The following is a 69,975-nucleotide window of genomic DNA, read 5'->3' on the forward strand; positions in this document are numbered from 1 at the left end:
GTTCCGCAGGTTTTACTTACAGATCCTACGCTGTGCTCTCGGGCATTCCTCCCAACCCAGGACGGCGTATGATGAGTGGATGGTCTTGCCCGTTCCCCCGCAATTATTCTGGACCATCCACTAGCCGTTTCTGGGTTTCTTGTAGTTGTTCCAGGGGGACCACTCAGCCTCCACTCCTCTCTCTGCCGCCATCCTGCCCGAGTCTGCTCTTTTACGTTTTATTCAAGACACTTTATAATTCAAATGGTTTAAACCTACTGGGGGCTTGTGAGGCTGACACTCCTTGCCCCAGTGAGGCCTTCGGGCAGGAGCCCACGAGGGACCCCGCGGGCCACAGCTCCCAGGCGGCTCCCTCCTCTTGGCTTGGACTTCAGGAACCTGGACTCCGCTCCGTCCACCCAGTCACTCACACACGGTTCACCCAGTGACCATCCACTGGCACCCGAAGGTGGAGCGCTGGCCCTGGCCCTGCTCTCAGAAGCCACAGGGTCCCATGTGCCGGGGCGGGAGGCTCGGCGTGGCCCCTTCTCGCAAGGGCAAACCCCGGCAAGCCCTGACTCCCTGACCCATGTCCCAGAGCCGAGCCGCCAGGCCCGGGTGCCAGGAGCGCGCGAGTGTGGCTGCCAGTGCTTCCAGCTCCCAGCCGGGACGGGGCCACACGAACTGCCCCCAAATGCAGCCGCCTAATGATGGCAGGAACCGGGTGCACACAGGCTACTGCTTTAGCACAGAACAGGTACGCCTCTGTGTTACACGTTATTCTATACCGTCCACTTTTTGTTACACTAATGCTATTATTTAAACAAACAGCCGCGGGACTAGCGACGACAAGCAATTAGTTGTCTTTAATAGTACGAACAGTGAGAAAACTAACAAATTTCTTATGGTGTTTCTGCCCTCTGGTACAGTAATTTATTTTAAAATGTTTAAAATCTTTTTATTGGATAACTGAATTTTGTAGGCTTTAGCATAACACCCTCAAGACACAGAAATATCAGATTTTTTATCATTGAAATTTTTATTGTGTTAATGGTAGATTCACCTGCAGTTGTACAAGGCAATGCAGACAGGTTCCTGCCATCGACACTGGCCCAGTCCCCCCACAGGTAGCATTTTGCAAAACTGGTACAAAATCACAACCAGGATGACCTCACCACAGCCCCCCAATCTTACTCGGGTTTCACTTGTGTGTGTCGTTCTCTATACTCAGCACGTGTGTAGGTTTGTCTGCCGTGCGCCACGTTGTCCTTTCGTCACCACCTCCCTCCCCGACCCTGTCTCTAAGCCCTGATGACCACTCAGCTGTCCTCTACGTCCAAAACGTCACTTCAAAGACGTTACATAAGTGAAATCACACTATATGTCAACTCCTGGAATCGGTTTTCTTCACTCAAATTCCCTGGAGAGTCCCCCAGGGTGGGTGTGTGGATATTTCACTCCCTTTTATTGTATGGCTTTTAAAAGGGGAGTGTAAATATAGCGGGGCTGAGCAGGCAGCTGTCTCCCACGCTAAAGGGAACAGCGACCACGTGTCTCCTTCTGCCCCATGACGCAGCAGGGGTTTTTATTCCTTCTGTTTCCTTTCTGGGTAATCCTGCCCACCTCCTCGGACGCCCTGCTCTGGCTTAGTAGTGAAACGACACAGCGAATTACGAGCTGCTCCAGCGTCACACTCCGTCCTGACCGCCCGGGACCGCAGCGACCCCGGTCAGCCCGGGGAGACGACGTCTTACTCACCAGCAACACGGGTTCACGTCCAGCTCCCCAGGACTCTCCGTCCACTCGGCAGCCAGAGCTGCTGGTGGAGCCCGTCCCCAGCAGGCACCCACGGCTGGAATGGCCGTGGTTAACACTCCACAGCATGTCGGAAGTCACCACACATTAAACCTTTTTCTCAGGAAAATGTTTTTAACTCACATGGACTATTTAAGCTACAGTTTCAGGAAAGGAGTTGAGAAAGTCATGTTAAAATTGGCTGCCCTTTTCTGGCAGTGTTCTGAAGCAGTCTAATTTCCAAAACATGAGTCGTTTTTCTGTGTCAGTTACTGTCACAGCCGGCACTTATCATCGGACAACTGGGGAGTGGCCATCCCTCCCAGTTTCGAGATCACAGTTTCTGGGAGCCGGGGGACATTTGTTTCCCGAGTCCCCTCATCGCTCGATACGTTGTAGCAAGTGCAATGGTGGTAAGGTCTGCCCCACTGGCTGTAATCTTTTCCCCAATGCATCCCCACATTCGAGAAGGACCTTCTTATTGTCCCACACTTTGACAACTATGATTTTAACATCTTTTCTGCAGCTGGTGACAGAAAAGACATCCTGTGGGCACCTGCCTAAGGAGGATTTCTCCCCCCAGAGTTGAAAATCTAATTGTTTCTGCACATTTTGAGGATGCTGAAAGGTGAGGCCATGAAAGTGCCATCATCACAGGTGAGTAAACCACATGCCAGGTGAGCTCAGAACCCACGGCCCAACAGCTGTGTGCACCCAGCTGTGCTGGGCCAGTCTCCACACAAAGCACAACAGCGAATCCACGGGAAGCCAGCGGCTGTGCACTCGCGCTGCACCCAGGGGCATCACCAGGAGGGATGGCGAGGAGCCGGCGAGGTGACCGCACATCGTGGCTGTGGCCTCCTGGGGCCAGGGGACAGGCCAGCGGCAGCGCCTGAAGGGATGGCGAGGAGCCGGCGAGGTGACCGCACATCGCGGCTGTGGCCTCCTGGGGCCTGGGAACAGGCCAGCGGCAGCGCCTGAAGGGATGGCGAGGAGCCGGCGAGGTGACCGCACATCGCGGCTGTGGCCTCCTGGGGCCAGGGGACAGGCCAGCGGCAGTGCTTGGGGCAGACAACCTACGCTGCACCTGCTCAACGCTGAGAACTGCGCTGCTTTCAGCACCTATCTGGGGCTGGGATGTGGGTCTTGTACTTGCCCACACTGCCCTTCCTGGCTTCTGGGCAGAGCGGGATGGCGGTGGCCGACCAGGGGTCGTGGAGAGGCACCATCTGTACACAACGCATGCCGGCACCAGAGATGAGTGTGGAAGAATGTAAAATACTCACTATTTTAACAGTGATCAGCCGGGGAAGGGCTTTTTTGATACATTGGGTTAGCTACAATTTATTACCAAAATTAACGCCACCTGTTTCTCTGTACTTTTTAACTTGCCTTCGGGCTGCATTCGGCCCCCACTGGCTGCACCGGTGTCGTCCGAGGCGGGGGTGGGTCTGCTCACCGCCGCCCCCCAGAGCCTCCCCCAGGGCCTGGCCCCCATAGATCCAGTGGATTCCAGATCCATTAGCTTGCGTGGACACATTCCCCTTGGAAAATGTTAAGTCAGGAAAAAGAAAAAATATCTAATAAGTTTTATGTCAGCTTTTGTTTCAGCAAACGCCAGGTTTCCGTTTCTCAGCCCAATGTGCCATGTGTGAGCTGCTGGCCCCCTCTGCCCGGCGGGGAGCCCCTCTGCTTGCGGAGAAACGGCCGGGAGTTACCGGAGGTGGCTCGTGGGCACTTCTGGTCACCCCTCGCCAGCCCCTCAAGGCGTGTGCAGCAGTCATTACAGGACAGGCAGCATGAGGGACACGGGGGAGCTGCCCTCACCCTCGGCGGAAGGCGGGGTGCCCCGTGACTGGTGGCACCTCACTCGCCGCCAGGGCCTTTGCCGAGGGTGGGAACTGCCTCGGGTGCAGGGGGCCCAGCAGAGGGGCTTGATGGGCAGCCTGGACCCGTCCCCTCGGAGTTGGGCCAGCGGCAGTGATGGCAGATGTGACGTCAGCATGGACACCCCTCAACCAAGCCCTCGTCTGCGAGGGGAGTTCCCTGGAGCCCGGGTTCCTACCGCGGAGCCGCTGTCCCCCAGCAGCTTGTGGCCCCAAGCAGCCTGTGGGAGGTGCCTGGGGAGCCCCTGCTCGCAGCCGGACGCCCACATCGCTCACCGCCGGCTTTCGATTCCCAAAGTAGCAGCGAAAGCAGCCACGGGGATGTGCCCCTCCTGCTGCAGGCCCGGCACTCGGCTCTGCTCAGGGCCGCACACAGGCTGCCTTATTTCGTCCTCGCCGCCTTATTTTATCCTCACTGCAGAAGAGCACATCGGGGAGAGAGCTGCCAAGCTGCACTGCTGCTCCACGCGGACCCAACGCACGACTGCCAGGCGAAGCGCCAACCGTGTCGCCGACCACAGACTCAACGATGCAAACATGAAAGTCTTTCAGAAACTTAAAAACTATGGATCTCCCTGAGGTTACTCTGTGCAGGCTGCAGCTAGATATGCCAAACGGCCACAGTATGGTGAGCCCAAGTCAGCAGCAGTCCCCAAAACCCTACAGAATACCTGGGTCCCTATCTGAGACTCTGTAAAAGTTTCATTCACCAAGTTTATTCGTCGGAAACTTATATCCTCCAGAGAGCTCCTGTGCCAGCTAAGTCTCCAACACCAGAGCAACTGGCTCTTCAAGAACATCAACCAGATGTGCCCCCTTTTCCCATAATGTCGACACCCCTTTTCAATATGAACGAGTTAGGGTGGTCACGGCCTAGACATCCCCGAAGATTGGGAAACTGATTAAACTAGAGGAAGGGTAGAACAGACAAGACGGAATTTAACAAAGGATTATGAATACTGAATCTCCATATAACTATCTTTTTTTAGTTGCTAGGGTTTTAGCATAGCTAGAAGGAAAGAAGTGAAATGGTGGCACTTAAGCCATAGCATTCTTTGAAATTTGCTCTGTAGTTAGTTGCAGCTCGCATGCATTTTCGGTGGGAATGTAAAAGTACTTCGGGAAACAGATCAGCAGTTTATTCCAGAGTCAAACATCTACTCATCACGCCCTCTGGCCATTCTACTCCTAGCACTTGCCCAAGAGAAATGAAAACATATGTCCGCACAAAGACTTGTACAAGAACATTCATGGCGGCTTTATTCATAATTGAACTAGTAAAAACAAATGTCCATCACCCAGCAAATAGATGAAACCATGGCACATCCATGCAGTGAAGCCTGCTCGGCAATACAAATGGAATAAACTACAGACGCAGCAACATGGACACGTCTCAAAAACATCACACTGAGCAAAAGAAGAGTCAACAGATCACACCGCGCAATTCCATCTATATGACGCCCCAGAAAGACAAACCTAATCTGCAGGGACAGAGAGTGGATCGGTGGTGGCTGGGGCGGGATGCAGGTGGGTTCGACTGGGAAGAGAAAGCTTCTGGGGCAACGGTGATGTGCCCTGTCTTGAGGGGACTGCACGACTGTCTATATTTGTCAAAACTCATAAAAATGTTCATTTAAGACGGGCCATTTCAATGCATGTAAATTAAATCTCAATAAAGTTGATTTAAGAAAAAGATACTTTTAAAAGTAAAAGGTAGAAATAAAAAGATCAATAGAAGGGCTAGAAAATAAAGCCAAATAACTCTTCCTGGACACAGAAAAAGTGACCAAAAAGGAAAGAGGAGGAGGAGGAGGAGGAGAGAAAACAGTGAGAAACGCTGAGTGACGCTGAGGACTGATTGAGGACATGTGCATCAGATACACAGACGTCTGGAAAGAGAGAACGGGGAACCGAGAGGACACTCTTGAAAAACTGCAGAAGGCGAAGGGGCTCCTCAAGCACAGAACTGGGTGAACGGAAAAAAGACCCTCTCTGGACCCGTGCTTGTGAATTTCAGAACATCGAGGGTAAAGGGAAAACTTCAGTCAGCTGGAGATAAAACTCAAGACGCTACGAAGGAACGGGCATCAGACCGTCAGCAGGAGGGCAGCAGAGCAGACTCCTGACTTCAGAGGGGAGATTCGAATCCAGAATCTACGCCCGGTTACGGGGGCAGAACGAAAGGCACTTTCAGGCACGTGAAGGCACCTCTCTCTGAAGAACTGCATGGGACGTACTCCAGCAGCGGGTCTAAGTGACCCGGGGGAAGGGGTCCTGAGGGTTCCAGGAGGGAAATCGAGGGGGACAGCAAGGCGGGGAGCTGGGCGACTGTGAGGATATGGTGGAGGCCCGCTCTCCTTGTGCCAATGTGAGAAAAGAAAGGCAATCAGAAACTCGAAACACAAAATAAAAAGCTGTACATTAAAGAACTGGTCCAAATATGAAGCAACCTGGTCTGTGGCATTATTTTGAGCAATTCATAAAATAGAACAAACGAAATCATTTGACTTTATGCCAGGAATCTTTTTCATTAAGCAGCGAGGACTGTGACATTGGGCTTGTAGAGAACATGGCATCCGGGCGGCTGGGGCTGTTCAATAATAAAATATATAAAATGTATATACAACCAGCATCACAATGCTGCTGCTGATTGGTTTTAGAATCAACCTATAAGCAAACTGTGGAAAAGCAAATACTCACAATCTGTTCCAACTGAAACTAGCACTCTCGACAATGTGAAGTGAATGTGTAGCTGGCACGAGTGGGGAGGTGGAGGGCGGGGGGAGAGGCGGAGAACCCGACAGGACCCTGGTCTTACGGGGTGGGGGGTGGACAAAGACCCCACCCAAGGAGGGAGGATGAGACCAAGGGGTGTGTGTGGTTTCACGCCACTTGGGAGAGCCCAAAACAAGACCCGCCTGCAATAAGCCCATTTGCCTGCGTCCACTTGAAAAGCTTTTTTTTTTAATTTTCTAGTTTTGAAATAAATTTAGACTTGCAGAGAAGTTGCAAAACTAGTACAGAGTTTGTATGTTGTCTTCACCAGCTTCCCCGAATGTTAGCATCTTACGTGACGGTGCAGATATCAAAACCGGGAAGTGAACCCTAGGACAAAACTGCTGGCCAAACTCCAAACTCCAATCAAGACTTCACCGTTTTCCTATCAATGTCCTCTCCTGTCTGGGCTGAGCCAGGTCCAACTGCATCTCGTTGTCCCGCCTCCTTGGTCTCCTCCCTGCTTTCATGACCGTGGCTCTCTTGGAAAGCACTGGCCAGTTATCTTGTAGAATGTCACCCAGTTGGGTCTGTCTGAGGTTTTCTCAGGATTAGACAGAGGTCACATGTCTCTCGAGGACACACGTCCCTCACCTCCATCACAGGAAGATGGCACCAGCTGAGTTCCCTTTATAACTGATAAATATCTTGGGGAAGATAATTGAAACTCAGCCTTGTCACCCGCTGTCAGCCACATCCTCCCTCAAAGGCAGATACGAAGTTGGGACGGGGGGTACATTTCAAGGCCCAGGTCAGTGAGGGACAGAGACAAGAAAATGTGGACAGAGACTGTTTCCAGCCCCAGGTCTGAAAGACCTTCCCCACCCTGGAGGAAGCAGCAGCCAGTAATCGTTTCTTTGCCTTGGAGACAGCTGCAGTGCTGTGTCAGCTTAGGAAGTCCTCTACCACAGGTAGAGCCCTGCATCAAGACAGATTTTGGCTGGCAAGGTGAGGACACAGAAATCCTGCAGTTTCAGCTCACCAGTGTAGACACAGCCTGTATTTGGAGGCAAAGCAGCTTCTGAGCATGATTAAGTTACTGAACGGTGCCATTTGCTGGACAGTCCAGAAAGTGCAAGGGAATTTAAACACTTAAAAAGATGCTCCAGACTCTGTCTTAGGACCACAGGAGCTGGTCTACATGCCCTGTAGGGAAACCCGGCCCTGTTTTCACTGAGAAATAGGGAATACCCAACTGTCAAAGCAGGGCTCTAAAACAAACCCAGGTCTTGCTGACTGGTGGAAAATAGAGCACCACTGGAAGCCAGATTTGTATTACCACACACAGTGAACTTGCTGGGGTGCCCAGTGCCTACCTCCCATCTCTGTGGCAGGCAAGGCGGGAACCTGATTTTGGGGAGAAGACTGGGGGGCAGAGCCAATCTGACAACTGGCTAATGAAATAGCAAAAGAAAAGACAGAGATCAAAGACAACTAATAAGAAAATCCTAGGCAAAAGAGAGAAAACCGTCTCCAGAATAAACTAATCAAGAAAATCAGATGCCTAGACAGCAAAAAATCATGAGCGACACCAGGAAAAAAGAAGATATGGCTCAGTCAAAGGAACAAACTAACACCTCATCTGAGATTCAGGAGTAGAAACAACTAATTAAAGATGTTCAAACAAATCTTCTAAACCAAGTCAACGAGTTGAAAGAAAATACGACAAAATAGATGAAGGATATAAAGAAGACACTGGGTGACCATAAAGAAGAATTCACAAGCTTGAAAAAACAAATGGCAGAACTTATGGACTGAAAGGCACAAAAGAAGAGATGACAAACATAATGGAGACATACAACAGCAGACTTGGAGAGGCAGAAGAAAGGATTAGTGAACTAGAGGACAGGACATCTGAAATCCTACACACAAAAGAGCAGATAGGGAAAAGAATGGAAAAACATGAGCAGGGGCTCAGGGAACTGAGTGACAACATGAAGTGCATGAATATACATGAATATACATGTATCCCAGAAGGAAAAGAGAAGGGAAAAGGGGTGGAAGGAATAAAAGAGGAAATAATCAATGAAAATTTCACAACTCTTACAAAAGACATAAAATTACAGATTCAAAAAGTAAAGGTCACTCTGGAGGGTATTCTTATGCACTATATAGATATCCCTTTTTAGTTTTTAGTGTATTGGAATAGCTAGAAGGAAATACCTGAAACTGTTGAACTGCAACCCAGTAGCCTTGACTCTTGAAGACGATCGTATAACTATGTAGATTACGTGGTGTGACTGTGTAATTGTGAAAAACTCGTGGCTCACACCCCCTTTATCCAGTGTATGGACAGATGAGTAGACATATGGAGACAAAAAGTAAATGAATAGGGAGGGATGGGATGTTTTGAGTGTTCTCTTTTACTTTAATTTTTATTCTTATTCTTTATTTTTGCAGTAACAAAAATGTTCAAAAATTGTGGTGATGAATGCACAACTATATGATGGTACTGTGAATAAATGATTGTACACTTTGGATGAATGTGTGGTATGTGAATATATCTCAGTAACATTGAATTAAAAAATAAAAAACAAATAAAGAAAACCAAACCAGTGTTCTGCTCTGACAGGGCCACCTCTGGAACAATAACTCAGGGAAATGCCCTGGTGGCTTGAGCCCGTGGGTCTCGCCAGAAATGCCAATTCTCAGACCCCACCCCAGACCTTCTGCATCAGAAACCCGGGCCCAGAGACCTGGGTTGAGGAGCAGGGGGTGGGGGAGAGCCCTTCCTGCCCCAGGCAGCAGGAAGAGGTTGGTGTGAGCACACTCTCCACCCAGCCCCTTCCCAGTGGAGCTGACCGACAATTTTCTGGGGGGAAGCTCCTCCCACGCGGTCAGGGGCCCAGGAAGACACACAGCTCCTGGGATGCCTCCCTCGGCCCCAGGGCCAGCACTGCCGGGCTCCCCTCGGCCCTACTGGCTCCTGACGCTGCGGGAAGCAGCTACCTGTGTGCCCCCACTGCCAGGACCCCCAAGGGTTCCCAGACTCTTCTGGAACATGGTCACCTGAGGAGGCCCCCCCGGCAGGCCCCTCCACTCCCCAAGGACGAGCTTGCTCTGACCTGCTCCACACACCACCAGCAGCAAAGCTGAGGCTTCCAGGGCAAGGGGGTGGCCCCTGGCAGCAGATGGCAGAGGGTGTGCCAAGGCGCCCAAGGCAGTGGCCTCCGCTGATGCTCAAACGTTGGTAACTCCTGGGCTCCCCCACTTTTCATTTCACGTTACAGCAGCGGAGCACCTGTCAACCACCTGTCAAGCACAAAGAGGATAAACACGGGGAAGGGCTGGCAAGAAGGCAGTGGGTGACCCTTGTCCCAGGTGTGGATGCCCAGCAGGACCCTCTGCTGCCCTGGGGCAAAGGTCACCAAGGCCAGGCTGCGCAGGGGGACAGCAGAGGGTGCCGGGGGGCTCTGAGATGCTCCAGTTGCTGAGCCACAAGAAGCTGTGTATTCTCCTCCAGGAAGATCACGTTCCCAAACGGCAACTCTGAGCCTGGGTCTTGTCCTGAGATGTCGCTGAGGGTGTCACGTTGTGTGTGATTCTCACAGCTCTTTCCAAAACAAATTAATTCTGCTTCATTAACCAGGGAAGGAAGCACTTGCCACAGCACTTCAATGAGAATTGCTAGTTGCTAAACCGTGACCCCAAGAAAAGGTCCAAGGCCTCCAAACACCCCTGCATGGCACCCTGAGCCCCAAAGAGCTGGACCTGAGAGTGAAAACCAGCCCAGAGGCCTGTCGCTGTGAGACTCCCTGGAGCAGGCACTGACATCTCGCCCTGGCACCCAGTCCCTGCCCGAGTTCGAGGGCTGCCGCCGCCGTGCGTGCCTTCCCACCTCAGCCCAAACCGTGCCCTCACCTTCTGAAGATGGAAACATAAGGAAGCTCACACCTAATTCTAAATGGGGGCCTCCACCTGCTGATGCCATGTGCCGTCAGCCCAGAGCAGGTAACTGCCCAGCTGCTTCAAACGACACTTCCAGTCAGTGAGGACGGCCGTGGGCCGTAGCCATCAGGGGACACGCGAAGCTTCTGGCCCGGGAGCCTCCATCCCCCGCGAGATGGAGAGTCACGTGGAAGGACAAGACCCCAGTCGGAGGAGGGAGGCTCGGCCTTGAGGGGAGAACCCCCAGGCCCCGGCACCACCCACAGCAGCCTGGACAGCAGGGAACCCCCGTCCCTGCCGGCGGGAGCGGCCCGAGTCGCCCTCCTCTGCCCGATGTCACGGGGCTGTGCCAGGACACGGGAGGACCTGTTAATGGGAGGGACGCCGGAGGCCTCTACCAGCTGTCGGCCTTGCCTCGTCCTCCAAGCTCAGGCAGGTGATCGTTTCTGAGGTTTTCACGCTTTTCCTCAGTTTCACGCACACATGCAGTTTCACGCACACATGCACGTAGAGCGAGCAGCGGATGGAGCTTCTGTGTGGACAGAATGTGATTCTGCCATCAGAAGCAGGGCAAAGAGCAGCTCTGCCTGGCTTCGATTCTGTGTGACAGAAACCGTGCAGAACGCGCTTACCCCCGGCTTCTCAGCTCAGCCCAATGTCTGTGAGTCGCCCACGTCGCCTGTGCCCCTTTGCCCCCATATGCGGTTCTGTTTATGGAGTGATGACAGTTTGCTTTCTCACTGGCGGCTTCTGAGGATGTTCACTCTCTGGCCTTCTGCAGATCGCTGGCCCCTGGGCTGGTGGGTGGACGACGAGCCCATGGCCGGGAACCCTGTTAGGCAGTAAAGACGAGCAAGCCGCTGCTACACGCAGCCCAACAAACCTCAAACACCTGTGCCAGGTGAAAGAAACCAGACGCAGCAGACTACATATTGTGAGTCCATTTCTATGTAATTTCTAGAAAGGGCAAAACTACAGTGGCAGCAGCAGGGCCGTGGTTGCCTACAGCAGGAGGCAGTGGGGGTGGTGCCGGCAGGCGGCCTGAGACTGGGGTGAAGGACGGGCTGGCGATTACACAACTCTGTACGTTTACCAGAACTCGCCGACCCGGACACCTGGAATGGGCAGTGTACCGGTTTGCTGAAGCAGCTGAAATGCAGTACACCAAAAATGGACTGGCTTTTACAATGGGGGTTTATTCACAAATATACAGCCCTAAGGCCATGAAAATGCCCCAATTACGGCATCAACGGGACGATACCTTCTCTGAAGAAAGGCCGCTGGCATCTGGGTTTCCTGTCATGTGGGAAGGCGTCTGACTGGAGTCTGCTGGGCCTCCCCTGGGGTTAGCTTCTCATTTCCGTGGCTTTGTCCAGAATGTCCTCTCCTGGGGGCAACTCTGGATTACATCTCTTAGCTTCTCTCCAAACGTCTTTGTTTGCATCTCTAAGCGTCTGGGCCTCGTCGGCTCTGAGCTCTCGCTCCCTGAGCTCTTAAGGACTCCAGTAGACTAATTAAGACTCACCCTGAATGGGCGGGGTCATGTCTCCACGGACACAACCTAATCAAAAGGTCCCACCCACAACAGGTCTGCCCCCACAAGACTGGATTCAAAGAACATGGTCTTTTACGGGGGTACAGAACAGTTCCAGACCAGCACAGGTGAATTCTATGGTAAGTGAACAACGGAGCTGTCAAGCAAACTTGAGGGAGTGTGCCCGTGTCCTGCTGCTCTCCCACCCGGCTCGCGGGAGTCGGGCTCCATGCGTATTCGCTCTCGGAGATCAGTGAGGAGCTTCTCGGGTCTCAGACTCTTAACCCCCGGCAGGCTGAGTTTTCCTAGACACAGAACCCAGGACTGCAGGGCAGGCCGGGCCGAGCCACAGCAGCACCGTCTCTGGGGCTTCCCTCTGGGGGGACGGAAGTCCAAGGGCCCCACTGCTTCTCCCATGTTCCCATTCTCTCGGACTGTGACTGCTGTGCGGCGGCTGCCCTGCCCTGTCCTCAGCCCTGCTGCCGTCTCCCTGGGTCCCGGGACCCTGACTGTAGGAAGTGCCAGCTCAGCACTGCCTGGAGGACGCTGGGCCCAGCAGCCTGACTTGGTGCTCAGGCGAGCCTGCGGGCAGCATCTAACTTGTGCCTGGGAGACGCAGAGGGCAGCAGAGGGCGCATGGGAGACCCCCACAGCCGTCACTCTCGGGGACGGTCAGGGCATGGAGATGAGGCAGCACACAGGCGGGGACACTGCTCCAGGGCCTGGCTGGCTTGGGGACCCCCACCTGGAGCCCAGAGGGGCCATACGGCAGGGTGGGCCACAGCCCCTCGGCCCCGCATTCTTGAGGTTGGATCATTTTGAGGTTAAACCCAAGGAAAAAAATGAGCAGTTTCTAGAAATGCCAATTATTACTAAAACCCACAAAGGCAGCCACACAAAAAAATTATAAATATTTTAATTAAATTTTCAAACACCAAAGCATAAATGTTAATATTTGATTGTTGGAAAGTACACACAGCATCTTTTTCCTTGTGTTGCCTCAAGTGCTGGCCTGTGGAACCAATGCCCCTGAGACTGGGTCATTTAGGCACTTGGGTGCTGAAACGGTTAGAGACTAAAATACAGCTTCACTGCTGGTTACAGGAGAGCAACCAAAATCATATGATCAAACACGCTACTTTCCACAGTTAGCCTTACTGACTTAAGAAAAACAGTGACCTTATCATAACACTTTAGATGCCAGAAATTTTAAAATGGGAAAACTCCCCTAACGCCAGCTCCTGGGGCTCCGGGCTCCCTTTCGTCGCTTTGCTGAGGCCTTAAGGGTGAAACACTTTCTCCTCTGCTTTGGCTTCCTCAGGGTCGAGGCAGCCCGGGCCCAGTGGAAGCTGCCACCGTTGGTTCTGGCTCGGACGCCTCCTGCCTCACGGTCTTGCTTGTGGCCTCGGGTGCCGGACGCCGGGTGCCCGGGGCCCTCAGCGGGCAGCCGCCAGCGCCTGCAGGTGACGCAGGAGCTGCTGGCAGCGGTCGGGGCAGCGGTGCTTGTGGAGCACGGCCTCCGCCTCCCGCGCGAGGAGGCCGGGGAACAGGGTGCTGCCCTCCTCAAGGACCTCTGCAAGAAGCACAAGGCTGTAAGTGCGCGGCCAGCGAGCCCGCAGCCACCCCTCCCTGACTGCAGCCCCCGTCCCCACGCGCTAACAAGCATCACGTTCAATTACAGCCTCTGCAGAAGCATTTCAAACACCAGACGTTGCTGGGTTAATACGCAAAAACAGTCACGACGGGGACAAGAATAACTGAAAATCAACCAAACCTGAGGGGGCCGCTGGCCTGAGAGAGGACTGGGGGCCCTGGGCGGTGGCACGTGCCCGGCTTAGGGGCGGGCAGGCCTTGGGTGCAGATGGTGATGCGGATGAGACAGGATCAGGGGCGAGTGTGGGTGGAAGACGGTCAGGGGAGAGAAGGCTTGGAGGCCCAGGGACCAAGGAAACCCAGGGGCAGGGGCGTCTGGAACCCGACAGGCAGGAGGTGCCACCGGCTCTGCCCGGCGCTGCTGGGAGGTCAAGCACGGGGTCCGGCAGAGCAGCTCCCAGTGTCCCTGACAAGGGTGAGGGTCATTGGAGGCGAGGCGGGGTCCAAGAGGACGGTAACGGGGGGTGGGGGGTGAGCTCAAGGCTGATGTTTCTGGAAGACGGGACAGACGTCAGCACACCTACAGCTGCGAGAGCCCTGGAGGGAGCGGGGTGGGGTGGCAGCGTGTGGAGCAACCCGGCTTCCCCGTCTCCACCGTCTCCACCTGACAGAGCAAGGCCATGGGGGCCAAGAGGAGCGAGGGGCCCGAGGTCCCCTGCAGTCGGTGTGTGGGGACGCAGGCACTGAGGCCACGTGGGTTTCTTCTGCACATGGCGAGCTGGGAGCGCAGGAGATGGCACCGCGCCCAGCAATGGAGTGACACAATTGCTCACTCTTCCCACTGCAGGGGAGGGACAGAAGACGCGGGGCCTGTACGGATGGTGAGATGAACATGGGGCCCAGGGATGAGGCTCCAGGCCCACAGGACGACATAGCTGCTTGGTGACGCCCACACCACCAGGCCTGTAACTCAGCTGCTGTCGCTTCAAGTGATTTCTGATGTGTTTCCAACTTGTTTCGGGGACCAGAGTGCATCCAGCCAGCTTCCCAGCAGTCCCGGCCGTGGGTGCCACATGGCGAAGCACAGCCACACCCAAACCTGCCAACAGCCCAGTGCTGGACCCTAGAGAGTGAGGCTCAGTGCGGCTCCCAGGCCCGGGGCCCTGAGACCCTGGGCGTTTGGGAGTCACGGCTGTTTTCATGGTAACAGGCTGGGCTCTTTGCCTTTTTACTGCACTAACGGTTGCACTGACGCTGCAAAAGCAACGGTGAATAGTTCCTCGCAAGGTTCCAGAGAGAACTGCCACGTGGCCCAGCAGTCCTGCTCCTGGGTATCGGCCCCAGGAACAGAACGCAGGTCCTGGCACACCAGTGTCCACCACTGCGCAGGGGGCCGCGGCCACGTGGGTCTGCGGTGCCGTTCGGGACAATGAGAGTCTGGACATGGGCAGTGGTGGAAGTCAGGCAGCACCGTTCATGTACTTAACACCCAAGAACTGCCTGCCTAAGATGGTCAAAATGATTTCTACGTTACGTAGACTTTACCATACCTGAAAATAAATAAATTATTAAAAAAAAAAGGCAATGGTGAGTCTTGGCTTAACTCAAAGCACTAGAGCCAAACTTCACCAGCATCTTCGACCCTTCCTGCCACAGACTCAACGGTTTAAAAAACGAAACAAACCAAGTTTTACTTGAGAATGTCCTCCAAAAGTGGAGAGAAGAATTAATGTTACACCTCCGTCCTCCAGCTCTTGCCTTCCAGGAACCTTTCCGAGGAGCATGGCTTTTACTGGAAAGGACAAATGACTGACAGCTGACACAGTCAGGCCTGGTATTTGGCAGAACACTTTCTTGAAAACAAATGGAGACAGTCTGTTGCTTCAGGAAAACTGACGGTATTTGTTGCCAATGATAAAATTCAAAATTTCAAAATTAGAATTACAGAAAACTTGTGTCTGCCACCACAAGCTTCACAGTTCCCCAATACTTTCCTCCTCAAAACTTTTCTGACATGGATGCTAACAACGAGACGGATGCTAACGATGCTAAGGAAGCGCGTCAGCAGAGGGAAGAGCTGTGTAATTCCGTGAGCGGACGTTTCCTGGATGGCCAGAGCACATCGCCACAGGAGGGCCGCTTGGGGTCCTGCTGGGTGGGGGCCGCAGTCCTGGGCAGGGACCCTGAGCCGCACCAGCTAACCGAGGAGGCCGCTGCTGCCCAGCTGTGGTGCGGGATCAACAAAAAATGCCCATGACAGCCTGAAAAGCCTATTAAAGGCTCCTCTCTTCCAACTACATATCCGTGGGAGGCTGGATTTTCATCAACCGACTGAATGCAGAAGTAGGTAAGAGAATCCAGTTGTCTTCTATTAAGCCAGACATTAAGGAGCCTCGAAAAAGTGTGAAACAAGGCCACTGCTCTTGCTAATGTTTTGTTTTGGAAAATACGCTTTTCAAAAACTTGTCATTTATGTCACTGTGCAACAGCTTTGTTAATATTAATAAATATTTGAAAGCTTTCTCAATTTTAGTTTCTACTATGGTAAACACTGATGGACATCACCCACACGATGGTTTGGGGGCAGCCCCAGCTTTAAGGTCTGGGTGGCTCCCGACACGTCTGCACTGGGGCCTCCCCTTAGGGGCTGGCACTGCCACACGGGGGCCCCACCTGGAGAGAGCTGGTGCATCCACATCGCCCAGGACACGGCTCCAAGGGCCAGTCGACCACATCCCTGGCGGGCAGCAGAATTCTTGGATTGGAATCCAAGACCCAGACCTTTCAAAGAGCAGGGACCTCAGGGGAGGAGGGTGCTGTCCTCGCGGCCCTGGGGAAGGGATGCCCAGAGCTCTGGGCCCTGAGCCGGCCCAGCTGCACCTACAACCTCCACTAGAGCAGGGCCTGCGTCAGTGTCCCAGGGAGCTGCAGAAACCCCTTCCCTGGGAGCACAGGAACGGGCCCTTCAGTCCCGTCTGTTTGCTGCTGTGTCATCTGGGAGCCTCAGGAATTCGACAGCAACAAGAACCTGCGTCAGGACCACTCGGGAGCCGCTCACAACTTTACCCAACACGGCGTCCTGGACGGCGCAGTCGGGGTCGTCCAGGTAGACCAGGAGCTCTCGGTACAGGTACTCGATGTCTCCCTGGTAGGTCGACTTTCCACCGCCATCTCTGACACACCTCAGCCACGTGACCAAGGCGGCGGCAGCTGCCACCCTCACTTCGCTGGACACGTCATCCAGGCGTTTCAGGAGCTCTGAAAGAAGAGGGTCGGCGTGAAGACTGTGCGAGAAGCAGTCCAGAGCAGACACTCCACGTGCAAAGTCCCGCTGCAGGCAGGCCGAGCGCCTGTGGAGCCCTGACCGTGGGGAGTTCACACGCCTCAAGCTCACCAGCAAGCCACTGAGGGTGCAGCTGCCTGAGACCCAGACCAGCTGGCCGGGGGCAGATGTGTGGACTGGGGGCAGATGTGCAAGCTGGAGGCAGGTGTTCTGGTATACAGACTGGAAACAGGTGCGTGTGGGCTGGGACAGGTATGTGAGCTGGGGACAGGTGTGCAGGCCCGGGGCAGGTGCATGCGGGCCAGGGCAGGTGTGCGAGCCAGAGGCAGGTGTGCGAGCCAGAGGCAGGTGTGTGAGCCAGAGGCAGGTGTGCGGGCTGGGGACAGGTGTGCGAGCCGGGGGCAGGTGTGTGGGCTGGGGGCAGGTGTGCAGGCTGGCGGAGAGAGTTGAGGAGGGACCTGTGCTCACGCTGGCCATGGTTCTCCAACACCAGCCGTGCAGGCTTGGGCAGTTCTCAGCCTCTCTGGGCTGCCCTCCCCAGCGAGAGGATATTGGGGCCTCTTGGGCTCCCGGCATGGGTAAGGACGGGGGTCCAGAACAAAGCCCACTCGCCCCGGCTAGTTTGTTGCTGCTGAACCTCCGTGACCCGAGTGTTCTGCAGCGGAAAACGGAGTGATGAGGATCCTTCCCAGCAGGCAAAAATTACACAGTTTTATCAGATTTAGGCTTTTCTCACACAGGGTCTGAAAATCCTTGGGCACGTGCTCCTGGGCACCTTCTGGAGACATCGGCAGGCTATCAAATAAGCAAGGAAGGACGTGGGCGGCGAGTCCTGGCCCAGGAGCAGAGGCAACTGTTGGCCAGGCGGGTCCCGTGGGGCGCAGGCTCACCCAGCACGCAGGTGCTTGCCGTTCACCTGGGGGGAGGCGGCGTCCAAGCCAGGATGTCCCGGCCGAGGGAAGGGCCTTGTCTGCGTCTCCAGGACCAAGGAGCCGGGCGGGAGGTGCTGTCGGGGCCAGGGTCTGCCAGGTGAGGCGGCCGCTGCACCAGGGTGGCTCTCCAACTTGTTCCTGCGCCTCCACGCGAGGGACCCCTGGCTCGTCAGCCTGAAGTGGGGAAGGAGCCCGAGCATCTGCTGTGCTTGTGGGGTGGCCCTGGGAGTGCGTCCGTGCGTCCTGCAGTCTGGCATGGGACGGCTGACGTGTCTCAGGCGTCCCACCCTGCCCTCCCAGGTGGAGGAACCTTCTGTGATGAAAACAGCCACACCATGATTTACCGCAAACTGCGGAACAACTGCCAAACACGTACAATCCTTCCAGCTCGTTCAAAGTCTACATCTTCTCGTTTTAGAAAGTGAGCAAAATCCCAACAAATGACATTTGAACTTGACTGAACTCGTTCACGAATATAATGACATAGACTGTCAGTAGGAATAAAATGCTTGCTGCTACAAAAATAAAAAGCAAACAAAAAAACAAACCTCAAGAGTATATGGGAAAGGTCACTCAAACTTTGGATTTCATGGAGAGGTTGTTTTCTTGCTCAGCCCTTACTATGTACTTTCAATCTTAAAATTCATGCCCGTTTTCGATTTGGAAACTTCTGAGTCACCGTCTCTTCCACTGTGTGCCTCCATTTTCCCTTATGAAGCCTCGGTTTACATCCCACCCCTCTCATCTTTTTCTACACTATGTTCTGAGTGAATTCCAAATTACTATCTTCCAATAAAATAATTGTCTTTGGCCACATCTGGTTGAGGGTTATCCAATGTACTGTTTTAAATTTCAATGACTGTATTTTTCATTTCCAGGGATTCTTTAAAAATTGCTAAATGTTTCTGGCACGCAGATGTCCAGGTAATACACAAAGCTTGTGTGGCTGCAGCTGGAGTAGGAGACGCACCTCCTCAGGCCCGTCCGGAGGCCCCACGTCTCTGCAGCCCAGGCCTTGCCCAGCGTCCCGGCTGCTCTGGGACTGGTGTCTGTTCTCAGGGACCTTCCTGGAATTTCTAGTTCTTAATTCTGTTTCATTCCCACCTGTCTGTTACTCCCGTCTACCTGTTTGCTTCTTCCTGTGTTTCTGATGGACGTCCTTCTCGCAGCTTCCTGAGCGCCTTGAAGTTCAAGCAGCAGAGCTCTGAGGCGCGCTGCAGCCCCGCTTCGGTGATGTTCCTCCTCCAGGCAAGCCTTTCTGCACGCTCCGAGGAACTTCCATGCAGGCTGCCCTTCTCTGCATTGCTCTTTGTTTTTTTGGGGGCCCTGACCCCCATGTCTGGGCCTTGCTTTGCGGCTTGGACCCCACAGCAATGGCTCTGGAGCAGTACGTGCCTGGTGCCCGGGCCTCGCTAGGTGCTCCCCCCAGCTGCCCCTGTGGCAGGGCCTTGTCCCCCGGGCCCCCCGACCCAGCCCCAGCCACACCCATGCCATGAGGGGGCCCTGTTCCTGCTCCCCGGCAGCCCTGCGCCAGCCGCCCCTGGGGCTCCCTCCCACTTCTGGCCCACGGGATGCTTCTCATTTCCTCGTGTGGCGCGTGGCTTATTTAGGGTTCTCCAAGCCCTGGTCAGGAGTCAACATATAGCACTTCCTGTCTTCTCCCAGGAAAGAAATGGCGGTCAGATTTAAATAGCCACAGATGTTTCGAAAAAGAACAAAGTCCTACCGGGGTAAATCTTGATGAATTTTTCTGGGTGGGTCACGCCGCCTGAGCTCTTCAGGAAGGCGTTCACAATGCAGCATGACATCAGCCGCGTGGCCTGAGAATCTTCCTGCAGGGTGCTGAGGACCTGAGGCATCAGCATTTCCTGCACTTCCAGGGCCTGCAATGGGCAAAAGCAGAGACACGTTCATGCCCGCACGCGCACCTGCCAAGAGAAGGCTTGGCTTTGAATCAGAGGTGATGGAATGTGGAATGCTGTCTTGAAGCTAGACTTTAAATTTTAGATAATTTGAACAACTTTTGCTTCACATGGCCAGCTGATTAACTCCCCACTCCCTCCCCGGGCCCCTGCCATCTGCCTCTGTCTTTAGAAGTTTGCTTATTCTAGGTACTTCAGCTGGGTGGAAGCAGACACGACTTGTCCTGACGTGTCTGCCTTCTTTCACTTAGCATAATGTTTCTGAGGTGCATCTATGTTGTCATGTGCACCGGAACTTCATTCCTTTTTACAGCCAAATGATGTTGTGTTGTTCGGGTACAGCGCGTTTTTTCCATCCATCACCGGGAGATGGACACGTGTTATTTCCACCTTTAGCTGTTGTGGAAAGCGCTGCTATAAACACTCACATACAGACTTTGTGTGGACTTGTTTTCAGTTCTCCTGAGTCTATACCCAGGAGCGAGACTGCAGGGCCGGGTGGTAATTCTGTGTTTGCATTTCCAAGGAACCTCCAGCGGAGGCGCCTCTCACACTCCCACCAGCAGTGCACGCGTTCCTGCCCCTGCACGTGCTCGCCGGCCGTGAGAACACCGCCCTCTCCCCAGCGACTGGTCAGCTGGCCTCTAGGACGCCCGCCACCCTACACCCCTCACGAGGCTCCCGGGGCCGCTGCACGCTGCGTCCAGTGACGCTCTTGGAAACAGGCGCCAAAGCCTCTGCACGCCGGGAGGTGGCGCTCAAACACCACGCGAGCACCTCGGAAACCTTCTCGGGCTTCCCTCCCAGCTCTCCACCTGGGGGACGCACAGAGAAAACCAGAACCCCACATGCCAACCCTGCCCCTGCATACCTGGAAGGTTCTCAGAGAACAGGGCTGGATGTCCATGGCCCTCTCTCTACATGACCACTGTGGCCACATGCGGTCTAGAGATGCGCGTCACTCAACATGCAAACTTCAGAAAGACCAGAACCAAGGGCAGCAAAACGCTCTTGGGACCAAACCCGGCTGCGAAGCCCTGCCTGGGCCTCGCCACATTTGCTGCCGGCCCTTCCGGACAGCGTTCCTGTGGAGAAGGCAATGCCCCTGGCCAGGCGCCCTAAGGGGAGGTCCCCGGTGCAGGCCTTGTCCAGGCTGCAGCAGGCCGCAGAGGGGTCCCCGACACTCCGTCCCTCTGCACACACGGGGTGGCCCCAGCCCCCCGCAGCCACAATGCGTCGGGAGGGGTACCTGCTTGGCCGACAGGGTCTCGCTGCTGATGAGAGCCCAGAGGCAGGACACGGCGGCCGTGCGGATGGCGGCGGCGGTCCTCCCCGCATGCCACTGCAGGTTCGGAGCCAGCATGTCTTTTACCACTGTCTCGAGGTAGCTGTGAAACTGCCTGGAGTCAAAGCCCAGAGAGCAAATGAGGGCCAGCAGGCTTCTGTGCAGGGAAAACTGTAGACTGGGAAACGAGCTGTGCTGGAGGGAAGAAGCTGAGTAGGAAAAACAGGAGGGGAGCCAGTGGCCAGGCACTGCACTGGAGCGGAGCAGAGGGGCCCACCCACAGCTCAGTGTGCAGGAGCAGCCCCTGGAGCCTGGCCGTGCTCCACCCTGGGCCTCTGCAGGCGTCTTGCAGGACCAGTGCCGGCAGCCAGGCCGGGGCTCCAGAGGACCCGGGAGGGCCTGAGAACACACTTGCAACTCCTCCCTTACTGCCATAGGACCCCTGTCCCCATGTCACATTCCTCCTGGCTCCGGGAGAAAGGGGAGCTGAGCCACACACCAGGGTTGGCATGAGCAACAGCCTGGGCCCACCGTGGGTGCAGGCACCTGTGGCAATTTTAAGAAACAGACCTTACAACCCTCTGGCTGTGGGGCCACCGGCGTCAGCAAGGATCCCATGGGCAGGGCCTGCTTCCCACCAGGAGGCCCAGTGGGGAGGGAGCCTGAGGGCAGCCTACCCGGGGTGGGGGGCATGGGGCTCGCCGTCTGACGTGACCGTCTCCAGGCTGAGTGTCTCCCACTGTTGGCCCTGCCCCCGCTCGCTCGCAGCCAGCTGCTGCTTCTGAAACGTCACCTCTGCTGGCAGAGGGAGCATTTCAGAGGCAATGAAGAAGGCAGAAGGCCACGCCTGGGATGCTGATTTGGTTCAGGATGGTTTACATGTATTCAATTAGGTTTTCCAATTTGTTTTATTTCTAAGCAAAGAATGATCATCTCCATACAGGGAGTTAGTGAGGAGTTTGGGGTCACTATCAAGGTAAATCAGAATCCGCCGTTCTGAGCCATCATGTTACGAAGTTTGAAAGGTAGCTTATTGCTTTCAAAAAGTGAATCCCATCACGTCCAGGAAAAGGCACACCTGTTCACAGCGGTGCCAGGTGCCTCTTCCATGAGGACACGTCAAGAGGACTTGCCCAAAGGGCCTTTAAAATCCTCATACTTCATGAGGGTGAGTCTGTGCTCTCTTGAGAAGGGCACATCAAACTGAATTGGTGAAATGTCTGTTAAAATCACCCATATCACCTTCACTGTCAAACCATTTTTAAATACAGTTTCACTTTGAAGTTGCCAAACTTCCCCAGTGTGCGAAGCCAGCTGGTGGCGGAGTCCGGAGGCCAGTCCTCCCCATGGACCCCGCCGGCATCCTCGGGCAGCTTCCCAGGACAGCAGAGGTTGGCAAGGAAGGAGACAATGAAAGCAGGGAAAAGACAGAGCCCTCAGCAGAGCAGCAGACGGGTCGCCAGGAGGGCGGCCTCGGAGGGAAGCGGAGCCTCACGCAGGCCGGTGCAAGCTTGGGGGGGAGGGGGTTTACAAAGGGGCCGTGACCCACCCCAGGGTGTTCAAAAGGGCCTCCCCTTCTGCTGCACACCCCACAATGAAGGAGCCCCCCCTCTCACCAGGGCCACCTTGGGATTCTCATCAGCTAGTAACCAGGGCCCTTGGAAGCCTTTAGGATGGTCTGTGCACCCAAACCAGAAACACCCAATTCTGGTGGCTGAGCCCTTCCTCCTCGCATTTTGGGATCTTCCCAGCCCTCACCTGGAGGTGCTCTGCAAGGGCCCATGAGCAGGAAGAAAGAGAATGTGTGGACGGACGAGGGTCGGGAGCAGACCCTCTACCCATTTCTCTTCAGCAGAGCCACTTACTTTATAATTCTATCCTTTTACAACCCTAAAAACCCAAACCAAACGTATGCTGTTTTGCATTTCTCCTGCCTGAGAAAAACAGCTAATAGTTCCACTTAAATAACTGTCAAATGAACAAAGTTCTCCTCCTGGCCTGTTCCTTTCCATAAGAAGTCTCTGTAAGTCGGTTTATTTTGGGAACTTACCCCAAACTCACAACCTGTATTTAGTAGGGTCAATGCTGCCCTCAGCTAGAATTTCTTAGCATCATACTAGTCGTGAGACGCTGCGACCCCGACAGGGCCCTGGAGCCTGCCCGGCCCTGGTCCCCAGGGACCTCCACCTGCTGCCGGGCTCTGGGCTCTCCATGGCTGCTCCTAGGCCCTGATGTCCTTGCAGATAAGCAGGAAACAAAATTTCCTACAACATGATGGGCTGGCAGAGGCCAGGCAGTGAGAGGAGATCAGCGTTATAATCAAAGAAAAAAAGGGGGAGTGGTCAATTGTTTCCACAGAAACCCTTGCGATCCGCCGGCGAACAAGCCATAACGGACTCCTGACCAGGGGCCGAGGGGCGCCCAGAGCTCTCAGGGTGTCCCGCCCCTGCAGGCTCTGCCAGCCGCCCGCTCAGGACCTGGGATCCGGGTAGCTTTGGGGGGACTGCCTGGCCCAGAACCCCGCAGGGGCGCCATGTCTTCCGACCGCTGCTTCCAGATGCTCCACCCCGCAGCCTCGGGCCGCGTCCTGAAGCTCCTTCCTGGGAGCATCTCGGGCTGGCTGGGACTGGGGCTCCCCCGGCCCCCTTATGTTTGTATTTACACCAGACCTGTCTTTCTCCCTGTGTTTTTTTTTGTCCACCTTTTCTTTGATTTCAAAGCCATAAGACTGGAGGCCTGCGGAGTTTTACTCTTAACCTACAAGAGTATTTCCAACACTTTGCCATAAGAGTAATTCAATCGATTCTTTTTAGGTCTGACAGTTAGCAAGAGGTTTTGAAATCAGAACAGTTAATGTATATCCATTAACAGCTAATGCTCCTGAAAGCTCTCCCATCCAGTGGCACCGTAGTGACCGCACTGCAGCAGCTCTGATGCCGTGTGGCTCCGGGCTGCGGGTTCATCAGCAACTGCCACTGTGCACCCAGCGAGGACAGACTGCATGCTGGACAGACTGGCCTGACCCCCTGCAGAACGCCACCTACCCCTGCGAGTCCACAGTGTCCTTGGCTCCCAGCAGCACTTTGGAGAAGAGGGAGAGAAGCCTGAGGCGCACCTGAGGGTCTCTGGTCGGCTGAAGACAGGTCCTGAGCGTGGGGACCACGTCCTGAAGAGCTTCGCCCAAGACGGGGCCTGGAAAATGAGCACAGGGTGGGCGCAAGCCGGAGGGCGGGGGCGTGCCGGGGGGACGCGCCTGAGGAGGCTGTGTGTCCGAGGGGTGCGTGTGCGCCTGAGGGGTGTGAGCCCGAGTGCATGCACCTGAGTGGGTTGTGTGCGCCCGAGTGGTATACGTGTGCCCGAGGGGGGGGGGGGGTGTGTGCCCGAGGGGGGGGGGTGCGTGTACCCGAGGGGGGGGGGTGCGTGTACCCAAGGGGGGGTGTGTGTGTACCCGAGGGGGGGCACTTCCCTACGGTAACCCTGCCTGGCCCCAGGGCAGAGGGAGCCCACGTGACCACCAGCTTCCTGTACAGACGTCCTAGGAGACTGACAGGGAGGCTATGCCCCCCTACGCTAAGCTGATGTGCGAGGACAGCTCTGGAAAAGGATGTTCCAGGCCTCTTTGTATGTTACCAATTGTTAACTTTCATACAACCTTCTCCTGGGCATGTCGGTGAGTAGCAAAGAAAAGTAACTGAGAAAACTTTAACCCCCCATATCAGCTTTCTATTTTCCCAAATTCTTAGGAAAATCAAAGTTAAAAAAAAAAAAAAAAGAAAGTCAAACAATACTTTCAAGATCAGTGAAAATCAATTATTCAGAACATGTAAACTATTTACTATTTGCCTCTAAACTCTGAAGCTGCCACCCCTTTCCAAAGGCACTGCCAGATGAAGAAATGGCTACCGTCCCCCAAGCTGTACAGAGAGATGTTAAACGAGGAGATGGTCCTTGGTATCTGGAAAGGATAAAATAATTCCTGGTGCCTAGACATAACTGCACTTCACAAGCACCCAGGCTGTAAAATGCCCTCCTTGCTGTGTCATTTTAGAACTGATATGGGCTGCTCTCAAACAGGTTCAGTTTCATGACATATTTTGCCACTTCTGTAATAAGCTGGAAAGCAAACAACTAAAACCTTTGCCCTTTAAAGATACAATGTCTCAAGATACCAGATTCCTGCATACTGAGCGTGTCTCCGCGTCGCCCCACTGACGGGGAAGCTGTGTGGGAGCACCCTGCTAAATGACGCCGTTTAGGCCCCCAGGCCCCGCCGCAGGTGCGACCGTCCCTGCTTTTGACCAGGCGACCTGGAGGGGAGGCCAAGGGGCCCGGATCCGCCCCCCGCTGCCCATAGCCTGGGCGAGTCCGTCGGAGCCTCCTCCTGCAGATCCCGCTGCACTCCCAAACGAGGTGAGCGCCAGAACGTCTCCAACGACGGTCAATGCCAGCCACCATCGAGGGTGGGGGGCACGGGCTGCACTCTGGGGCGAGGCTGGGGAGCTCTGGGGCTAGAGCGAGTTCCGTGCAGGGTCCATTTGGATACGGCTCCGGGTGGGGCAGGATGGAAGGGGTCGCACAGATCACATCACGTGGACTTGACTTGTCCCCCTTCTCCACCCCCAGGGGCCACCAAGGCCCCGTCCTCACCCTCCTCGCAGAGCCTCCCCGAGTGCGCCCCGGGACTGCCTCTCGCACCCCAGTGTGCATCCAGCTTTGAGTGTGGAGCCCCCGTCCGCGTCGCACCGTGCATGTAGCCATGCGGTGTCCCAGGGCACTTCCAGGAAACGTCACTGCAGATTCAGCTTCCAGTAGGCGCCTGGGCCACCTCAGTTTCTGCTGCTGCGTGAGCCCTGCTGCACCTCCATAGTTAGGACTGTCCCTTAGGGCAGGCTCAGCAGCCGCACGGCTGCACAAAGGGTGCGAATGCACAGAGGACTCTAGAAACGTAAAGTCAAACCAGCCACGGCCGAGGCTTCTCGTGGTAACAACGGGGGGAGTACGCTTTATATTTTTCGCCTAATTTGATAGATTAAAAAAATGGCACCCCCCAAGTTTTTAAATTCACATTTTTTTATTAAAAGAAATACTTTTTCCTCTTTGAATATTTGAATATTTCCCCACCTATCTGTTCACTAGCTGTATTTACTCTTTTTTATAAAATCAGATGTTGTATCTATTTCTTGGGGGGCTCTTTGTATACTGGAGATCTTAAACCCTGCACATTTACCGGAAATATTTTCCCAAGTCTCTTTTCCTTTTATTTTGGCTTCTAATGTATATACAGTCAGATTTATTTCTTTCTATTGTAGTTTCCTAACTTTTCCAAGTTGAGAAAGCTGCTCCTTTCTGTATATTTGAAATATTTTATAATTAAACTTTAAAAGTTTATATATCAATCTTTGAAATACGGAATTCAAATTTTTATCTAATTGAAAATTTATTTTATTCCTTTTGTTTTCTCTGCTCATTACAGTAGTACATGCTCATTACAGAAAAGTTGGGAAACACAGAAAAAGAATTAAGAGGAAAGCAAAGAGCATCATGCTCCCAGAACACTACTGGAAATACATGCTGTATTCCCCTGAGATTTAAGCACACGCAGACCACATGTGTGTGAACACATGCACACACACATACACACAGACAGGACCATGGGAAAATACAGGTGGGATTGCAGAACCGCAATTTTATAGCCAGCTCCTTTCATCTAGCAGTACATTGTAACATTTTCTTGCTTTTTGGTGTATGCTATGAGATTTGGGTCCAAATACATTCGTTTAAAAGTTGCCCATCAGTTATGGCGCTCTCATAAGGAATGCCTTTAAAGGCTGCAGATGGAAAGAACCATGTCTGCACAAAATGTTTAAAAATGTTGGCAACCATTACTATTTTTCTTTTCTCATCTGAAACATGGTTCTACATAAAACTGACATGGGTTTCTGTCTCGTTCTCAGAGCCCTGGGGTCCAGGCCTCAGCATCTGGCTACGACGCACAGAGATGACCTCCCAACGACCAGGATCAGCCCAGATCCGGGTGTGATCACGAGAATTCAACAGCCAGGATCCGTCCAGATCCACGTGTGATCACGACAGTGCAACAGCCAGGATCCGTCCAGATCTGTGTGTGATCACGAGACTTCAACAGCCAAAAAGTGGCAGCAAGGCCATGGAGAGGTGGGCAAGGCCATGGGCAAGAGAAAGTACCATGGAAGTCTGATGCTCGAAAAGAGAAATTTCGTTTAAGTGAAAAAACAACCACTCTAACTCCCTTGCAAGTTTGCAGCCACCTGGAGCAGCACAGGGCATCTGTCATAAACCACTGCAGTTTCTTAATGAACAGCTCATTAAAATTTTGAAACGTGCATTACATATTAGGAAATTGCCCTCATAGAGGCTTATGGAAAACTAATAAAAATGCTGAAGGATCAGACAGCTGGGAATAGAAGAGTTTCTACAGTCACACACTTAAAACATCAACCTGGATGGATATGCTAAATTCTGCAAAAATCCTGAGATGTATTTGAAGAACTCAGGCTATTAAACAGGCCCTGAAAAATCACATTTCCAAGGTTTAACCTAAAAAACGTGTTTGGGCAGACATTACAGCTACGTTACATGCAGCCTTCTATGTAACATGCTGGGCAATTTTAAAGGCTTTTGTTCCCTAAGACATTCTCTCCCCAGGCAAGAGGCCACAAGCTACCTCTCCTCCACTGCTGGTAGGCCTTGGTGAGCACTCTGGTGCCCACGTCAGTCTGTCCCCACCCCACGTGCCCCACAGGAGGACTCACCTGCCTGCGTGACCACCACGCTGAACTGTGCGAGCTCGGGCGAGTATATGGTCCAGTCACCCTGCGAGGGCGTCAGCCGCTCCATCAGTGGGCCCAGGTGCTTCCGGAAGAGGCCCTGGCTGCCAGCGACATTCTCCACCGCGGCCAATGCATCCACTGTCTCCTCAACCTGTGAGCCAAAGCCACGTCTGGAATAATCCCAATTTTTAAGGCTTACCCCCTCCTGGGGCCCCAACTTCCCAGGTGGCTGGAACGCCTGGGCTCAGGAGACAGTCTCATGGGGCAGCACCGTCACCACAGGGGTGTGGAGAGAGGAAGCTCTCCGAGTCCCCAGAGAGCTAGGATGCCAAGCAGCACAGCAAACAACAGAAGGACAGAAACATATTTACTTAAAACACAGTCCTGAGTCCAAAGGGGGACGCTGTGTGTGAGAGGAAGCAGGAGCTCTTGGGAAGATGCGCCCAGAAGAACCAAGGATGGATAGGGGCTGGTGGGGGCAGCAGGAGAGAGATGCAGTGGTTTAGTCAAAAGAAACCCAAACCACGTGCGCCAGAGACGGCTCGGGTCTGCTCTCCCTACACTTAGCACCCTCCCCCACTAGACCTGAAGGTGAAAACAACTTGGCAGATGTTTCTGGACAGGGAGCAGAGAGCTGGAGATGCTAACGCAACACAGCAGCCATCTGTGCGCTGCGGCCCTGGGCCTTGCTCCTCGAGACCCCTCCCAGTGGCTGGTCGAGCCCTCCTCGCGGGCACCGTGACTTCCTAGTGCTCGGCTTCTGCTAGTTTGTAGCTCTAAGGGTGACAAGTCGACTCCTGAGACATACGCCCTTTGGAAAGGCTATTCTTGAAGAAAGAAATAAAACAGAGCTTCAACAGCCTTGAGGAAGGAGAGGGAGGGAAGTGAGATTCCTTCCCGCTTCCACCCGGAGGACGACATCTCAGACGTCTTCTGCCGCCACTCCTGACGGGCCAGGCCAGAGAGAGACTTTGCCCAAGGGCTGCCAGGGAAACCAGAACTAGGGGAAGAAAGGTCGTGCTCTCTCACTCTGGGAGCAGCACTCAGGGCGACCGTCCGAGTCCAGCAGGGTTTGGGGTTCAGGGACACTTACGCATGACCGTAAGGCCAATGGAACGGAAAGCATTTGTGAACCTGGGTGCGATTCAGAGAGAAGTACGGGGCAACCTTTCCCCACAGACGCGGGTGCGGGCGCTTTCTTTAGGGCACACCTGAGAGCACAGTTCGAAGGCTATGAGGGCTTATTTTTTGTTTGCTCCTTTTGCAACAGTTGCCAAGCTTAAATAGCTGCCTTCACCCTGAGATGCTAACATTAACTGGCAGTTGGAGGGATGTACAATTCTGCACACCCCCTAAGGTCACGTCATGAGTGACTCACCCCAAATGCTCTAAATTCCTTCACCTTTGCTAGTCAGCTTGAGTCAGGCACGCCTGCGGCTTGGAATGCAAGAGCAGAAGGGATTTACGGAACAGAGGCCTGTCTCACTCAGAGAAACGATCGCCTCCCCAGTTTGCGCTCACTCACCTTCGCGTCCAGGTCCGTGCCCCCTGAGATGGCCAGGAGAGTCACCAGCACCTCCAGGAGCTGCAAGCCGGACTCACCACAGTCTTCCCGACCCACTTTGATTAAAGCTTGTACACAAGACAGCAAACGCTCCAAGTAAAGCTTCTATAAAGGGAGCAAGAAGTAAAATTAGCAACCTCCCTGGGTCTCTTCTTCCTCACTGGCAGCACAAGGGCTGGACCGAAGATCCAACTGACACAAAAATTCCAGGGCTTGCCCTGCCAACAACACGAGACAAGAACAGCGACCAGATGCAGCGATGCAGTTGGCATGCAGCGAGCACAAACGGCGTTCTTTCAGACAACCGGAGAAAATGGAACACTGACTGAATGTTTAGGAATAAGTCCTGATTTTGTCAAATATTTTATGGTACTTCAGTTATGTTAGCAATCACACTGTAGTGTATACAAGTTAAATGACAGGATATCCTGGCTTTGCTTTACCACATCCCAGCTCCCCATCCCCCCCCCACACAAAGTAAAACAAGCTACATAAAATATAAGAATGCGAGATTGGTAACTGTTGAAGCCGGGTGACAAGTATTCTTGCTTCTTTTGCGTATTTTTGAGTAGTTCTATAATATTAAGTTTTAACAAAAATAAATAAAATTCTAGGGTTGAAATATGCTTCCTGATTGCTGGAGGGCAAGAAACTGATGCTTCAGCTCTGCCACTAAAATGACCATTCACCAAACTGTTCAACTGCCCTGGGCTCAGGCTCATCAGCCGCAGCGCGGGCCGGCGCCAGGGATGCACAGACAGGCTGGCGAGGCCTGTGCACGGGGGACACAGGAATGAGCAGAATGTCTATTTCCATCTACTTTCCATCACGTCCCCCTAACATGTCTGTCTTACGTGTTTCACAGGGCTCAGCATGAAGTGGGAGAGTGGTCACGTGTGGAGCTGAAACATGGGCTAGACGATGCCCCGGCTCTGCAGTTCTGAATCAGCCCTAAACTTCCATGACTTGTTGGCAAAGGTTTATACAAAAAGTCACCCTGGATCACAGGAAGTTTGGCCCTCCCACTCCCCTAGACCCCTGGGGTCCACCAAGCCCTGGGCATCTGGCCACCCCCCAGGCTGTCAGGCACTGCGTCCAGACTCCCACGAGAAGTCACGGACTGATGTTTTTATTCAGATCCCTACTTTTCCCAGAGCCCAGTTTCTTTTTGACTGGTTTCTGAGGACATGATTTTAAATTTATTTTTTAAAAGATTATTGGCTGCCAAGCTGTCTTGCTGCATATCCAAATACTGGAACTAATGAAGAATTACACATCCTTTACAAAGGCGCATCCTCTCAGATCTCGCCAGGGGTGTGGCAATGTTTCCCTGTGGAAATTACGAGACCTCAACATTGAAAGATTTCTCTATAAGTAAACAGGAAGTTTTAATCAGAGCACTTCCAACATGTACCCCCCCCACCCCCCCACACACACACAATGAAAAAGGAAAACAGACATGCCAGGAAATGATACTCAATGTCTTCTGCTCCTGAAACAATAGGATATTAGATATTACAAAGCTTTTAATTCACTAGATAAAGGGCTGGAAACTTTTACATTTTAGTAAAGGTAAGGATGTCCCTGAATCACTGCTGTCTTTAGTTAAGCATGAATAAATGAGCTATCCTCATGTTATCAAGCAATTTCCTCTTTTCAGTTACCTGTCATGGAGCAAACATATTTCAAAGAAGAGAATCGAGTTCTCTTCACAGCCCCAGGTGCAACACTTGGCTCAAGACACCTGGGCAAGCACCTTCTACGGAGAACCTGGCTCCCTGCTAACGACAAAGGAGGCCTTCGCCTAGGGCCTCAGCTTAAAATATCTCCCCATGAGGACCCTTGTTTGGCTTAAGTAGGATTTGCGGAAACTTTAGTTTGCTCTTGGAAGACGTCTTTGATCCCTTCTCACGGCTGCTGAAATACTGATGCCGGAATCACCAGCTGCTCCCAGGCGACAAGAGGCTGCCTTGGCCCTGGGAGGAACACGGAGCCGCGCTCAACTCGGACACAGAAATGCCCCTGACCCAGCCCGCACGGTCCGTCTCTTCTCGCCAAAACTTAAGTCTGCTGAGAAAGGAGCACATGTGCATCCTGGGATTCCACCCCTAGCTCCCCGGCACAGCCGCGGGGGCCCGTTGCTGAGAAGGCCACTGAGCACGTTCTTATTTGCTCAGATTAGAAGACGGGGAGCCAAACAGTCTCAACTTAATGAATCAAGTGATTAAAAAATGTTACTTTCACCAACATGAAGACAGGAAAATTACACTTTCCTTTCTGTAAAGTTTGTGAAAATACATATTTAAACATCTATATAAATTTTCAAGAAAAAGATGCTTCTGGGCTTGCAAATCTGGATAGTGGAATCAAAATCATTCTCAAAACAACTTGTGAGTAAAAACACAAAACATATATAGAAGAGATGACTGGACAAAGAGGAGGAAAAGGAGGAGGTTTGGGGGGAGCTGAAAGGCTGACTGTGCTAAAATGGGTTTTGGGAAAAGTTAAATGTGACACCAAGACCAACAGCTCGGCCACGTTCCCTTTCCACAACTTTGGCTCCGTTTCCTTCTCGCTGTATTTTAGAAACTGCCTTCCGGGTTTCTTTAACAGTTTCATAAACATGCCCGCTCACTGGGCCCCTCTAATTGTGAAGCTGGAGAGCAACCTGGCATAGCGCTCGGGGACGCGGCCAGAACAGAGCCTGCCAGGACCCAGCCCAGTGCCACGGTCACTGGTGGCCCTTCCCTGGGTCCGTTTCATGCCAAGGTGATGTCTACGCTGAGGTGAAGGCCGGATCCTCAGGGCACAGGGACGTCTACACCCAGGAGCACAGCCAAGGCATGGAGGCAGAGCCCTCGTCTTCTCAACAGAGTTCCAGAAGTACCATAACCCAGTGCCTAAATTCACAGGTTTCAAGCTTACCACATTCAAACAAAAGCAAAGTCATATTTCTCCATCAACTGAAAACAATGATAAATTATTCCAAGTGGCTAAACCTGACCACCTAAACTGTTTCAGTTTCAGATGGAATGGATAAACTGCTCAATTTAAAAATAAACAAAACCTTAGTAGCTAAACAAAGATTCCTATAACAGCTTGTTAAATCATCAGGCTGCTCATTACAAGCAAGCATATTATTAGAAATGCCAGGGGATGCCGGTAAGAGAACAAACTCATGGCGGCAGGTGAAGACGAGCTAACCATAGCAAACAGTACGTGGCTGACGGGTGCTAGCAAAGGAGCAGCCAAGCCCTATGGGGTGGGAGGAAGTGGCTCCCAGCTATAGCCGTGCCCTGGGTGCCCTGGGTGTGGCAGAAGCTTCTGGGCTGGCACCACTGGCAGCAGGGCCGTTTGGTGGGACCCTGCCCACGGCTGACAGGTGGCTAGCGAGGCAGAGGAACTGAATTTTTAATCGACCTCACTTGACTCACAGCTGCTACTGGTGCTGAAGGCTGCCACCCAGACAGCACAGAGCAAAGCGGGAAGCACACGCTCCTCTGCGCCCTCCCCTTCAATCTTACGTTCTCAGACGCGTGGCAGATGTGTGCCTGGGTGAGCTCCCCGGCAATGATCTTCAGATGGGGCCGGAGGGCGTCACGGGTGCAGCCGCGGATGACTGCTGCGAGGACCAGGAGGCCAGAGGGAGTGGGCGACCGTCTCAGCATCGACAAGATCAGCTTCAGAGACACCTGTGGGCTGACGAACACTCCGACAAGCTCTGCTGCCCTGGTGCACTGAGAGGGAGAGTCAAGGGAGATGCAGGGCCAGCTCTGAGAGCTCCGAACTCAGTGGGGCCGACACTTCCCACCCATCCCAGCTGTGCTCCTTTCCCCTCTGCACTCCTCCATCTGCCTCCCGGGTCCTTTCTACCCATCCAGTCTCAGGCCAAAAAGCCTCTCTTGGCATGTGCTCAGAACACTCTCCTGCTCACTTAGAACTCCTACAAGTTTAACGCCCAAAACAAGACCTACAGCTTCTAGGGCAGGGCGGGCCTGGCTTGCAGGAGAGCCAGGTGCCAGCGGGTTTCCCTCCTCACCCCTTCACCTGGGCATTTGTGACCTGGTAGCGAGGCACCGGGTGGAACACCCACCCCGTGCAATCCCACTTGTGACGACGACGACAGAAACACATCCAGGATGAGAACAGAGCCAGGCACTGGCTGTGGGGGCTCAGTGGCTCAGCTCAAACCACAGTCGCTGATAAGAAAACCGACCCCAATGCGACGAAGGGGTCAAAGCGGTGCAGAGTGACAGGCCCTGGATCGGAGTGCCCTGGCCTTTCTAAGGTGCACCTACGGGGCGGTTCTCCGTTACCACCGGGATGGGTACAAGTCACCCAGGGAACTGCCCCCATGGTCCGGCCGTTTACATGCTCGCGGGTTCAGGTCTCAATGCGTGTAAAGCAAAGCACAGACATGCCTGGCGTGCCCCCTGGAGAACCCTACGGGCATGGGACACACCGGAGCTTGGAGTGACAGGGGCTCTGGATGTCCGCCACGGGCCCCCGCCCGGCCGAGCACGTACGCTGCTGAGCACGGCGCTCTCCTCATCAGCCCCTGCCCGGCACAGGGCCCTCAGCACGGCCTCCAGGTGCTGCGTGGTGTGGTCCTCTGCGTGCAGCAGCAGCACCACCAGCAGCTGTGCGGCCTTGACCCGGGTGCCGGCCACCCAGTCGGTGACGTCGTGACAGACGGCTGGAAGGATCTTGGAGAGGTTTCGGAAAATAAGCTCCCGACAGCCCAGCACTGGGCGATTCTCTAGGGGAGGAAAAAAAAAATCAAAGAAAATCCCAAGGGCTGGTCAGGAAAGTAATTCACTAAACCCTTTTTACACCTACAAGTCTTAAGATCTTAAGATCAAAACAACTCTAAAGATGGAAAAGACACCTCACCGCTGGCGGTCTTAGTGAGCTACAGTGTACCCAATGACGCGAGTCCACATGGGGCTATGCCTGCCAAGCCGCCCCCATCCAGACGGTAAACACGCCTGGCGTCCGACGCCCTTGGCAGGGCCGCCCTCACCCGGCAGAGTGCTCACCTGCTCCCCTCCCTCTAACTCCGGCCGGCACTCCCCGCGGTCCAGGGTCTCCCCCTCCGTTCACCTGGAGATTTGCCCTCATCAGGGTAGGCACCGGTGGCGCGTCCTTTTCACTGCCGAGCAGTGTCCCAGGTGGACAAACCAGTTTGTTTATCCGCGCAGCTGCGGTGGACATTCCCACACCAGCCTGTGTGGCCAGGCACCCTCATTTCTCTCTGGAGTAAACACCCAGGAATGGGATGGTTGGGTCATGTGGCAGGTATATGTTTAACTTTTTAAGAAAATGTCAAATTGTTTCCCTAAGTGGCTGCACCATTCTGTGATCCCACCAGCAGCTCCCCCACGTCCTCACCAACCCTGGCGATCGACCACTTAGATTTAAACACCTTGCAGGGTGCAGTGGCATCTCCTCGTGGTCTTACTCTGCATTTACCCCGTGACAGATGCCCCTGAGCAAGCTCTCATGAGCTTCTTTGCCATCTGTGTATCTTACTTGGTGACATACCTTTTCAAATCCTCTTTTACCCATTTTAAAAACTGGATTACTTGCTTACTTGTTACTGATTTTTGAGAGTTCTTTACATGCTATGAATACAAGTCCTTTATCATACAGTTTGCAAATAGCTCCTCTCAGCCTGTGGCTTATTATTTTCATTGTTTTGAGACTATCTTTCAAACAGCAGAAGTTTTTATTTTGATGAAGTCCAATTATCAATTTATTCTTCTGTGGACTGTGCTTGTGGTTATGTGTCTAAGAAATCTTTGCCTAATCCCACATCACAAAACTTCTTTATCCTAGAAGTTTTAGATTTTACCTTTAGGCCCACGGTGCATTTTGGGTTGATTTTTACAGATCACAAGCAGTGTGGATTTGGTTTCACTTTTGCAGACGGCTATCTGACTGTTCTGGCACCACTGAAGAAAGACTCTCCTTTCCCTGGTAGCCTCTGTCCCCCCTCCTGCTGAACACCAGCTGTCCGTGTGTGCGTGTCCACTTCTGTTTGTTCATCTTGATGCCAACCTCACTCTCCGGGCCGCTGTCCTTTTATAAGTCCTGAAACCAGGTGGTATTAGTCCTCTGACTTTGTTACTCATTTAAAAATTTTTGGCTCTTTTAGGTGCTTTGCGTTTCATTACAAAGTTGAGAGTCAGTTCATCGATTTCTACAAACAGGCCTTTTTGAGTAAAAGGATTTTGAGTAAAAGATTTTGATCTTAAAAATTCAAAACAACTCTAAAATAGAAATGAAACCACAATGTGTCAGAATTTAAAGGGTATGTTCATTAGCAAAAGAGAACAGCTTGTACCGTGAGACCCCATTTTAAACTTTTATTCCTGATATTTCTCTATTTTCCTGCTGTGTTAGGGAATTAGTCCCAACCACTCAACTTCTGTTGGCTGTTTAATTGAACTTGTCATAATTTTGTAAAAAGCAAGCAAAAAAAAAAAAAAAAAACCGAAACAAAACACCAAAAATGATAAATATGCTTTTCCTCCTGCTGACGTATACATTCTATGAAGTCTGTAAAATGATGGAATGTACAAACAGCAAGAGCCAGGGAAGGGCTGGCTTATGGCTGGGCCCACAGGGTACCTCTGAGGACGTGCTGGCCTCATCCTGGCTATGGCCCTGAAGCCCGTTTTCCGGCATGCAGCACGGCAGGCGCCAGCTCCCCTCGGAAGCATTCTCTAGGCCAGGGGCTGGGATGCTCTGGGTCCACATGGGACCACTGCCTGTTTCTGCAGATGGAGCCTTACTGCAACGCGGCCACGCTCATTCACGGTGGAGCAAAGCTGCTGCGACAGACAGCCTTGGCACGAACGCGTAAAACATTCTGTCTCTGGCATTTCACAGAAAAGGTACGTCAACCCGGGCTTTCCAACATGCTGGCCACTAGCCACACGTGCCACTGAAATTTAAGTCGGTTAAATTTAAATAAAATTTAAAGCTCATTCTCCAGTTGCACGAGTCACATCCTGAGTGCTCACCAGCCACCCAGGGGTGCAGTTCAGGGCCTTCCCTCATGCGGAAGGTCTGGGTTGTGATGCTCCGGAACAGTCCAGAATCCAGAGCACAGGGAGCGCATCGGAACCCACAGACCCAACGGCTTCTGACTCCACAGTTAACACTACAATAACTGACATCTAAACAACATTGTTGCACACACAGCTTTTGTACATCTCTGCTTCGTTTGGATGGATCCTGAAATTGGAGTTGCTGGGCCTGTGGGCACGTGTGTTCAGTGTCCTGGACGTGCTGTGCAGCCTCCCCGCAGGAAGCCGGCAGAGCTCCTGCTCCCTCAAGGCAGGGCACACAGCTCAGCCCATTTTTAAATTTTATTTAATTAAAAAAAAATTTTTGTTTTGCTTTGCTTTCCTGAAAAGGTAATACAGGAACATGGTTTTAAAGAAAATTCAGGGAGTTCCAAAGAGAATGAAAAGCCAAGTTCCCATCCCACCTGCTCTGTGCTTTCTGGATTCCTTTCCCTGTCCTTCCAGGACAGCTGTATACACGAGGGATACGCAGACCCAACCCCTACACCGCACACCCTGCAGGGCAGCACACAGGGCTGGTCTCTCTCTCAACCTGCCCACGTGCGTGAATGCAAACAAACAAAAGGGGGTACACTGAACCCCAGGCTGAACCCAATCCTGTTTTTAAGGTGAGGGCAAATCTCTGGCACCTGAAAGCCATCAAATCACCAGTGTGAGGGGATTTAATTCTCTCCCTCTGAGTGTGTGTGTGTGGGTCCCAAAGTGGCTCATGAATCTATGAAGTACACAGAAGCTGAGCGTTAACAGAGACGCTCCTCTTGTGACCAAAATCACCCTACGCTGCCTGTGGCTGTGAGAATACGGCTTCCGATTAAAACCACAACACCAAATGGTCATGGGCAGAGACTGAACTGAAAATACAAGCACAGACGGGCATCCATGACCACAGGCATGGTTTCTTCCCCTAAAAAGGTTTCTGATCGCCCCTTTCAGCAGCTGCTTCGGTTCAGAGATTTGAATATAGGCTCCCAACTCCCGACAGCCTGGAACGAGGCTCCTCCTTCCTGGGGAAGTTGCTGGCACCTGTGCCCCAGGAGGAGGCCGGGCAGCTCCCCGCCAGGCTGACAGCAGTCACTGGGGAGCAAGGCCACAGGGCAGAGGCAGCCCCTCGGATCCCTGAGCTGGCAACGGGGCCGGGCCATGCCATTGTCATCTTCTGTAATATGGCTGGGGGGTAAATTACTTTCTCTTTTTGTTGGGGGTTTCAGTAAATATTTGCTGAATGCACAGATAGATTAACTGTTAAAGTTCATGCCAGCCTCACTGGGTTTTGTAAAGCAGCTTTACTGAAGGCTAGTTATGTAACACAGAATTCACCCATTTTGAATGTACGAGCTGATGTTTCAGTGAATTTTTACAGCCGTGCAGTTGCCACCCTAACAAGTTCCCTGGGCCTGCCTGTGGTCAGTCCTCACTCCCACAGCCGGCCCCAGACAACCACTGATGTGCTTTCCGTCCCTGCAGTTCTGTCTTCTCTAGAAGCTTCCTACAACTGTTTCTGAGACCGTCTCCCCGTATCAGCACTTGTCTCCTTTCAACTGCTGAGAGCTATTCCATAGGGGGGACCCCGTGTGGTTTATTCATTTGTGGGCTGTTTGCATATTGGCCATCTTCACATTATTTACAAATAATGCTGCAATGAAGTCGCAAACAAACACGGTGTGGACACGTTTCTGTTCTGCTGGGCGTGTAACGAGGAGTGGAACTGCCAGGTTGCAGGTAAGTGTACGTTTAACATTTCAAGAAGTTCCCAGGCTGTTTCCAAAGTGGCTGTGCATTCTGCCTCTCTACCAGTGATGTGTGAGGGTTCCAGTTTCTCCACATCCAAACTCCTGTCCAGATCTGATTATTTATTTTCTGGTTTATGAAACAGAACACTAGTCAGTGCTTCTGGCCTATGCATCACTGAGAGGTTAAGGAAGCTGGATACCACCTGACGGCAGAGGCGAACAGCCAGGAAGTGCCCTGAGGTCTAAAGCAATTATTAACTTTCCAAGTCCAGAGTCTAAAGCTCCCAGGTTGGGGGCCCAGAAAGCCCAGCTATGCCCTATTAATCTTCTCTGTGAAAACCTAATTGCCTTGCTTTAGCAGCAAAATGCACAAAAAGGCAATTTAAGTGGACAGAGCTGGCAGCAGGGCAGAGGGAAAGCAGTGTCAGCGTCTCAGCCGCCACACGGCCCAGTCGGCCTGGGCAAGGGAGACACAGATCCTTATGAAGCGAGTTTATTTCCATAATTAAACAAAACCCAGCATGCCGGCAATGGAGAGTTGTTTAGCTTCATTAGAAACCAACGGAGAAGTCAAGGAAGCACCCTAACCAACCAAGCATAAGGTTCCCTGAAGGAGGGGGCGCCGGCTGTGAAAGGGGGTCTGGGGAAGGAGGTGGGCAAGGGACGGTTAAGCACCAGCAGTCCTGTCCCAGTCAGTTTCCATGAGGTGAGCTGTGGGGGACCAGGGGAACCACCCCTCAAGCATGAGGATGCAGACCACTGTGTGTGCGTAGGGGGTCACCTCTCAGCACGAGGGTGCAGACCGCTGTGTGTGCGTAGGGGGTCACCTCTCAGCACGAGGATGCAGACCGCTGTGTGTGCGTAGGGGGGCCACCGCTCAGCACAAGGGTGCAGACCGCTGTGTGTGCGTAGGGGGGCCACCGCTCAGCACAAGGGTGCAGACCGCTGTGTGTGCGTAGGGGGGCCACCGCTCAGCACGAGGGTGCAGACCGCTGTGTGTGCGTAGGGGGGTCACCTCTCAGCATGAGGGTGCAGACTGCTGGTTCAAATCCCAGCTCAGGGCGGAGACAGGACATCTGTCTTCTCACCCAGAGCCCCCTACGGCGCAGTGGGCGTCCCACGGAGAACTCAGCCCTGTCTTTCAGTGACTGTGTGATCCCCCATCTCAATAATCAAAATGAACAATAGAAGAATTCTCCTAATCAACATTTTCAACTTGCCCTGGGGACTCCCGGATCGGACGCTGAGAAACCGCAGATCACGCTCTCCACCACAATAACTTTTTCTCTTCCCTAGGAAGAAACACCAGAATACATAAAAAAAAGAAAATTAAAATAAAAACCTGGTACACAGATCAACATGACCCATACAGAGAAGTGACCATTTCTATACAAATCTTGCAGTATTCTGCATGGCGACAGCTGATGACATCACTATACCAAAGGACCATCAATCTGCCCAAATGCAAAATACTGATTATTTTTTCTGGACAAAGCACAGTGAGTTTGGGGCACTGAAAAGAGCTGGGCTCTGCAGTCAAGAGGTCCCCACTGCCTATCTGTCCTTCTTGCCAGTCCCTGGGCTGTGACAGGCAGACAACAGCCCTCCCAGGCTGTGGAGCAGCCCCCAGACACGGGTTCTGCTTCTCCCTCTCATGCTCCTGCAGACCCTCGATGGTTTACCCTTATTTTCCATCTCGTTCTTATTGCTACCAAGCAGTTACCTTCTGACCCTAAAATAATTTTTTCATACAAGCTGAGTTGTGGCTTTGAGACGGACCTGCGTGGCTGGGCGCCTGGAATCAAGAGCGCACGCTTCAAGCTGGGAATTCGCCCCCAGCATGCAGCACGCGGCCCTCAGGCAGCCTGCAGAGCAGAGCAGAGCAGAGCGTGGCCTCGGGCACACCCAGGGCAGGGCCAGGTCTCTGCTCCCAAGGCTGGGTCTTGAAGCACAAGGCAGAGACTTTCCACCCAGGGCTCTGTTGTGTTGAACGTGGCTCTCCCTCTGCCTTACATCAAGGAGAGGTCAGTGGAAAGTGCTGGCAGAGCTGGTCAGAACACGCGGAACGTTAAATAACAGTCATTTTTGCACAACTGACTAAGTTTAATTTAACTGTAGACAGAAAAACACTTCATCAATTTCTCCATTTCTTGGCCTGAATCCGACTGGGTCCCCCCTCTCCTGGTACTGACAAGCCATCTCAGGAAGGCACACGGCCCCTTTGGTGGCGAGGTCTTGGATATTTATAGAAGCAGTGGCATCCCAGCCAGGGGCTAGCACCCACTCCCCACCCAGGGACAAGCCTTGCTCCTCGTCTGGAAAAGAAAGCTCACCATTTTGGTTGAGGACAAACGGGTGCTTCCTGTGCCCTCTAAAAGGCCGTGGACCTTCCCTGCCCTTTTCCCCTAATGGTCAAGTCCAACTCGGCAAGCGAGTGCTCCAGCAGCCAGCCACAGCACAAATCCTCCTTCCCGGCTCGTCTCCGCTCTCCCTCTCCTTTCTCTCTTTGCACAACAGGAAACTCCTGACGACTTCTGCTCAGGTCCCCCATCTTTTCAAATACTTGGATGAGAACACACCAGCAGAGCAGAGCAGGTAGGTGCTCCCAGGCATGGCGTGGAAACACCGACAGACGTCACAAAGAACCCAACGACATCACAGTGATATTCACTTGAAGTGAACTCTACTTATTTCCAAAAGGGGTTAAGAGAAAAAAAGGCAGCATTTCCATTTTCTCGAGTTAAAAAGACCTGGCAGGTCGTTCACCGTGAGGAAGAAGTGCTTCCCTTTCCACTCACGCATTACCAAGGAAAACATTTCTGACAGACAGGTAATTCCAGAGCAGAAAAGCCCCGGAACCTGCTGTCACGAAGCAATCTCGTTGGGGTGCAGCCGTCACCGGTGCCTCGAGCAGCAGCTTGTGCTTTCCCACAGAGGAGCCTTCACTGTGTCAGCGCCTGAGGTGCACCGGGAACCCTGCCCGCCCCTCCTGCCCTGAGCCTCCGCGGCAGCGGTTCACACCCCTGAGCTGTGCACACCCATTTCCTCTGGGGAGGGAGAGGTGGGCTCTGATGAAACCTCTGACCGGGTGTAATGCAGGTGAATGGACTTGAAGTCGTGGCCCGTGGCCCGGAGTGCACTGGTGTCAGCACACTCACCAAATCCTGTCTGCTCATTCGTTCTGGTCTTGGTCCATCCACACACCTGGGCGGTCCGCTTCCACCAGGAAGGCCACGTCACCCACTCGCCCACACTAAGGCTTAGTGAGCCCACTTTGCCCTGGCAGGACCTGCCCCAGGTGCACGCTACACCCAGCCAGGAAGCAGCATGGCCTGAGGCAGCAGTGCTGCAGGCAGACAGGAGAGCAGGGCGAACCGGAAGGCTGCGCAGGTGAAGCAGAGAGCCCTCGCAACGAGGAGCCTGGCGTGTGAAGAGCCGGAGGCTGCTGGGAGGACGGAACGAGTCAGGGAATTCCAAAGGCAGCCCAGCCAGAGAAAAGATTTGCAAAACACATATCACACAAAGGAACTGTATCCAGAATATACAAAGACTTCTCAAAACTCAATAATTAGAACCCAAACAGCCTGATAGAACACGGGTAAAAAGCTGTTCAGAGACGCCCACACCCTCTGTCTCTAGGGAAAGGCAAATAAAAACCACTCCGGGACACCCCTCCCCACCCCCACCCCCTGCAACACCAGGCGCAGGCCAGGACGTGGGGCACCTGGGCCCCACACGCTGCCAGCGGGGAGGCAAGACAGGACGGGCACCTGGAGAAGTCCAGTGGTTTCTTAGAAAGCTAAACATACACTCAGCATATGACCTGGCAATCCCACTCCTGGGTATTTACCCAAGAGTGAAACCTTCATTCCTGCAAAAACCTGCATGCACATGTTTATATTGGCTTTATTCCTAATCATCAAAAACTGGACACGACCCAGATACCCTTTGACCAAAGTGGACAGACCACCTGGGGTCCAGTGGCTACAACACGACAGAAAGGACCAAACCGCTGACACACAAGCAGCGTGGACGGGCGAGAGGGGCCAGGCCGAGGGGCCAAGGGCTGACTGCCAAGGGCACCAGGGGCTTGGAAACACTCGGCATCTTGACTGCAAGGGCCATGTGCTGTTTGTGTGTCAGACCCAAAGACCAGCAGCCGCTGGTGTGTTTGCCGATGTGAACTGCCTTGCGTGGGGCCGGGCCCAGGGCCCAGGTGTGAGGGGGCGGTGGGTGCAGTGGGGCCTGGGAGCTGCCGGGACACGGATCACACTGGCAGCAGCTGGCCGAGGAGGAGGGTCGAAAGAGACTTATGTAATCTGAAATCTGAAATATTGTTTAAAAAAAAAAAAAAAAAATCTGAGAGAATACATTTAAAATTCTCATCTACAAATGGAAGAATAGAAAAGTAATTTTGCGGGAACATGGCAAAAACCTAACGAACTCTAGTGCTCATGCCACCACCTTCGGCTGAGTCCAGTGTGGATTTATCCTGTGGCAGCTGAAGAGAAGCCCTGAGCGCGAGCACGTTCTCCACACCTCGAAATGCATAGCCAACCGGCTGCTTCTAGAATTACTCTTTAGACACATCCTGGTCTCCAAGCATTTCTAAGCCCAGCAGCCGCAGGAGGCCCGACATTTCCCCGACTGGGGGCCGAGGCGAAGCCCCTTGCCCGGGGTCTATGGCGAGTGAGGGTGGCACCTCTGTGCCCTGCTTGGCACCCCCTGCCCCGGTCCCTTCTTCGCGCTCTGTGGCGCGGTCTGGTAAGGATGGCTCGACACTAACATCTGCTCCGACAGGGACAAAGGAGCTCACGCACAGGCAATGTGAGGGCTCAGGGGCGGCGTCAGGGCAAACGGAGCACGTGGAGGCCCACTGGGCAGGTCCGAGAGGACAGTTCCACCTACTCAGCAACCGGAACAAGCCAACTCGGTCATGAGCAGCCAGAACCCGTGGCCCAGGGTGCAGGTCCAACTGCGCAAACAGTACTGCAAGGCAGCCGAATAAAGCAAGAGACGAAAAAAACTAAGCTTCAGAATTCCACTTCCTTTACAGGTAAAGAAAGCATATTTTACAGTAAAAGCATTCTTTATGTCTAATTTCTACATTTTTAAAAAGATTGCACATTCTCCTCAAATTGACTTTATTATATCAAAAAAAAAGTTGCTAGCAAACTAGCTTTGTAGCCCTTTTTTAAGATGTCTAGTTCAACCCTAACCCTAACCCTACCCCCTTGTACCAGCTTTACAGTGTGGGAAGCAAAGCTGCATGACAAGACAGCGAGGTCCCAAAAAATGCCATCTGACCCACAGATTTAGGGGAAACACCTTGGTTGGCCTCAGGTTTAACATTAAACCAAATACAAGACACAAGACACTGTTTCAGTGCCGCATTTCACAGTGTACATCACCCTCCCGGGCAGGGATTTGAGCTCTAAGACTTTCCCGCCTCCCCAACCAGGTGGAGAGAGGCAATCAACAAAACTGCCAGACAGTCAAATTCACACAGTCTATGTTTGTTTGATTTGGGTTGCATTTTACAAGCTTTTTGTCCTTGTCAGTGTATATCTCACTATTACTTAATTTTAAGAAAATGCCCTGCAAATAAAGGGAGGTGATCGAGAACACCTGAAGATACTTCCTCCCCAGAGACAAGTGCCCTCCCAGACAGACACACCCGAGGGTGAGCACGAAGCTGAGGAAGTGCTTGGCAGCCTGTGTGGGCTCAGCCCCGGGCAGGGAGAGGCTTCCCGGCCGAGTCGGTTCTGATGAACTGTGGTTCCAAGGACCGACACACGCCGGCCCCCGATCCGGCCAGGAGCCGGTCTGGGGAGGGGCAGGGCCAGCCCAGGGAGATGGCAGTTCTAAGAGTGGGTCGTTCCCCTTGCCTGCACTTGGCTGTAAAGCCTCATCTCAGAGGAAGTGGACAAAACTAGCTTTTCAGTGAGTGACAAAGCACCCTTGTCCCATCCGTTTCTAAAACTTCCACCAGCACTGCCTGCAGCAGCTGTGCAGCCTCCTCACAACACACACACGCAGCTCGGAAATCAGGGGGCTTCTAAGAGAGCGGGGAGAGCCTCTTCCAGCCACATGTCTGGCACACTTTCAGAAGCCCACCAGCCAACAGCCCAAAACAGAGCTGGCCCAGGGCAGCACACTGGGGGCCTTCCACCACTGCCGGGGAAGGGCCTCCCCTGCTCAGGACATGGTGCCCCCCAGCTCTGGCCCACCACTCTGGAACCTCTGCAGGGCTGTCCCCGCCTAGCTGTGGGCTGTTCCCTCGGAGGCACAGGGATGCCGTGTCACTGAAGGCCTCCCTCAAGCTCAGAGACCCTGTGCTGCCACTCCTGACAGCTGCTACTGCTCCCGGAAGGCTGCCTCCGGGGCCCTGGCAGCCCTCTCAGGAGACTCACCTTGCTGAGGGTAGTGGGGCGGAGGAGGGGAGGCAAAGTCCAGCTTGTCCTTCAGCTCCTCCTCGTTCTCCTTCTGCCACTGCAGGCCGACCTTCTCCCAGAGGCTGGAAGCCAGCTCCCTGCAGCACAGGAGCAGAGGCAGCGAGTGAGGGGCCCGCCCAGGGTGGGGAGGGGCCTCCGCGAGCACAGCCAGGGTTCTTCTGGGCTTAGGGGACACCTGAGCCAGGGTGGGGTGCTGGGTGAGGGAGGGGAAGCTACCCCCATCCCTGAAATATGCCAGAAAACCGTCTGGCTTTTCTCTCTCTTCTGACAGTACTGAAGGAGATTCCTTGATTTGTATCCATGGGCCCAACACAACACAAAAGAGATGCAAGGTTATGTCTTAAAAAACCCGAGACCTTTTGTGTAGACTACACACACAAATGATTGTGCACAGAACGAGGGGGCAGGGTGGGTTTCCATGCAGGATCCTGAAGCTGAAGAGATGACCGCTGCCATAAACAACGCTTCAGGAAAAGCAAGTCCTCGGCAGAGCAGACAGGAGAAAGCCTCCCACCCAAGGCCCAGAGTGCCCAGGACAGAAGGTCGATGGTCTTGCCCTGAGCCACTTACGCGGTTTCGGGGATCTCGTCGTCGAGGCTGCTCAGCAACAGAGGGATGAGCTTGTGGAAGAAGGAGTAGCGGTCCCGCAGGTCCAAGAGCCAGCCGCCCACCACAGAGGTCACTGCCCGCCGCACCTGACGTGTGGGAAATAGCAAGGTTTGTGCCCGGCATGGGACGCTGAGGCCAGGCGGCCAACTTAGCAGGCAAACGCATGCTCAGCCCAAGGCCCCAGGCAGGCCCAGGGTGTGTGTGGCATCTGTGCCATTCAGCACATGGCCATTTGCAGAGAGGACAGATCCCCAACTCAGGCTCAGCCCCCACAGTCCAGAGCAGGCACCCCTGGCAGAACAGCAGCTGCTTTGCCACGACCAGCCACTGGTGAGCTCCCAGAAATGCCGCCTCGAGAGGTACTGCCCAGTTTCGCGGCTGGCTGGCAGGCTGGAAAGGGACATGTATGTCTCTGCTGCCTCACCTCTGCCGCAGGGGAAGCAGCGAGCTCCCCCACAGCAGAGCTGGAGATGGGGGTTCATGTGAAGTGGGGCAAGGCCAAGTAAACAAGTGGCTCAAGCTGCAGTCTGGCCTCAGCCTGACCCCAGAGCAGCTCTTCAGGGTGGGTTCTGCTGGCTGGGGGTGGCTGGCAACCGCCACCCAGCAGCTGGAGGTGGAGGCACTGCACAGGTAAAGGGGGCCAGTCTGGGAGCTGACCACCCCACTCCACACAGCTCCACTTAAGTGGGGGCGGCTCTGCTGGCTGCTCGGGACCAGGCCGTGGCCGACTCCCTCTGAGCCTGGCCCTCCATCTGTGAACAAGGCAAGGCCAGAGAATGTCTGTCACTGGCTCCTGGGCCCAGCGCTGGGCACACAGTAAGTGCTGAACAGATGTTAACCCTTGCTGGTCTGCTCAGCCACGTGCCAGTGGCACAGACTCCAAAGAAGAAAGAAATAACTGCAGGTGCTGGGCGAAGGGCACACCAGAACTCGGTACTGCTTCGGCAACTGTCTGGGAGTCAAATTATTTCAAAATTAAAAGTTATAATATAAAAACAACCAGGGTGGTTAGTGACTGACATGAAAATGTTTTTAATACCCGAAAATATAAAGACCTGAGATGTGAGATGCTCTTCCAACTACTGGAAAACGTAAATGATCAGAAAGTCAGGTACCCAGAAATCCGGCACTGGCTCCCACTGACTAAATCTCCCACCTGTGTGCAGAACCCCCAGAACAGTCTTTGGGTGCCCTTTTATGCACAAAGCTGGGGAGCCCCAGCGACCGCTGAAGGCGAATATCCCTCCTGGAGTTTAACAAGGCTAAAGGCATCACGCGAGGTCAGCTTCTGACAAAACCGAGCCGAGCGGGAGGCGGGAGGCAAGGTCCAGGCCCCTGTGTGAACCCGCCAGGACGGGCCCAGCTGCTCTCCCCGCCCCTGGCAGCCCGCATGGGGTCTGGGTCCCACTTTGTAGAAAAGAGGCGCCACACTGCCCACCTGCTCCCCAGTCCTCTCCCATGCTGCCCTCTCTTTTCCTTCTGCCTCCAGTTAGTAGCACAAGAAATCTGCAAATTCTAGTCAGTCTAAGGCAAGTTATCTCATTTCTTTTAGTTACGGGAAAAACAGTTCTGGACATTGGGTTGCCACGCAACAGTTTGACCAAACAGGAAATATTTCAATTAAAACCAAACACAATGAACTAGGTGAGAATTATTATTTATGCGTGAGTTCAGAAGTGGACCACAAGCCGCTGGGCCCCAGAATCAACACAATCCCTTAACCCAAACAGCCACGTAAAGCCAATGGGGAAAAACTAAATTTAAAACAGCACATGAACATGGAAAATAATATTCCATTCTCCTTTACCTAGGAAGTTTTCAATTTAATTTTTTTTTTAAATCAAGCAAAGTTAAGATGTCCAGTTCTCATAGTTAGGCTGTTTGTTTATATGTCCTGGCTCTTGACAGACACTAGCAATGTAGCAACTGATTAATGCCCTTTATTCCAAGAGAAATCAAAAGCAGCTACTAACCACACTCTTGAGGAGGACAAATCATCTTTTCAAATTCACCTGCTAGTGCGCGGCTGCCTCACAGCTTTTCCCTGCAAACCCTGCGGCAGCTCGCACTCGGCTCACCCAGCCAACAAAGCCTTGGAATCCCCAGCATCTTACATCATTGAAGTAAGGACCCCCTTAAAATGAAAACAAATTTTAAAAAAGCATCCACAAATACTCTGAAACACAGCAGATTTTGTTGGAAATGGCTTTACTAGTACTCAGATTCAGTTAAGGGAGAATTGGCCAAAGGGGCTTCATCAGGATCTGTGATATTTTGTTTTTGTTGTTCCTTTTCCTTCAGTTTGGAGTTAAGTAAGAGAAAGAGGAAAGAAGGTGAGAACAGGTGGGGGGGTGTGGAGGAGGGAATGGGGAGGGGAGGAAGAGGAGAGAGAAGTGATGGAAGGCCCGGAACGAGAACTGGACCCTCGTGCAGGACCCTTCCAGCACTCACCGGATGCCCCTTCCAGGCACATATAAACCTCACAACTGCTTGAGAGAAAATCAATGGCCGCGGCACAGGGCACCATTCTCCGTCTCTGTGACCTTTGGACAGAACCTATGGTGTCCAATGCCCATTCGTGTTCCCACACATGGCTTCTGCCCCAGTCCCTGGGTTCACCGAGCACTGGTCAGCTGAGGAGGGGGCCCCAGCCCTCACCCAGGGCTCTTCCCTGGTTTGCAGGCTCAGGCAGGTGTGAGGCCCACCTCCCCTTTCACTGCTGATACCACCAAGGCTCAGCTCTGGGCCCCCCCACAGGGGCCTGACCCAGGGAGGCCTGGAAGTGCTTGAGGGCTGCACTAAACGTCCCCCGGGCTGGCTGCAGGACGGGGAGTTCCTACCAGGTGGGGCTGACCCCAGAGACCCCCAAGGCAATAAGACATGGGTATGCACATGTGTGTGAGGTGAAGCCCCAGTGCAGCAGTAAGGGGTGTGGCTTTCCAGCCTGCGATGTGCCAGTCTGGCCGGAGGCTGGGACTGGGGTGGGGGGCCATCTACAGTGACATCATCCCTGGGTGTGGACGGAGGCAGGGACAGGACTCGCAGAGGCCCCCGGGGCAGTCCAAGGAGTGCAAAGGGCCCAAAGACCTGGCCCCGCCCTCCTAGCATGCCACCCTGCCCTTGGCCTCCCAACGCCCTAGTGGCACAAGGGCTGGACACTTGGCCATGCTCTCCTGCCCACACCCCCTGGAGCCTGCAAGGACTGCGTGAACTGGATCCACAGGAAATCTCAGCCATGGGGCCACGCTGAGAAGGGAACTACAATTACTATCCCTAAAAGAGTTACCTGTGCCTTCCCAGCTGTCTTGTAAGGTTTAATTGTTCCAAACCTCCCTCAGTGAGCAGCAAGGAGGCCGCTGAGAGCCAGGCAGGAGTGAGCCGCCACCTAATTAGCCCGCTGGGGGCCAGGGGAGCGGAGGGAGCCCTGGTAGTTGCCAGCCAAGGGTGCACTGGGTGGTGAGGGCTCGCTCCCTGGCTCTGGGCCCAGCCCCCGTCTCCACTAGCGCAGCGGGTGCCTCGGTCCTGCTACTGAGACAGCCGGGTGTCCAGACGCTTGAGACACGCTGTGCGGACCTTGGGGCCACGTCAGCCCCGGCAGCGGGCATGGGATACGTGCCTTTCCCCCTCCTCAGGCCTGTCCCTTCCTAGTTGCCTGCCGGCTCTTACGTTTATTTGGGTGCAGGTTTGTGATGACCACGGACATCCTTCCCAGTGAGTGGAATGTTAGGGAAGGATGGAGGCTTTTCCATTGAGATCGCTGCTGGGGCTCCACAAGTGCTATACCTTGGAATGACTGTCCCACCAGTGGGCTGGGGTAAAATTCCAGATTGCTGAAGAACTGTCTCGGGGCCTGGATTCTGATTCTGCCCTGGAAATGTATCTGTTCTAAGTGCTTTCTGACAATTAACTCATTCCACGGCCCTCCTACAAAGAGGATGTTTTATCTCCATGTCACAGACCAGGACAGCTGCTGAGTCACCCAGCCAGACACGCGGCAAAGCCAGAACCAGAATGCAGATGATCCAGCTCCCTAAATTCTTCACTCTGCAGCTATGTTACCCCAGGGGCCCCAGAACCCCTACAAAACTAAACCTTTTCCACATTCCCTGGAATTAAGAATATAAATGTATTGAAACAATTCCACTTTTCCCTAATTTCCCAAAGTTGCTGGATAGAGACACGTTGGTGAATAAGATCAAAGGACATTTGGGCCACGCCCAACACTGGAAATCCCAAGAGCGAGCTGGGAAATCAAAGCATGGTGTGCGCTCCCCGCAGGGAGCACAGAGCCACCCAGGCAGAGAGCACCATTACCTGAGGAACATCGTCAAACAGCCGCTGAGCAAAATGAGAAAGCACATCATCCACAGACTTCCCGTTTCCGAATTGGATCACTGTGCCAGTGGCTTCGACGACAGCCACGCGAACCTTCCAGTGTTGGTGGGAGATGGTCTGCATTAGGGGGCCGATCAGGGATTCCGACTGCATGTGGAAGTGGTCTGTGGAAGGAGCACCAGTTATGAGGGTCTCACCGGCTGGACGGGCCACCTGCCTCTGGGCTCCTCTCTTCCAGCAGTGCCCTCGTCCTTGCCGTCTCCCTCTTTAGGGTCCATGCTGCGGCCTGCTGATAAGAGCTCTATGGACCCCACACATGCGCCTATACAACTAAGAGGCTTTGGGGGACCAAGAGGTACATGGGAGCTTGACCCACCTCAGCTGAGAAGCGCAGCTGTGTGGGAGTGCCTGAAGGTGCTGAGCTTGAAGTGCAAGTGCCCCCTGCAGCCACACCTGAAGGCGTCCCACTGAATCCTGCAAGGTCCTTACAGGAAGTCAGAATCAGCGCCTCCTTGACAGCAGGCTGACTTGCTTTGGAGTTCCTGCCTCAGTTTGCCACAGACTGGGACCCATCTGTAGGAAGGCTATTTCAATCCTAGCATGCCAACTGGTTTATCCCAGACAGCAGGCAGTTACCATCTGGTGTGATGAAAGCTGTGGCGGGGACCCCGAGGAAAGGCCCTTCACCCAGGAGAGGGAGTGGGAGAGAAGGTGGTGTGTGTTGGGGAGGGGTGGGTTTCCAGGATGAGACAGTCCTTCACTCAACGAAAAATCCGGAAGCCCCTACTGCTGCAGGCACTGCCCGAGATGCTGGGCTGTGGCCAGGTAAGGGCCTGCCCCTGTGAGCTCACAATCTTCGAGGGAACTGTGCTGGCAAAGGCTGGAGGCTCCCAGGAAAGCAAGCAGCTATCAGGGTGCGCGCAGGCAGAGGCAGAGGTAGTTGAGGGTGACAAGACACATTAAATGCTTGCAGTTCCCAGTGGCCGTTTCAGCCCAGACTCTCTTCCACGAGCATTTTGTCCTATTTGAAATCTCAAACTCAACATGATCAAAACGATTGGAATCTTGATATTACCCTCAACTCCTTTGCCTTCCCTTCTACCCCAAACCTTCTGCCTCAGCCTTATCCAGCTCCCCAGGAAATCTTGTCAGCTCTTCCTGTTCCCTTTTCTCCATTTCTATTAGGAAACTCCTCTCCAAACCAACATCTTTTAAAATATGGATTAATACGGTCTCAACTGCCTTCCCCATTTCCTTTCTAGCTGCCTCTGTAACCCGTTCTCCCCACAACCGCCAGTGGCCTTTAAAAACACAACCCTGAGTCGGTGGCTCCCTTTTCCAAATCCTTGGTCGTATGATGTTGTGACTCTGAGACTGGCCTGACACCCCTCACTTCTGCCCCTCTTGGCACTTGGCCTCCTCTGGTTCCTCAAACCTGCCAAGTTTACTCATCAAGTCTGGCTCCCTCTTGTCCACCGATTTTCAGCTCAAATGTTCCCTCCTAGGGAAGCCTTCCCAGCAGCACTACCGCCCCACACCTCAGCCCGGGGCAGAGGATGGGCAATGGGGAAGATCACATAAAGCCTTGGGGCCACACCAGGAGCACCTCTGTGGGGAAAGGGCTAATTAGGAAAAGGGAATGTCGTGATTAGATTGGAGAGTCTTAGGAAGATGACTCTCACTGCTACTTGGAGAATGGGTTGGAAAAAGGGGAGCAGGAAAAAAGTGGACTGCCTCTAATTAGGGCAGTAAGGCAAGCAACAGAAAGAGGAGTGGCCTCAAGCAGAGGACAGGGGAAGAGAGAAGCGACAGGATTGAAGCCTCAAAGAGTAACCCCTGAATCACTGAACTCAAGTAGCCTAGGGGAAGGGCCTTTGGCAGAACGCACTCCATCCCAAACTCACAGAAAAGGTTCGCAGGAATGTGCGCTTTAACCACGAACCCCGGGGAGTTTTCATTTTGAAAACCACGGGAGGGAGAAAAGCCGGGGCGAGGGGTGGGGTTGCGGGGTCTGGCTATAGAGGCAGATGCGGGGAGCCGGGCGGCGACCCCGACACAGCGCGCAGGCCCCAGTCTCACCCCTGCCCGGGCGCCCGCGGCTCGGCACGTTACCTGGCGTGGCGCGCGCGAGGGCGGCCGCGCACTGGCAGCTCTCGCGGCGCACGGCGGCGAAGGGGTCGAGTAGCGTGCAGCGCAGCACGCGCACCGCGTCGTCCAGGTAGGGCGCGAGCGCGGCGCCGCCCAGGTCCACGGCGAGGCCGAGCAGCTGCACGAGCGCCAGGCGCAGCTCCTCGCAAGCCTCGGGCGGCGGGCGGCGCGCAGGCTCCGGGCCGGCCAGGCGCGCGGCGAGCGCGGGCAGCAGGCGCGGGAGGGCGTCCTGGGGCCGCGCGGCGCGCCGCAGGCCCAGGTCCAGCAGGTGCGCGGCCAGCGCGCGGCAGCCCTCGGCGGGGTCGCCCAGGCAGCGGAGCAGGCGCGGCAGCAGCAGGCGCGCCCACGGGCCCTGGAAGGCCGCGGCGTCGGCGGCGCCGGGCGACTCGGGCCGCACCGCCTCCAGCTCGCGCCTTAGGGCCTCCAGGGCGCGCCGCCGCCCCAGCTTGCTGTCGGCCTCCAGCCCTGGCAGCAGGCGGCCCAGGGTGCGGCCCAGCTCCACAGCCTCCGCCGCCTCTGCCGGGCCCGACGGCTCCGCGATCCCCAACGCCGCCATCTGCCCCGCGTTGCCTGTCGCTACGGGTAACCGGCGCTTTTACGGTGGTCGCGGGGCGGATTACGGCACTCCTTCCGGTGCGGATTACGGCACTTCCGCCGGCCTGGCTTCAACTGCAACTTTATTGGCAGCCGGCGGCGCGGACAGGACGCGGCCGTGCGTCCCGGGTGCGGATGGCGGTCCCAGGGGCGGTGACCCGGCGGCGCGGCCCGCCTCCTCCCGGGCGCTTCTCCTTCTACGTTAGACCGAAATAATAGTGAGCTCAGAGAGCGCTCGCTACGTGCCAGGCGCTGTCCGGCGATCCCCTACCCCAAACCTAAGAGGTGGCTCCTGCTGTTCCCCTTTTACAGGTGGAGAAACCCTTGTTCGGAGAGTTGACTAACTTCCCGAGGTCGCGGTCCCAAGAGGTGACGAGCGCCGGTGCCGGAGACCTTCCCCTCGGAGAAATCGTGCCTCGCGGGGCCCAAGAACTTTCTGTGCCCCTTCCGTGTGCCACCTAGAAGTCTCCTTCCGGAAAAGAAGGTGCAAGTCTGCGGACTGTCCTCGACTTTGGAGTTGAGGTCACAAAGTCTTTTCGGGAAAATAGAAGAGGAGGGAACACTTCCCAGTTCACTTTATGAGACTTGATTCCAAAATCACATAAAGACAGAGTGAGAAAGAAAATACAGGCCACTGTCTCTCATTATTTTAGACGCGAAAATTCTCAGCCAAGTGTTAGCAAATCAAATACAACAGTGTCTAGAAAGAATCATGCAACTTGGCCAAGTGGGGTTTATGGCAAGTGTGCAAGGCTGGTCAATACTTGAAAGCCAGTCAATGTAACCCACCATATTCACAGGTTAAAGAAAAAAAATCATTTGCTTGTATTAACTGATGCAGAAAAGTACTGACAAGTTCTTAACACCCATTCATGATAAAAAGCTCTTCAACCTCGGAAGAAAGTGGCACTACCTCAACTTGAGAATCAGCATCTATAAGAAAAAAAGTACAGCTAAAATCATACTTTATAGTTAATGATTGAATCCTTTTTCCCTCTGAGATCAGGAACAAGACAAGGGTATCTAGTCACCACTCTTCAACAGCATACTGAAAGTTGTAGCCAATGCAACAAGGTGAGAAGATAAAATAAAAGGCATACAGATTGGAAAGGAAGAAATAAAACTGTCTATTTGAGAACACGACTGTGTAGAAAATCCAAGTAATCCACACACATACACACAACACTCTTAGAATTAATAAATTCGGCAAGGTGGCAGGATATTTAATATCAACACACAAAAATCAATCACATTTCTGTAGATTAACAATGAACATGTGGAAATCAGAATTAAATTGCAATCCTGAGTGGTACCAAGTGGTATTATGATTTTAATTTCAATTTCCACATGTTCATTGCTAGTAAAATACTTGTTAAACACTTAGGTATAAACTTAACAAAACACATGCAGGATCTGTAGGTTAAATATTACAGAATGCCAATGAGGAAAAACCAAACCTACGTAAATAGACATACCATTTTCATGGATCAGAGATTCCAACCTAGTAAAGTTGTCAGTTCTCCCTAAATTGTTTTATGGGTTTAATGTAATTCCTTTCAAAGTTTTAGCAAGTTCATAGACAAGCTTCTTCTAAATTTACGTGGAAGGAGAAAGGCCCTAGAAGAACCAAACAATTTTGTAAAAGAGAATAAAGTGGGAGGAATCACTCTTACTGATGTTGCTTTAAAATCCTGCTTTTGTAATCAAGGTGGTGTGATACCAATGGAAGGCTAGACTCGTAATGGAACAGGATAGAGATTCCAGAAATAAACCCCCACATAAATATGTTCAGTTAATGTTTGATAAAAGGTGCAAGAGTAGTTCAGTGGAGGAGGGATAGCTTTTCCAACAAAGTGTGCTGGGCAATTGGACATCCATAGGCGTGAAAAATTAAGCTTGGTCTAAAACTCACGTCTTATACAAAAATTGACTCAGTGAATCATGGACTTAAATATAAAACATAAAACTATAAAACTTTTAGGAAATAAATAGGAAAAAGTCTTCACTAAACCAAGACTAGAGAAAGAGTTCTTTGACCTGACACCAAAAGAGTGATCCAGAGAGTGAAAGGTGGACGACTTGAACTGCATCAAAATTAGAAACACTCTGCAAAATATCCTGTTAAGAAGATGAAAGAAAAATCAAAGACTGGAAGAAAATATTTACAAATCACATGTTCAACAAAGAACTTGTATCTAGAATATATAAAGAACTCTCAAAACTCAACATTAAAACATAAACACACAAACAATCTAGTTTAAAAGTGGGCAAATTACATGAGCAGACATTTCACAAAGGAAGATATGCAGATGGCAATTAAGTGCTTGAAAAAAGATTTAATATCATTAGCTGTTAGGGAAATGTGAATCAAAATCACCATGAGAGATTGCTACATACCTTTTGGAATGACTCAGATAAAACCTTGAATACCAAATGCTGGCAAGGATGCTGAGAAACTGGATTACTCATATACTGCTGGTGGGAAGGTAAGATAGCACAGTCGCTCCGGAAGAGCATTTGGCAGTTCCTTTTCAAACTGGAAGTGGATGTACCCAGCACCTGCACTCTGGGGCAGTCATCCCAGAGAAATGAAAACGTATTTCACGCAGAAACTAGTCCACCAGTGTTCATCACAGCTTTCTTCACAATAGCTCCAAACTGGAAAAAAAATGTCTCTCATCGGAGGAGTGGCCATCGGGACCAAGCAGCACTGCTCCACCGCAGAGCAGCTCGGCTGGACCTCGAGGACACTATGCTGAGTGAAGATAGCCAGTCTCAGGCATAGCCACCATCCCCTGCCATTTGTGTAACATCCACGAAATAACGTAATTAGGGCAGTGGGGAGCAGATGAGGGGGGTGGGGGGGAGGTGAGTGTGGCCAGGAAGGTGCATGTGGGGGTCCTTGCATCAAACCGCACGTGGGATAAACCTGTGCACAGCGACACACACACTCACATGGGTGCACATATAACCAGTAAATCCAAGTGAGCCCTGTGGATTGTACCATTGGGATTCCTGTGTTTGATATTGCACTAAAATTATGCAAGATGCTGACCCAGGGGGCGGCTGGGTGAAAGGTACAGGGGCCCTCCCCTGCGACTCTAATGGTTTCATAATGCTTTTTTCTTTTACATTAGGATGGTGTGGTGGAGGGTGGAGAGGTTGATGGAATTGGGTGATATGCAATGGTGAGAACTTGTCAGACTTGGTATTTGGGGGTGACGAAGAGAGAAGGGCCCAGGAGGTTGCACCTGTTGCTTTGCAGGGTGTACTGGAGGGGACCTGGGCCGGGGCAGCAGTCGTAGGTTTGGGGTTTAATATTGGAGCCGTGGACTTTGAGCCGTTACAGGAGGTGCTGGGAGGCCGTTGGCACTGGGGCCTGAAGCGCAGAGCGGTGCTTGGGGGAGTGAGGAGGCCGGGCTGGGCCGCGGTCCCGTCGGGGTCAGCACTTCCGACTTGGTGGAGTCTGCAGAAGAGAGCGAGGCAGGCAGGGCCCGGGCCGCGTGGGGTCGCGAAGACCAGGAGGGAAGGGTGATCCGCGACATCCAGCAGCACCGAGAGGGCAGGGGAGACGCCAACTGGACGAGGAACAGTAGCCGTGGGATTCAGAGATGCAGCGGCCACTTGCGCAGAGGCTCAGGTGGAGCGTAGAAGAGGTGCAGGGTGGACACGTCTCTTTCCACACGTCTGCTTGTGAAGGGAGGAGGAGAGACGAGTGAGTGTGGGGTCCGTCGACACATTTTGTCATTGGTTTCTAGACACAAATGCCTTGAATGTATCCGGATTCCACTGGGTCAGGTCAAGAGGGAGTGTTTGGATGTGCAGATCTGGCATCAGTTCTTACGGAGGTGCCAAAACCAGGCCACTGACTCCCTCCCCAAGTGGATGGTGGAGGAGCTGGAGAGGGGAAGTTGCAAACTGAGGGGAGCAGAGCGGCAGTTGGACTGGTGGGTGGCGGGGGTGGCCGTAGCCTGGGGAAGGTGGTCTCTGGGGGGTGGGGGTGGTTCCTCACCCATTGGCCTGGGACCCACACTGGGTATGGTACAGCAGTAAAACCAGGACACCCAGGAGGCCCCCTGTGTGTGAGGAGCTGGGGAAACGGGTCGGGTTGATGGGTCCCGAGTGGTCACCGCCTGCTCCACCTGCAGAGCCCCAGGGCTGAGGAGTGACATCTTGAGGCACAGCCCTGACCTGACCCGGGGCGTTGTAGGGTAGCCTGGCTGTCCCTGGGCTCCCCACTGGCCCTCCCCATCCCTCAAGCTCTTTGGGGCAGGCACACTGGGGTCTAGCCTCCTGCCCCCTTTCTCCACACAGATTAGATGACAGAGTAGATCACCTGGATTACAGAAGCACAGGCAGCGGACGGGGGACCGAAGTGCTCAGATAAATGTTCGTGGCCATGGAAGAGCTGGCCGTCTTTACCTCCGTCATCTGAGGCAGGGGCTGGGAGCTGCACGGAAGGAACTGTAAGTGATCGGCGTGGGGGTGGGGGACATAAGGGTGCTAATATCCGAACCTTGTGGTGGGCAATGTCTGAGATTAACTGTACAAATATTAGAAATCTCTTTCATGAACCAGAACAAATGTATGACACTACAACTGGAAGTTAATAATAGAGGGGCATACAGGGAAAAAATATATACCTATTGCAAACTATATATGACAGTTAGTATTTCAACGTTCTTTCATAAATAGTTAACAAATGTACTATAGCAATACTACGAGTCAACAATGGAGGGGGGTGGATAGGGATATGGAGGATTTGAGTTTCCTTTGTTTCTTTTTTTTTTTTTCTTCTTTGTCTTTATTTCTTTTCTGGAGTAATGAAACTGTTCTAAAAATTGAACAAAAATTAATAGTGGTGATGGATGCACAGCTGTGTGATGGTACAGGGGGCAATTGATTGTACACTTTGGATCTTTGGATAATTGTATGGTATCTGAACAATCTCAATAAAAAAATAATCTTAAAAAAAAAAAAGAAGTGCTAATATCTGGGTAATTGGTATCCCAGAAAAAGGACATGAAAATGGGGAGGAGTAGGTATTGGAAGGGACAGTGGAAACAAATTTTCCAGAGTTAAAGAAAAATGTAAGAGCTTCATGTTGAAAGACCACAGAGTGCCAAAGAGAGGAGATGAGGAAAGCTCACATCTGGAAGATGGTGCAATTTAAGAATATTGAAGACAAAGGGGAATTTATCAAAGACTGGAGGAAAAGAACAGCTAGCCTTCGAAAGAGCAGGAAACGCTTCGCTGCCGTTGTTTTTTTTTTAGCTCCACAAATACCTTCACTTTTTGTTCCAGTGACGTGTCTAGAATAGAAAACTTTGGCTTTTACCAACAGCAAAATGTACAACCAATTAAATGCAAGCACAGCAAAAGAAATGAAACGATAAGGGCAAGAGCAGAAAATGAGATAGAGAAACACACTACAGAAAGCATTAGGAGAACCAAGAGTTTGTTCTTTTAAAAGGCTAATAAAATCGATAAAGCCCTGTCAACACTGATAAAGAAGTCAAATCACTGCAGGTTTTAAGCATACTAAAAAGTTACAGAATATTATAAACCACTTTATTTCCCCAAAATATATATGAAATAGACAAATTCTAGGGAGACAATTTACAAAAACTTATGCAAGAAGAAACTAAGTTGGAGGAGTGATATTTATCAAAGAAATTGAACTTATAACTTGAATGCTTTCCAAAGGAAGATCGTAGGCTCCGAGAGCTTTACTGGTGAATACTTCAGAATACCTAATGAAGGAAATAACTTTACTCTCAAATAACCTGTTCCTGAGGATAGAAAAAGGGAACAATTTATAAGCCCAGCATCATAACCATGATGGTGGCAGGGACATTGCATGAAAAGGAAAATTGACCTTTCATTGAACACAGAAGCAAAAGTTCTTAACAAAACTTTAATTAAACTAAATATAGAGATAACAGATTTTTTAAAAAAGAATACCCCATCAGAACCGAATTGGACTTACTCCAAGAATGCAAGTTGACTTAATATTCAAAAATCATCAGTTTAATTTACCCATTAAAAAAATGGAGAACAAAGATGTGATCATCTCAGTGGGCGCAGAAAAAGCATTGGACAGAATTTGACACCCATTTATGATTAAAACTTTTTGCAAAGTTTAGGAATAGAAGGGAGTTTCTGTGAGACGTCTCTACAAAAATCCCACAGCAAATATCATACTGAAATGTGGAGATATTTTCCAAAGATAGGAAACCAACATTCTTCCGCTCCTGAACATGCACATGCCGTCCATTTCCTCTAATCTTGAGTCCGAGCCTCGTGACTTGCTTAGCCCAGAGGACTGTGGCTGAAGGATGCCCCTTCCAGGTTCCCCTGTTCAAGGCCTGGCAGCTTCCACCTTCGCTCTCCGGAGCCTCGTGCCACCCCTTACCTTGCCAGGGAGAGGACCTGGCCAGCCTCGGCCAGCAGCAGACAGGGAGGTGGAGCCGTCTCGGACGGTCCGTCTCAGCTGACCTCTGGCCTCCCGGCTGACTGCAGCAAACACCACAGTGAGGACAGAGCCCACCTGAGCCCAGCCCACCCTAAGAACCACAAGAAATGACACCTTGTTGTTGCTTCAAGCCCCTAAGATTTGGGGCTCTTTGCTACTCAGCAGAACTGAAACCTAAAGTCAGCTCCTTCGTCTTGGGGTACAGGTGGTGGGCTGAAGCTGGGAGGGCAGGGAGGAGGCCGGGAGGTTGGAGGATGCTGGAGAAAGAGTAACCGTGTTTTGTGGTCGCAGAACTTTTACGACAGTGTTACCTGCAGGCAGGTAGAAGGTAGAAAATGCAGATAACAAAGCTGGGGATCAGGCTAAGGAAAGTTCCTGGCAGAAAGTTGAAGTGCCAGTTGGCCTCTTCTTTAGTACCATATGTTCAGGTATTGGAAGAAAGGGAGGTGAGCTTCAGAAGAAATTGTTGCATTTAAGCAGAATTTGGAGGAAATGTAGAAAGCCTGGGACACTTCCTCCAGCTGGCAAAAGATTCTCAAAGTAAGATATGGCATGAGGGTGAAGATCAGACCAGGGACCTACAGTAAATCGTGGTGGTGGGTCAAGATCAAATCAAGGTTGTGGCTGTCAGAGCCCTTTGGGGATGCCCCCAGCTACACAGAAGGGATTCTGGAGACCTTTGGGTGTTAGCTCACGGTTTCCTGATATGGCTAAACAGAGAGGTCTCTCTTGGAAAGAATTGTGGATGTGGTTCTCAGCCTAATGCCACTTGATAAGATTCATACAAAACCCACGACATTTTTAAGAGAATTGTAATTAACACAAGCACTGCCAGTTTGGACATGAAGGAACAGAGAGCACAAAACGAAAAGAGTTCCCTGGAACCCCGTTTTCTGTGGGCAGAAGCCAGCTGACCCTCTCGCATCGCCGTGCCCAGCTGCAGACTCAGGCCGTTTCCCATGAAAGAGGAAGGATGGCTCAGAGGACGGAGTCAAGAGATTAGGCACCTGCTCCTCCAGGACAGCTGGTGCTGCCTGCCCCTGAAGCGGAAGGAACCGGCAGCAGGTGCCCCGGGGGTGGCCGTGTTCCAGTTACGCTGTGTGCCTCCCGTCCCCCCCCTTTCTAGTGGGAGTTGTCCAATGTGCCGTCGTACGGAAGGCGTGTGGGGGCAGGTGCGTTAACCTTTTCAGTTCACAGGTCTCTAGATAAGAGTAGCTGCACCGCACAGCTTCGCCTGCATCCGGACAGCAGACCCTGGCCTTGGAGCCAGGTGCCCTGATGGGAGACACTTAGCGGCCTTGGGAGGGAGTTGGTGCAGCCCAAGGCAGACGCTCACGTTTCCTGCAGAAAGGCCCCTGACAGCTCCCCGCAGTCTCTCCATTAGGAGCTGAGTCTGTTTCCCTCCCTTGCATCTGGGCTTCCAGGCAGGGCATCAAGGGGCTTTGCAGCTTTTTCACGCTGGAGGGTCCTGTTGCAGGGGACAGAGGCTTCCTGCCCACCACCCTGTGGGGAGGGACACCTTGGATGCTGCACCCAGCGCTGGCCGAGGGTGCAGACGATGCATCCTGGACAGCAGTTCGACTGCACCTGCAGAGAGACCCGAGTCAGAGCCACCCAGCGGAGCTGCTCCCAAATTCTTGTATTTTATTTTAATAAATGTCTTTTTAAAAATCGTGACAAAGTATACATAATTTAAAATTTGCCATTTTTAAGGGTACAATTTAGTGGCATTAAGTACAGTCACAATGTTGTATAACCATCACCACTCTTTCTAGAATGTTTTCATCATCCCAAACAGAAATGCTGAACCCCTTAAGCTGTGATCCCCACTCCTCCATCCCCCCAGCCCCTGGTAACCTGTTTTACTTTGTCTCTGTGAATTTGCTTTTTCTGGATACCTCTTATAAATGGACTCCTGCAATATTTGGCCTTTTGTGACTGGCTTATTTCACTCAGCATCATGTTTTGAAGATTCATCCGTGTCACATGGATCAGAACTTCATTCGTTTTTGTGGCTGAGTAACATTCTGCTGTGTGGATGGACCCCATTTGTTCATCTGTCAGGTTTTGATGGACACTTGGGCTGTCTCCACCGTTTGGCTCTTGTGAATAGTGCTGTGGCGAACATCGGCGTGCAAGTGTCTGAGTCCCTGTCGGATTCCTGTTGGGTTTATACCTAGCAGTGGAATTGCCAAATCATGGAAACTCTATATCTAACTTCTTGAGAAACTGCCAATATGTTTCCCACAGTGGCGGCCACGAGCAGCGTCTGCGGGTTCCAGTTTCCCCACCTCTTCTCCAGCACTTGTTACCTTCCTTTCTTTTTATTTGCTTGTTTAATCTTTGATTCAGAGCCGTTTCATTGTGGTTCTCATTTGCATCTCTCTCATGACTAAGACGAGCATCTTTTCCTCTGCTCCTGATTCCTTAGCCCACAGACATGGTGAGCTAATAATTTGGGGTAATTTGTTACACAGCAAAAGATAATTTGTAATGGGTTGTTCTAGTTTGCTAATGCTGCCGGAATGCAAAACACCAGCAATGGATTGGCTTTTATAAAAGGGGGTTTATTTGGTTACACAGTTACAGTCTTAAGGCCATAAAGTGTCCAAGGTAACACATCAGCAATCGGGTACCTTCACTGAAGGATGGCCAATGGTGTCCGGAAAACCTCTGTTAGCTGGGAAGGCACGTGGCTGGTGTCTGCTCCAAAGTTCTGGTTTCAAAATGGCTGTCTCCCAGGATGTTCCTCTCTAAGCTGCAGTTCCTCAAAAATGTCACTCTTAGTTGCACTTGGGGTTTTTGTCCTCTCTTAGCTTCTCTGGAGCAAGAGTCTGCTTTCAATGGCCATCTTCAAACTGTCTCTCATCTGCAGCTTCTGTGCTTTCTTCAAAGTGTCCCTCTTGGCTATTGCTCCTCTTCACAATGTCCCTCACAGCTGCACTGAGTTCCTTCTGTTTGTCAGCCCATCTATATGGCTCCACTGATCAAGGCCCACCCTGAATGGGTGGGGCCACACCTCCATGGAAATTATCTTAGAGTCATCACCCACAGTTGGGTGGGGCACATTCCATGGAAACACTTAAAGAATTACAATCTAATTAACACTGATAGGTCTGCCCACACAAGATTACGTCAAAGATTATGGCGTTTGGGGGACACAATACATTGAAACCGGCACAAGGGGTGTTAAGGGGGGATCGTGGAGGAGGCCATTTTGGGGAGAACCGTGCCCTCCTCTGCGCCCCTGCCCCGCCTCCAGGAGGGGAGGTCGCCTCGTCCTTCACCTCGGGTCACACTTGGGCTCAGTCGACCCCGCCGGGTGCGCCCCGGGTGCCTGGGTGCTGTCTCCCCACTGGGAACCCCGGCCCGAGGCCGCTCTGCTGGCGGGGAGCTAGCCCTGCTCAGCACACCCCTTCCCAGCCGAGCCTGGCTGCAGAGGGAAGACGTGGTGACTGCAAACCAAGTCTGGAGTTGTCATTATTTCCTCGTACTGGATGCTTACAACAGAATTACCAGCTTTAGTTCCCAACAACACTGTAGGACTTAATTATCTAAGCTTGAGCCAAGTGTCCTGGAATTGGCCACATTCACCCACGAATAGGCAGAGCCAGTGAGAAGCAAGGAAAAGGTGGTTTTCCTGGCTTGTCCAACGTCCTGGCTACACACATCAAAGTATGTCATCTAAACATGTTAATAAGTGGATTTTTAGCCGCTAGTGCATGGTGGGTGTCTCTCGGCTGCAGCCTGTGTGGCCTTTCTGGGCACCGGCTGCCATGGCGGAAGGAGCTGGGCAGGGGCCGTGAGTCTGAGCAGGTGCCGGCGGCCGAGGCCGGGAGCGGGGCCGCCCTGCTGCGGGGTCAGGAGCGTGCGGGGGGCGTCAGGGCTGAGGCAGGGGACGAGGGGAGAGGGGCACTGGGGGGCGCATGAGGAGCCGGGGTGACAGGAGAGCTATTCTGCAGGTAAAATGGGTCAGGGGCTGGGGCGGGGGACACCCCGGTGTCTGGACAGATGGACGGAGGAAATGATGGCAGGCACCAGGGTTCTGGGCTAGACCTGCTGCCCTTGAGGTATGTCCCATTGTCTCAGGCCACTTGAGGAATCAACCGAAACGAGGTGGCTTCGCGTGCCGGCATGTCCCAGGCCGAGTTGGCAGTCAGCACGGTGGGGGCTGTGTCCCTGAGGGCTCCATGCAATGCCCCCTGCCTTGGCGGCTCCTGGTGGCCACTGGTGCCCCTTGGCTCAGGGCTGCACCCCTCCATCTCTGCCTCCGCCCCCCTCAGCCTCTTCCCCTTGGGGTCTGGGTCTCTGAGCCCAAATCTCCTTCCCGTGTGAGGACCCAGTCACTGGACTTCGGGCCCCGGCTCCAGCATGGCCTCATCCTAGTCCACCCCATCTGCAAAGCCTGTTTCCCAACATGGCCACATTCCGGGGTCCAGGGTGGACATGCATTCGGGGGACCCTTTGCGCCCAGTGTGGGCTGCAGTGCCTGTGTCTCAGTCCCAGGTTCAGTGGGGGGAGCACAGCAGGCTTGATGGTGGACGCCGGCATCACCTTTGGAGACGAACACAAGGGCGCAGACACCTTTGGAAAACGATGTATTCCCGGGCAGGCACCGGGGGTCTGGCCTGCAGTTTGGAGGAGGGGTTTGGGCTGGGGAGAGTGACTTCCGAGCCTCCTACCTGCCGGCACCTGCGGGCCTGGAGCTTCCTCGATGAGCAGGTGGGTCCGCTGTGGGGGGGGCGGCAGAGGAGAGAGCAGCTGGCAGGAGGGCAAGGGATGGGGGCTTCGGGGCCTGAGCGGCGGCGGCGGAGGATGCTGGTTCTCCTGTGTTTGCTTTAAATGAGACAGGGAGACACGCCTTTAGGGTCCAGCAGGAAGCGTCCGTGGAATGGGGGCTCCCAAGTTCCGAGAAGGGGTCAGCAGGTGGGTGAGGGTGTCTCAGCAGGGAGGGGTTGGAGGGCGCTGGGAGGGGACCCTGCCTTGCTGTCGCTGATGCGGTTTCCGCCGTCACGGAACTGGCGGTTGTCAGCCCAGCCTGATGTTGAAAACGGGCACTGGTGTCTCGGGAGATGTGGGTGTCCGCCCACCGTGAGGGCACCTGCTCGTTGGCACAGGGACACCTGGCCCGGCGCCAGTGGAATCCAGGAGCGAGCATTATTTTTACTTCTCAAGTGGGACTGAGTGAAATTAGACCGACCCCCTGGCGAGCAGCATCATTTCCCTCCTGGGCACGTTCCGTTTCTTCAGAGAAGTGCACGGGGCGGCACTGTGGCCTGTGCGTGGGGCCGGGTCGCCTCTCAGAAGGGGGCTTGTGGCAAGCGGTTCCTGTCCTCCCCATTTCCTGTCACTGACCTCCCTGTCCCTGTGGTCATCATCACCCCGAATTCTGCCCAAATCTTTTAAAGTGTCAGCGGTGCGTAGTTCAGCGCATCATCCAGGCATACACGGCTCAACTAGAAAACACCAGCCGCTCGCCTTCCTCCCTCCTCCTACCCCAGAAGGGCCATGTGCTGGTTTGGATGTATTATGTCCCCAAAACACCATTATCTTTGATGCAGTCTTGTGTGGGCAGGAAACGTATTGGTGTTGATTGCACTGCAGACTTTTGATTGGATGTTTCCGTGGAGATGTGATGACTCAGCTGTGGGCAGGATCTTTCACTGGATAATTTCCATGGAGTTGTGGCCCCGCCCTTCCAGTGTGGGCCTTGACTGGTTCACTGGAGCCCTACAAAGGCTCAGACAGAAGGAGCGAGCCTGCTACAGCCAAGGGGGACTCTCTGAAGAATGCACAGGAGCTGAGAGAGGAAAAACGCCCCAAGAACAACTAAGAATGACATTTTTGAGGAGCTGCAGCCTAGAAAGGAACGTCCTGGGAGAAAGCCATTTTGAATCCAGAACTCTGGAGCAGACGCCAGCCACAGGCCTTTCCAGCTAACAGAGGTTTCCCGGATACCATTGGCCATCTTCCGGTGAAGGTACCTGATTGCTGATGTGTTACCTTGGACACTTTATGGCCTTAAGACTGTAACTGTGTAACCAAATAAACCCCCTTTTATAAAAGCCAATCCATCTCTGGTGTTTTGCATCCCGGCAGCATTAGCAAACTAGAACAGGCCACTTTGAATTATTTTGGCTGATTGTTTTGGTATTTATCTCCGCATCACCAACTAACAAGTGTATGTCACTCCATTTAGTTTTCAGTTTGGTTCCCATCCACGGACGCCCACCGTGGCAGACGGAGGTCCGGCTGTCCGTCCTCACCCAGCCCCAACTCGCCTCCCTTCGGTAAGGTCAGCACTCGGCGTTGCGTCTTCACAACCAGGTGAGTGTTGTGACTGCCAAGCCAGGTGGGAAATGGGCTTGCCTTCTTTTTTCAGCACAACTTAATAATTATCCAGTTTTCTTAAGCAAATCAAATCTTAAATTCTCCATCTTTTCCAGGAAAGTTAAAAATTTTTAATATGAAGCAATTAATTAGTTAATTAATTACATTGAATAGGTAATAAATGTCTATGGTATAAAATTCAAGAGAGACCGGAGGACACCGGAAAGCAGCCTCCCCCCACCCCGCTCCCTCAGACCCTGGCGCCCGACCCCAGGCACCCTCTGTCACCAGTTCCTTCCAAATCCTTCCAGATACAGGCTTTGCCTGTGTAAACACATGCAGAATGTCATTCCCATCTCAAACGGCAGCATGTTATGTTTCATACCAGGTGTGGGTTTTTTTGTTTTGTTTTGTTTTGACCTAAGAATGCATCTTGGAGCCTCTTTTTAACAGCTGCACACCTGCCTGGATGTGTCATGATGTATTTATTCAGACCCTGTTGGTGCATATTTAATGTTCCCCAATCTTCTGCTGTCACACACATTTTGTTGCCCATGGGCGAGTTCACAGAGGTACTAATCCGTGTGCACCAAATTGCACGAACAGGATAATCACTGCAGTGTTGATAGACTTCTAGGTCAGAGGAGCTGCATGTTTACATTTTGGATAAGGTTTCTCCTAGTTGACCTCCTTCGAGGTTGGTGTCAGTTTACACTCCCACCGAAAACGACCCAGGTTCCTATCCCCCTACCCCTTCATCAAAGTAATATTATCAGACGGTTGGATTTTGCTAATCTGACAGGTGAAAAAAATAACAGCTCTGTGTAGTTATTTACATTTTTCTTATTTTGAGCAAAGTTGGGTATCTTTTCATGCTAAGGAAATTAGCAGTTTGTGATATGTATCATACATACATTTCTTGCTTTGTCTTTTGAATTGTTTTTTATGCAGGAAATTTTCATTTTTATGTAGTCAAATATATCAATTTTCAGTATTTTAAAAAGATTTTTCAATAAATTTTTCAATATTTGAATATATCAAAATTTTAAATTTATGTCTACTGAGTTTTTGTCTCCACTCCAAGATTGTGAAAGTATTTTCCAACTTTTCTTCTATTGCTTTTATGGTTTCAATTTTTATGTTTAAATCTTTGATTCATCTGGAATTTGCTTCTGCATAAGGAGTGAAATAGGGACCCAAGTTGATTTCTTTCCAGTTGGCTTTCGAGTTGTCTCCAGACTGTTTGTCACATCCTTCTTTTTCCCAATTGTGTAGATATTCTCCGAATCACACCCATGTTCTTGGAGCTGTGGGTTGATTTCCTGACTGTTCTGACCCTTCGCTGTGTCTGTCCATGCCTGCCACCCCCTCAGCGCCTCCCAAGAGCAGCCACAGAGCAGATTTCATCTGAGTCGTGTGCTGCTCAGGTTTGTGCCCCAGCCCTGCATAGCGAACGGCTTAAAGGTGGAATATTAGAGAACAGAAAGGCAGGCCACAGAAGATGTTCACAAAACACATGTGTGTTAAAGAACTCGTGTCCCAAATATTCAAAGAACCCTTGAAACCCAACAATAAGAAAACAAAGAACCCAATTACAAAGTGGGCAGAATATCTGAAGACATGCAGGTGGCAAATGAGCATGTGAAAAGACGCCCAGCATCACAGGTCTTCGGGGAATGGCCAGCCGAAGCCGCGGTGAGCACAGCACCCTACGGGGCAGCTGAACCCAGGGCTCCGACAGCACCGAAGGCCGGCGGGGCCGAGGAGCCACGGGGCCTCTCCCACTGCGGAGGGGACGGGGCAGCACTGCTCTTGGAGGGCAGCCGGCGGGTTCTCACGAAGCCCCCTGTGGCCTGCCCGCCCCGTCCAGCCGTCGTGCTCCTGGCGCTCCTGGTGCTCACCAGAAGGAGCCGGAAACTGGCGGCCACACGCAGACCTGCCCACGGACGCCCACGGCAGCTTCCGGCATTGTTGCCAAAACCGGGAGCCCCCAAGGTGTCCTCCGGAGGTGGGTGGATAAAGAAACTGTCACGCAGTGGTGTGTTCTTCAGTGACAGAAACGCACGACGGGGAGCCGGGACGGCGTGGAGGGACCTTAGACGCCGATGGCCGCGTGCGGGACGCCAGCCCGGGAAGGGCACACGCGGCGCGACTCCAGCGTGAGACGTTCTGGAAAAGGCAAAACCACAGGGATGGTGAGATCGGCGGCTGCCGGGGGCCCGGGGGAGGCGGCAGGGACGGGCAGGTGGAGCCCGGGGCACCCTTAGGCCAGTGACACCATCCCGTGAGACCCTGTGACGGTGGAGATGAGACGTGACGCGGCTGTCAGAACCCACCGACGGCAGGACCAGAGAGGGACCCTCACGGGAACCGGGGACTCGTCCGTCAGCTGTGACCCCACACCGACACGGGGTGTCGGGGACAGGGGACCTGTGGGGGGCGGGGTACCTGGAACTTGGGACTTTCTCTGCGGTTTTTCTGTAACTCTACAGCTGCTCTAGAAAGTAAAGTCCATTTTGGGAAGACATTTGGGAGGTGGTTTAGCCATCTGAGCACATTTGAGCATCGGAACCTCCGTATAGTGAAATAAATGTCATAAATCCACCCCTAGCGGGATGTCAGGGAACGCTCAAAGCCCCTCCTGCCCCCCATGGCGTTGCCCTTTTGGCTGCTCTCCCACCATCCTCTGTGCAGCTCAGAGGCCTCCCTCGCCATCATCACGGACCATTTACGGGGCTGTCTGGGCTGAGAGATGGTGCACATCAGGGCTGTAGCCAATCGGGTGGTCCCTGGTGCCCCGATAGAAAACCAAAGCCCACCTGGCTCCAAAAAGAAAAGTTACTGGTCTGCTAACTAAGTCTGGATGCCAGGCTCTGGCCCCGCGGCTGTGATTCTGTCACTGCCCCCTGTGTTGCTTCTCCCTCAGGGACTGGTCCGAGAGTCAGCAGGACATTTTGGAAGAATTTCCCCTCGCGCTATGCCATGGAAGAGGGCAGCAAGGGCTGTGGAGAACCTGGGCATGCTTTCCCAAGAGCTCTGCCTGGCTGCTGAGCCTCCAGAATGACCCGTCCAAGGCCTAACCCCAGTCCTTGTGGGGTGACCTTCTTGGGAAAGAGGGTCTCTCAGATGGGGCTGGTTGAGATGAGGTCCCCAGAGCCAGGCCTGAGCCCAATGTCGGGCGTCGTTCTGAGAAGGAAATGTGGGCGCAAGGCTCGGGAGAGGCCACGTGGAGGCTGGAGGAGTGCAGAGGGTGCCTGGCCCCGTCCGCAGCTGGAGGAGGCAGAAGGGGCCTTCCTGAGAGCCTTCGAATGGGCCCGGCCCCGCTGACCCTTCGGTTTCCAACTTTTGGCCTCTGGAGCTGGGGGGCACCTTTCTGCGGTTTGAAGCCCCAGTGTGGGGACGGCCCAGGGACACTCCCCAGGGTCACTGACCCCGTGCCTGGCAGCTTGAGCGAGTCGGAAGGGCCAAGGCTGCTGGAGCTGCCCAGGGGGTGCAAGGAGAGGGGCTCGGGAGGGGCCTGTGCACAGGACAGGGGCACCCCCAGAAGGACGAGGGCTTTGGTGCCTGGTGCCTGGGGGGCTCACGAGAGAGGGGCTCTCCACCCCCTCGGGGAGCGGGGCAGGGGGTCAGTTCCGAGAGAAGCCAGCACTGGGACCCCTGCCACAGAGCCAAGTGGCCGCAGCCCACCAGGCGAGCCTGGCCTTTTCCCCTCATCGTTTCCGCAGCCGCCCAGGAGGAGCCAGAAGGAGGAGGAGGAGGGAGGGACCCGCCGTGCCCCCCCCCCCGACCATGGCCTCCTCCATCTGCCTGGGTCGGAGCCTGCAGGGCAGAGCACTCGCCAGGTGAGGGCAGGTGAGGGGTGGGTGAGCCCCCAAGGCTGGCTCCCTAAGCTCACCTGGGGAGAAGGAGGGCACCCCCAAACCTGCCCTGAGGTTTCGGCCGGAGGCTGGCAGAACGGGGCAAAAGAGGCCCACGGTGGCCGAGGATTAGGGCAGCTGTGTCCCCGCAGGTTGGAAGGTTGGGTCCCCCGGCCAGGGGTTCCCCAAGGGGCTCCTCCCAGGCCACTGCGGGCTGGAGGGGAAAGCTCGGGATGACCCTGCAATCTCCCTCTGCGGCCCCTTCACCCAGGGTCCTCGGCCCACCCGGCCGCACCTTCTAGCCCCGGGAGAGCCGGTGCCGTGTAGACGTGCTGAGGCCCTCGGTGGCGACAGCGCGGACTGGGCGCCAGGTGGGGACGCGTAGGGGCCGGGTCCCGAGGGCCGAGGGGCGCGCGAGGGGCGCGCGGGGCCTGGCTGCGCTGCTGCGTCCGCGCGCCCCCCGCCCCGGGTCGCACTGGGCCGAGGGGTGCGGGAGAGGCCGGCGGGCGGCGGGGAGCTGGGAGGCCGGCGCGGGGAGCCACGGGGGTGAGGGGCGGAGGCGGGGATGGGGGAGCCGGAGCCCCGGCCGGGAAGATGCGGGCGGCCGGACCTGAGGTAGGCGGGGCGGGGGCTGGGGGCTGGGGGGGGCGGGTCCCGGGGTTGGGAGCTGGGGGGCGCGCCGGGGCGGGGGCTTGGGCGGTGAGAAGAGGGGCGCGGGCGGAGGCGGGCGCCGGAGGCCGAGGGGCGGGGGGCGGTTGGGGCGGCGGGGGCGTGGCCGCGGGGACCCAGGGGCTCGCCCCGCCCCCGGCCCCGCCCCCGGCCCCGCCCGCAGCCGCCTCGGTCTCCGGCGCCGCGTCCAGGTAGGCCAGCAGCCGAGTGGGGGGCTCCGCGCCGCGTCCCCGGCCCTCCTGGGGAGTGGGGCGCAGCGCAGGGGCAAAGCCTTCCCGCCCCCCGGGGGACGCGGCGGCCAGGGCGGGCCCGGGCCCGCGGGAGGGGTCGCGCCGCGCCGCCCCCGTTGCGGTCCCTGGGGGGGTCCCGGCCGCGGCGTCCCCAGGACCTGCCGTTTCCCGCTGCGTGGGGGAGGAGCAGCCTGAGGACGCCGTC

The 69,975-nt window shown here is 53.5% G+C and overlaps 2 protein-coding genes across 6 annotated transcripts in view; one reads left to right on the top strand and one right to left on the bottom strand.

The window, feature by feature from the left end:
• Positions 1-12,756: 12,756 nt before the first annotated feature.
• Positions 12,757-52,505, bottom strand: DNAAF5 (dynein axonemal assembly factor 5). Of its 2 annotated transcripts, none has more exons than XM_037814049.1 (13): positions 51,580-52,495; positions 49,447-49,631; positions 45,094-45,218; positions 44,482-44,600; positions 33,771-34,003; positions 32,769-32,981; positions 29,206-29,349; positions 27,663-27,831; positions 23,916-24,063; positions 20,836-20,986; positions 19,391-19,547; positions 16,516-16,707; positions 12,757-13,429 (listed from the first exon to the last, which is right to left on the bottom strand). In XM_037814049.1, exons 1-13 carry the CDS (start codon positions 52,169-52,171, stop codon positions 13,293-13,295), a joined length of 2,565 nt encoding a protein of 854 aa, XP_037669977.1. In that variant the 5' UTR covers positions 52,172-52,495; the 3' UTR covers positions 12,757-13,292. The 2 variants fall into 2 exon arrangements, 1 of the variants encoding a protein (XP_037669977.1); XR_005213522.1 differs by lacking the exon at positions 12,757-13,429 and adding an exon at positions 17,201-17,387 and having other exon boundaries at positions 16,583-16,707; positions 51,580-52,505.
• Positions 52,506-56,523: 4,018 nt separating this feature from the next.
• PRKAR1B (protein kinase cAMP-dependent type I regulatory subunit beta) overlaps positions 56,524-69,975 on the top strand; it is a 112,716-nt gene continuing 99,264 nt past the window's right edge. The window contains exons 1-2 of one of the 4 annotated variants that reach the window (XM_037814073.1): positions 56,524-56,675; positions 64,884-65,011. Coding sequence is in view for 1 of the 4 variants with exons in the window: in XM_037814071.1 (XP_037669999.1) it covers positions 69,466-69,486 (21 nt within the window). In the remaining 3 variants the exon portion in view is untranslated. Of the gene's footprint in view, positions 56,676-64,883; positions 65,012-69,218; positions 69,243-69,463; positions 69,487-69,688; positions 69,732-69,975 lie in introns of those variants that run through there. The other 3 variants (XM_037814075.1, XM_037814071.1, XM_037814072.1) reach the window with 3 other exon arrangements.

This window comes from Choloepus didactylus, chromosome 21, assembly GCF_015220235.1.
Source record: "Choloepus didactylus isolate mChoDid1 chromosome 21, mChoDid1.pri, whole genome shotgun sequence".
Classification (NCBI taxonomy): domain Eukaryota; kingdom Metazoa; phylum Chordata; class Mammalia; order Pilosa; family Megalonychidae; genus Choloepus; species Choloepus didactylus.

Excerpts from the sequence above, each read along its gene's own strand:
- DNAAF5 (XM_037814049.1), bottom strand. The coding sequence starts at position 52,171 with ATGGCGGCGTTGGGGATCGCGGAGCCGTCGGGCCCGGCAGAGGCGGCG. Across the intron at positions 49,632-51,579 it reads CCTCGCGCGCGCCACGCCAG|ACCACTTCCACATGCAGTCG; the intron begins GTAACGTGCCGA and ends CTCCTTCCACAG. Across the intron at positions 24,064-27,662 it reads CGTGGTGGTCACGCAGGCAG|GCCCCGTCTTGGGCGAAGCT; the intron begins GTGAGTCCTCCT and ends CTCATTTTCCAG.